Consider the following 62921-nt stretch of genomic DNA (forward strand, 5'->3'; position numbering starts at 1 on the left):
CACTTTTGGGAGGCATGGAAATGGGGAATGGGTCACTCAGTCTTACGCTACCGATCTCACCACCAGACAGTTCTACCTGCTGCCGTCTCATCAGGGCTTTTATCTCCTTGTTGAGGACCCTCTGTTGGCAGGAACTAGCATTCACCGCCACCTGTTGTAGAATTACAATTACCTCTGAAAGACAATTTTCAATTATGTTAGTACCCACAGTTATTTTAGGGTGACTTTCATGACCGTCAATGTCCACAATAATCACTCCCTGTGCCGGCAGTTCAACTTTACCAATTTTAATGATCATCTCCTTGAACCCCATCTGCGGCACGGGTAAGCCATTACTGGCGATGATGCTCAAGTTACTGTCTGGATACCGTGTGATATCAGCATCAGTCCAATACTGCTTAAAAAGTACATAAGGGATTGTGGTTACTTGCGACCCAGTATCCAGCAAGGCGCTCATGGGGATACCGTCCAGCACCACGGGTAAAACCGGGTGCCCCCCAACGTACTTATCACGCCAATTATAAGGGCCTGGTGATCTTATGCCTGGGGGTCGGCCCTCTGCCCCAGGTTGGACCCGTTTAAATTACAGTACCTGGAAATGTGTCCGGGCTGGTTGCATCGACGGCAAATGGGCTGTCCATCCTCTGCGTAGCGGTCTGTGGGCCTCCCTCGGAATGAAGGGATCCTCCTCTGTCGACGCCACGGGACATCCTCCGGACTTGAAGCCAGCTCGATGGGTCTTGAAGGGTCCACTTGCAACACCTGGACGGTTCTGGTCAACGCCACGACGCTCCTGGTTAGCTCCTGGACTTGGTGGTGCAGGCCTTTCGACGGGGCTTGGTTCAGGGCCTGTGCATCAGCCTCCACGGAGTCCATAGAGGAGGGCGCCGCCTCCTGGTGGTAGGTGATAGCAGGGCGCGGGGGTTTATAGCGCCACTGGTTGCAGATTCACGGAGCACCCTTATGGCCCTGTCCTTAAATTGGGCAAAGGTCAGGTCGGGGTTCTGAAAGAACATGAGGCGCAGTTGGGCCCTGTGGGCGCTAGACAGCAGACCTTCTATGAATTGTTCTGTTAGCAGCTTATCGGTTTCCTGCACACTGCCAGGGTCAGTTTGTTGAATAGCCCTCAAGGCTTCCTGCAGATTTAGGGCATAGTCTCTAATGCTGTCCTGTGCCCGCTGCCTACATCCTTAGAACCTTATTTTAATCTCAGCGGAGGTACGTGTATCAAAGGTACCCCGCAGCTGGGCCAGGATACCCTTCACAGTCCTTTTCTCCTCAGTGGGCCATGATTTTACCTCCCTTTGGGCTGCGCCAGTTAACTGCCCTGTCAATATGCTGACCTTCTGCTCCTCTGTCAGGGGGTAAACCTGGAACAAACTGTATAGTCTTTCCTTAAAGTCAGTTAGGGCATGGGGCTCCCCTGAGTATTTGGGCAGCCAGGCCGCTCCAGGGATGTAGGGCAGGGAAAAGGGCATCACTGCTGCTGCAGCTGCGTTGGTGGTAGTGGGCGCCTCTGTGTCTGACATCTTCCTCCCACCTAGTTAAGCGTGGCCTACCTTCCAGCGATCCTCTTCTGTAAGCCGCGGCTCCGCTGCTGCTGCTATGGACGAGGACCTGGCGTCGCGTCCTGATGACGTCAGCGTCGCTCTCTCTCCCTTCCAGGACCTTGCGCAGCGTCGGAGCGTGGGGCGGAGCTTCGGATCTCGCGCGGTTTTGACGTCCACGCCCCTCTTCTTCCTGCGCGGCGTCCTGAAGATGGCGTCCGATGGCGGGAAGCAGCTGCGGATGGCGGGAAGAAGGCAGAAGACGGTGGGAAACGGTCCAAGATGGCGTCCGATGGCGGGAATCGGCTCCGGATGGCGGGAAACTTCGCCACAGGTAAGTTTACAAAAGTCTTTTTCAGGCACGCAGTACCCGGTGGTTGCGGGCACGAAATCCTGCCGACTACGCCAAAGCTGACTCGCCCCCTGGGCCGTGGGGCACTCGGATCCGGGCAATAGGGAGACGATGGGGGTAGTAGTGGCGACCCGGTTCCGTGGCTCAGGGTGGTCAGGCCAATGGTAGTCTGCTACGTCCTGCTGATAATGTCCGACTACGCCACCCGTGGATTGCGGTTATTAGGAACCGCCGCTGCATGCAGACCGCTGGGGCTGATGAGGTGTGCAGCTAGGGTAGTGTGACTCCCCACGGGAAGAGTGCGGCCCCATCGCAGTATAATGGATGGTGGGAGTGATGGTAGTGAGAATCCCAGTGCTGATAGTGCGGGAGGAGCAAGGAGCACACAGACAACAAGTTGCAGTCCAGGGTCTTTACTACAACAGGTAAACTGACCCATAAACAGTCCCGGCTAGGAAGGGACCTGGACGTCTGAGAGCAACGGGGAAATTGGCCCTGGTCAGGGTGAGGGTGTAGGCCTACTGTGCTTTCTGCGCTCCTTCTGGCTATCTCCTCCTGATAGGGTAACAGCCCACGTTTCCGAACTTTCCGTGTATTCTCGCCTGTATGGCCTGCGACGTGGATTCCTTTCTGCTCCCAGCCTTGTACGGCTTTACTGGTCCCTTCGGTTGTGGCAGGGCCTCCAGGCTTCTTAGGCCAAGGAATGTACAGTCCCTTGCGGACTGGTTCTCTGCTGGGGGATGTGGAATCCTTCCAGCCTCAGACACCAAAGTCTGGTAAAATTAAGTCTTTTCTCTGCCAAGACATGCTCTCTTTGCCTCTTGTCTCTGGCTTGTGGCTCTCCTCCTGCCACACTTCCTCTTAGGTGCAATCAACTTTCTGTCCCTGCTCCACTCTGGGACACGTCTCAGAGCTGAGTCAGGCAATCCAGTTCTCTCTAACCCTGCCCCCAGCACCAGCTTTTATAGGGGCAGCCTGCTCCCCCTACTGGCCTGAGACAGGAGGCATTGCATGCTAATGTTCCCCTGACCAGAGAACCTCCCCCTTGCTCTCAGACACAGCTTTAATACATTTTGTGGCATCCAGGCCAGGGTGACACACATGGTGACGAAGAGGTTGTCGGGGCAGCGTGTGCATGCTGGCTTGTGTGTGAGAGTGCGCTTCCTAGGTGTGGCGCGCTGCAGACAGTCAAAGGGATTGTTCCCTTTCATTAAAAGTTAATCCCCGGCTGCAGCCTATTAGAAAGCAACTAACCGCGCTCTACTCACCCTACCCGGGTCTACCGGTGAGTCTCGCCTCTGCTCCCGGCCTGTGGCATTGGCCGTGAAGCTGACGTTCCGTCGACAGCGCTGCAGCAGATCAGTGAGCTCAGCGGCTCTGAGTGGGGCATTGTGTCTACAAGACCTTTTAAGGAAGCCAGCAAAAAAATTGAAGAGAAGGGAAAGCACAAAAGGACCTGGTCTTGCTGAGCACTGGAAAGGGCAGCCGGCAGCCAGACGTCAAAGTAGAAAAGCAGCAAGTGAGAGGCTTGTCTGTGCCTTCAAAGTAGAAAAGCAGCAAGTGAGAGGCTTGTCTGCGCCTTCAAAGTAGAAAAGCAGCAAGTGAGAGGCTTGTGTGTGCCTACGGCCAAACCACTCTGTACATGCCCGACCTTGTCTAATCTTGGAAGCTAAGCAGGGTTGGGCCTGTTTAGTACTTGAATGGGAGACTGCTTGGGAATGCCAGGTGCTCTAGGCTTTTGCTTTTTCTTTCCTTCCACCAGCAGGGGGCACTCTCTTCTATGCCTTTTTTCCATTCCGTTTCAAAAGTGCACACATTCATTCTCTTTTCTTTTTTTCATTTTCTTTCTCTCTTGCGCTATTTCATCTCTGCAAAATACCAGCATCCTTCTGACCACCGTGGGCCTCCAGCATTGTTGCTTATTTACTTTTAATGCTAGGCTCCTTTTCACCAGGACCAGCGTCTCCCACGTGACTGGAGGCAACCACCGGTAACCCCAAGCAGAAGACCTTTGCAGGCAACACAACCCTCCCCACTGAAGAGCAGCTCAAAGTCACTGGCAACCATCTCACCCTCTTAATTCATTCACCTCTGGACGTCTCGCTCAGCCCCCAAGTTACGGGTCCAGCTTGCTCTTTCTGTCACATTACCGCGATGAAGGGTTTAGCCTGCAGGAGACCCTGCGCCGAGTCATTTTTGAAGACACCTGATGCGGCGGGTGAATCACTGCTAAACAAACCACACCTGTATGGACGGCACAGCCTTTGCATGGACCCTTCGGAGCCTGCCCCGTCACGGCCAGATTGCTCGCCAACAAGCGATCCTGAGAAAGGCTGGCCGGGCGATGGATCGAGCAGCGTCTACTGGCCATACCACCTTGGATACGCCTGATCTCGTCTGATCTCGGATGCAGGGCTGGGCTCGGACAGTACTTGGATGGGAGACCTCGTGGGAACACCGGGTGCTGTAGACTATTTTGATGACGTTTTGCCCTACTGCCCAGCTCGGCTAGCATGGAACGGCGCCTTGCCGGACACCGACCTTAAGTAACTTAGATGATGGAAGCCCCAAGGCCTCTGAGCCAGTTGGCAGCTAAGTACGCTACCCCGCCGCCTTCACGCAGGCCTGACACCGAGCTCCTTGCCACGGCTAGGAGTGCTTATTGACTCCGCAGCTCGCCGTGTGGAAATGATGGCGTTAAAAGCACCCGGGGCCGTAAAGGGGCCAGGCTTTCAGCAGGTGCCCAGGGAAGGTTTTGGATGCCGGCCGCCTAGCGAGGGCCAGCAGAAGTAACATGTTTCTCTGCAAAGAAGCTTGTGTAACCAAGCCAGACGGCTGACAAAGAGCTAACCTCAGTGCAAGGAAGGCAAGGAAGGTGAGGAAGTAATTGGGGAGGGGGGGTTGTGATTCCTGCTAGGGCCCTGAAATCATAAAACAGGCAGGAGAGTCTGACGCATGGTGACGGAGAGGTTGTAGGGGCAGATAGGGGGTGTTGTCACGTGCGAGCACGTGTGCATGCTGGCTTGTGTGTGAGAGTGCGCTTCCTAGGTGTGGCGCGCTGCAGACAGTCAAAGGGATTGTTCCCTTTCATTAACAGTTAATCCCCGGCTGCAGGCTATTAGAAAGCAACTAACCACGCTCTACTCAACCTACCCGGGTCTACTGGTGAGTCTCGCCTCTGCTCCCGGCCTGTGGCATTGGCCGTGAAGCTGACGTTCCGTCGACAGCGCTGCAGCCGATCAGTGAACTCAGCGGCTCTCAGTGGGGCGTTCTGTCTACAAGACCTTTTAAGGAAACCAGCAAAAAAATTGAAGAGAAGGGAAAGCACAAAAGGACCTGGTCTTGCTGAACACTGGAAAGGGCAGCCGGCAGCCGGCAGCCGGCAGCCAGACTTCAAAGTAGAAAAGCAGCAAGTGAGAGGCTTGTCTGTGCCTATGGCCACACCACCCTGAACGCGCCCGATTTCAGAAGCTAAGCAGAGTTGGGCCTGGTTAGTACTTGGATGGGAGACCGCCTGGGAATACCAGGTGTTGTAGGATTTTGCTTTTTCTTTCCTTCCACCAGCAGGTCGCACTCTCTTCTGTGCCTTTTTTCTATTCCCTTTCACAAGTGCACACATTCATTCTCTTTTCTTTTTTTCATTTGCTTTCTCTCTTGCGCTATTTCATCTCTGCAAAATACCAGCATCCTTCTGATCACCGTGGGCCTCCAGCATTGTTGCTTCTTTACTTTTAATACTAGGCTGCTTTTCACCAGGACCAGCATCTCCCGCGTGGCTGGAGGCAACCACCGGTATCCCCAAGCAGAAGACCTTTGCAGGCAACACGACCCTCCCCCCTGAAGAGCAGCTCAAAGTCACTGGCAACCATCTCACCCTCTTCCTTCATTCACCCCTGGACGTCTCGCTCCGCCCCCAAGTTACGGGTCCAGCTTGCTCTTTCTGTCACATTACCGCGATGAAGGGTTTAGCCTGCAGGAGACCCTGCGCCGAGACATTTTTGAAGACACCTGATGCGGCGGGTGAATCACTGCAAAACAAACCACACCTGTAGGGACGGCACAGCCTTTGCATGGACCCTTCGGAGCCCGCCCCGTCACGGACAGATTGCTCGCCACCAAGCGTGTTACAACTCTCCTGTTAGGTTTTTTTTATTTTGCTGGTCACATGACCATTTTGCCTATTTTATCCGGCTCCGCCCTCCTGGCTTTGCTGGACTTCATTTGTATTTACTACTGTTGAGCTAGCTTGTTGCTCTGTTGCCGTTCTCTGTTAGTTTTGCTAGGTCTTCTGACCCCTATGCCTTTTTGTTGTGTGTTTGTCTTTGACTGCTACTATTTCTGCTAGGAGGTGTCCAACTTTTCCCAGTCCCTAGATCTTGTAGGGATCCCTCCCTCACATCTATAGGTCTGCGTTCAGACTAGCCGAGGACTTTAGCGGGTCTGATCGCAGGATCAGGTTCCCCGTTACGTCGTAGGGATCTAGTTTAGTTCTATTGTAGGGATAGATCTCCTTTCTTTCCTTAGTCTCTGTAGCAGATCATAACAGTAATTCCAGCCATAAAAAAAAAAAAAATTCTCTAAGAAAAGACCTCCAGTTTTCCATCATGCTCTCCGTGCAAGATTTGGCTCAATGCTTGCAGGGACTCTCTCTGGAGGTGACCAAGCTCCAACAACACGTGAGTAGCTGTTCTGGAGCGCATTTTGTGGAGCCTAAGGTACGTCTGCCTGATCTATTTTTTGGCAAACAACAAGATTTTTTTTCTTTTAAAAATGCTTGTCTATTATATTTTCGTTTGAGACCCGGATCCTCTGGTGATGAATCACAGCGCATAGGGATCATAATGTCACTTTTGCGCAAAGATCTTCAGGGATGGGCCTTCTCTCTCCAACCTAGTGATCCGTGCTTTAGATCAGTGGATAGTTTTTTTTCTGCTTTGGGTTTGTTGTACGATGATCCTGATCGTGTCTCATCTGCTGAGTCTGAATTAAGACGTTTGAGGCAGGGATCAGGTAATGTGGAAAAATATTGTTCTCACTTCCGTCGGTGGTCTGCCCAGGTGGGGTGGAACGATTCTGCTCTGAAAAGCTTGTTTCTTGCAGGGCTATGTGAAAGGGTAAAGGATTTACTGATTGCTTATCCCACACCTGGAAACTTGCAGGAGGCAATGCAATTAGCTATACGGGTGGACAGGAGACTGCGTGAAAGGGTTAATGAGAGCAAATACTCTGCTATGTCAGCTTCGAGTCCTGAGAGGTTCTGTGCTGACAATGGAGAGCCGATGGCACCCCGCTCTCAGGAAAAAGCCCGCCGACTTTCTGAAGGCTTGTGTTTCTATTGCGGAAATTCGGGTCATTTTATTAAGAGCTGTGTGCTTCGTAAGAAGAAAGAAAAAAAAATGGTCAGTCATGCTCGTATTGCCTGTTTAAATTCTAAGGGAGTATTCCTATCTGCCACTACTGCTGCTCAGGATGAATTAATTGAGTTTCGGGTATTTGTGGATTGTGGATCTACTCTGAATGTGATTGATGGGGGATTCTTGGAAAAACTTAGATTAGAACCTAAAACTTTGTCATCCCCTATTGCTGTGGTTTCTGTCGATGGCTCTCCCTTGAAGAGTGTTACTCACAAGGTCTGTGAATTTCCCCTCACTATTAATGATATTCATCAAGAGAATTTGGATTTGGTGGTATTGGATAATTTGCCTTCTCCAGTAATATTGGGGTTACCCTGGTTAAAATTGCACAATCCTGTACTGGATTGGTCTACCAATAAAATTAAGTCCTGGAGCCCTAAGTGTTATGACAAGTGTTGTAACGGGTGCATTGCTGCTGCGGATAGAGGGGAATTGCCTGTACCTATTCAGGATTTTTGGAGAGTTTTTTCTGAGGAGGAGTCGCAGGTTTTGCCTCCCCATAGAGACTATGATTGTACCATTGAATTTGTCCCTGGCGCGACTCTTCCTAAAAGTCGTTTATTTAATCTTACTATTCCTGAAAGAAAGGCTTTGGAAGAATACATACAGACAAGCTTGGCCGCCGGTCACATTAGGCCTTCCAAGTCTCCTGTAGCTGTTGGATTTTTTTTTGTAAAAAAAAAAGATGGCGGTTTACGTCCTTGTCTGGACTTTCGTGAGATTAATAAAATTACTGTACGCAATCCTTACCTACTGCCATTGATTCCTGATTTATTTAACCAGTTAGTGGGGGCCAAGTGGTTCTCTAAAATTGATCTCCGGGGGGCATACAATTTGTTGCGCATGAAGGAGGGTGATGAATGGAAGACTGCTTTTAACACTCCTGTGGGTCATTTTGAGAATCTGGTTATGCCTTTTGGTCTCACCAATGCTCCAGCATTTTTTCAGAATCTTATTAATGATATCCTTAGACCTTTAATCGGCAAAAATGTGGTTATGTATTTGGATGACATTTTGATTTATTCGCCGGATCTGGAGTCTCATTGGCGGAGCGTACGTGAGGTATTACAGTTATTAATGGACAATTCGCTTTTTGCTAAGCTGGAGAAATGTGAGTTCGCTGTACAGAGAATTAGTTTTTTGGGCTACATTATCTCCAGTGAAGGTTTTGAGATGGACCCGGTTAAAGTTCAAGCTGTGCAGGAATGGCCTAGGCCTATTGATTTGAAATCGATACAGAGGTTTTTGGGTTTTGCCAATTATTACAGAAAATTCATAAAAAAGTTTTCTATTATTGTCAAACCGCTGACCGATCTCACCAGGAAAGGTGCTAATGTGGTTCAGTGGACTTCTGAGGCTATTGAAGCTTTTGTGTTTCTAAAGGAGAGGTTCACCTCTGCTCCCATTCTTATGCAGCCTGATGTGACTAAGCCGTTTTTGGTTGAGGTTGATGCTTCTTCGGTGGGGGTTGGTGCGGTGTTGTCTCAGGAAAACAAGGATGGAGTACATCCCTGTGCCTTTTTTTCAAAAAAATTTTCCGAGACTGAACTTAATTACGATATTGATAATCGGGAATTGCTGGCGATTAAACTCGCATTTGAACACTGGCGTCATCTCTTGGAAGGTGCTGAATTTCCCATTCAGGTTTTCACTGATCACAAAAATCTGATCTATCTTGATGCTGCCAAGCGCTTGAATGCCCGTCAGGCTAGGTGGGCACTTTTTTTCTCGCGGTTTAATTTTTCCGTTACTTACATCCCGGGTACCAAGAATGTTAAAGCGGATGCTTTGTCTCGCAGCTTTTCTCCCATGGTCGGTGTTGAGGAGGAAGAGGAGACCATTTTACAAGAAGGTGTTGTGATTGCTGCTTTGGACTCCGTTTTGGAGGATGAGATTCTTAAAGCACAGGAGAATGCCCCATCTAACACTCCCCATGGAAGGTTGTTTGTGCCTAGGACCTTTAGGAGAGATTTGTTTGTTGAGTGTCATGAGTCTCGGTTGGCAGGTCATCCAGGAATTTCTGAGACCAAGAGACTTGTGGGTCGCAGTTTTTGGTGGCCTGGATGGCAGAAGGAAGTCATTAAGTGGGTGCGTCAATGTACTGTTTGTGCAAGATCCAAGTCTTCGCATGCTCCTGCTGCGGGGTTGCTTTGCCCTCTGGAGGTTTCTAGTGCACCTTGGACACATCTGGCTATGGACTTTATTACTGACCTTCCTCCCTCTGAAGGTTTCACGGTCATCTGGGTGGTCGTGGACCGTTTTAGCAAGATGTGTCACTTGGTTCCCTTCATCAAACTGCCTTGCGCTAAGACACTCGCTAAGGCCTTTGTCAAGGAGATTGTCAGACTACATGGTGTTCCTACTGACATTATTTTTGATAGGGGACCTCAGTTCGTGGCTCGTTTTTGGCGTGCCTTTTGTGACAGGTTGGGAGTTCATTTGTCGTTTTCATCCGGATATCATCCTGAGTCTAATGGCCAGACAGAAAGGAAGAACCAGGATGTTGAGCAGTTCTTGCGTTGTTTTGGGGCAGACAATCAAGAGGGTTGGTCTGAGTTTCTGCCAGTTGCTGAATTTGCTCTTAACAACCATACATCCTCTTCTGCTGGCTGTTCGCCTTTTTTTTGTTGTTCTGGGAGACATCCGTCTTTTGGGTCATTTTCCAAATTGGTTTCGGCTGTGCCTGAGGAGGAGAGTTTTTCCGGTGATTTGGAGAGAGTTTGGACGGATGTGCGTGGTAATCTTCAGGAGGCTAACAAAAAATCTAAGAGGTACTTTGATAGGAAACGGCAAGAGATTTTGTTTGCGGTTGGTGACATGGTTTGGTTGTCCTCTAAGAATCTGCGATTGAGGATTCCTTCTAAAAAATTGGGTCCCAAGTTCGTAGGGCCCTTTAAGGTACTTCAGATAGTTAACCAATCTGCTGTTAGGCTGGAGGTTCCTACGTCCTGGAGGATTAATCCGGTGTTTCATGTTTCTCTGTTGAAAAAAGCTGATGTGTCGGATGGTGACGCCTCTGCCACTGTTCCTCCGGTGGTGGAGGACGGGGAATATGAAATTTCCCGCATCCTAAATTCTAGACGGTATAGAGGGAGTTTGCAGTATCTCGTCGCTTGGAAGGGTTTCGGACCTGAGGATAACTCATGGGTGAGAGCGGATTATGTTTCTGCCCCCAGACTTGTCCGAGCGTTTCACCGGAGGTTTCCTGGTAAGCCTGGGCCTAGGGGATCCGGAGGATCGTCTTAGAAGAGGGGGAACTGTTACAACTCTCCTGTTAGGTTTTTTTTAGTTTGCTGGTCACATGACCATTTTGCCTATTTAATCCGGCTCCACACACCTGGCTTTGCTGGACTTCATTTGTATTTACTACTGTTGAGCTAGCTTGTTGCTCTGTTGCCATTCTCTGTTAGTTTTGCTAGGTCTTCTGACCCCTATGCCTTTTTGTTGTGTGTTTGTCTTTGACTGCTACTATTTCTGCTAGGAGGTGTCCAACTTTTCCCAGTCCCTAGATCTTGTAGGGATCCCTCCCTCACATCTATAGGTCTGCGTTCAGACTAGCCGAGGACTTTAGCGGGTCTGATCGCAGGATCAGGTTCCCCCTTACATCGTAGGGATCTAGCTTAGTTCTATTGTAGGGATAGATCTCCTTTCTTTCCTTAGTCTCTGTAGCAGATCATAACAAAGCGATCCTGAGAAAGGCTGGCCGGGCGATGGATCGAGCAGCGTCTACTGGCCATACCACCTTGGATGCGCCTGATCTCGTCTGATCTCGGAAGCAAAGCAGGGCTGGGCTCGAACAGTACTTGGATGGGATACCTCCTGGGAACACCGGGTGCTGTAGACCATTTTGATGACGTTTTGCCCTACTGCCCAGCTCAGCTAGCATGGAACGGCTCCTTGCCGGACACCGACCTTAAGTAACTTAGATGATGGAAGCCCCAAGGCCTCTGAGCCAGTTGGCAGCTAAGTACGCTACCCCGCCGCCTTCACGCAGGCCTGACACCGAGCTCCTTGCCACGGCTAGGAGTGCTTATTGACTCCGCAGCTCGCCGTGTGGAAATGATGGCGTTAAAAGCACCCGGGGCCGTGAAGGGGCCATGCTTTCAGCAGGTGCCCAGGGAAGGTTTTGGATGCCGGCCGCCTAGCAAGGGCTAGCAGAAGTAACATGTTTCTCTGCAAAGAAGCTTGTGTAACCAAGCCAGACGGCTGACAAAGAGCTAACCTCAGTGCAAGGAAGGCAAGGAAGGTGCGGAAGGAATTGGGGAGGGAGGGTGGTGATTCCTGCTAGGGCCCTGAAATCATAAAACAGGCAGGAGAGTCTGACGCATGGTGACGGAGAGGTTGTAGGGGCAGATAGGGGGTGTTGTCACGTGCGAGCACGTGTGCATGCTGGCTTGTGTGTGAGCGTGCGCTTCCTAGGTGTGGCGCGCTGCAGACAGTCAAAGGGATTGTTCCCTTTCATTAAAAGTTAATCCCCGACTGCAGGCTATTAGAAAGCAACTAACCGCGCTCCACTCACCCTACCCGGGTCTACCGGTGAGTCTCGCCTCTGCTCCCGGCCTGTGGCATTGGCCGTGAAGCCAACGTTCCATCTACAGCGCTGCAGCCAATCAGTGAGCTCAGCGGCTCTGAGTGGGGCCTTCTGTCTACAAGACCTTTTAAGGAAGCCAGCAAAAAAATTGAAGAGAAGGGAAAGCACAAAAATACCAGGTCTTGCTGAGCACTGGAATGGGCAGCCGGTAGCAAGACATTAAAGTAGAAAAGCAGCAATTGAGAGGCTTGTCTCTGCCTATGCCCACACCACCCTGAACAAGCCCAATGTCGTCTGATCTTGTAAGATATGCAGGGTTGGGCCTGGTTAGTACTTGGATGGGAGACCGCCTGGGAATACCAGGTGCTGTAGGCTTTTGCTTTTTCCTTCCTTCCACCAGCAGGGGGCACTCTCTTCTATGCCTTTTATCCATTCCCTTTCATAAGTGCACACATTCATTCTCTTTTCTTTTTTTCATTTGCTTTCTCTCTTGCGCTATTTCATCTCTGCAAAATACCAGCATCCTTCTGATCACCGTGGGCCTCCAGCATTGTTGCTTCTTTACTTTTAATACTAGGCTCCTTTTCACCAGGACCAGCGTCTCCCGCGTGACTGGAGGCAACCACCGGTAACCCCAAGCAGAAGACCTTTGCAGGCAACACGACCCTCCCCCTGAAGAGCAGCTCAAAGTCACTGGCAACCATCTCACCCTCTTCCTTCATTCACCCCTGGACGTCTCGCTCCGCCCCCAAGTTACGGGTCCAGCTTGCTCTTTCTGTCACTTTACCGCGATGAAGGGTTTAGCCTGCAGGAGATCCTGGGCCGAGACATTTTTGAAGACACCTGATGCGGCGGGTGAATCACTGCTAAACAAACCACACCTGTAGGGATGGCACAGCCTTTGCATGGACCCTTCGGAGCCCGCCCCGTCACGGCCAGATTGCTCGCCACCAAGCGATCCTGAGAAAGGCTGGCCAGGCGATGGATCGAGCAGCGTCTACTTGCCATACCACCTTGGATACGCCCGATCTCATCTGATCTCGGAACCAAAGCAGGGCTGGGCTCAGACAGAACTTGGATGGGAGACCTTCTGGGAACACTGGGTGCTGTAGACCATTTTGATGACGTTTTGCCCTACTGCCCAGCTCGGCTAGCATGGAATGGCGCCTTGCCGGACACCGACCTTAAGTAACTTAGTGTTAGAACCTTGCTGTTAGGTTTTTTTTCCTTTGCTGGTCACATGACCTTGTTGACCTATTTAATCCTGCTCCGCCCTTCTGGCTTTGCTGGACTTCATTGTATATCTACTTTCTAGCTAGCCTGTGCTCTGTGTCTTGCTCTGTTAGTTTGCTTGGTCTACTGACCTCTATGTTCTATATATTTTGTTTGTTCGTCTGTCTGCTACTATTTCTGTTAGGAGGTGTCCCATATTCCTCCCAGTCCTTAGTACTTGTAGGGATTCCTCCCCCACATCTATAGGTCTTCATACAGACTAGCTTAGGACTTTAGCAGGTCTGATCGCAGGATCAGGTTCCCTGTTACATCATAGGGATTCAGCTGAGTTCTATCGTAGGGACAGATCTCCTCTCTTTCCTTAGCTCTGGTAGCAGAACATAACAGTAAGTCCAGCCAGCAAATTCTCTAAGGAAAGATTTTTTTTGTTCCATCATGGTGTCGGTTCAGGATTTGGCTAAACACCTGCAGGGACTCTCTCTGGAAGTGGCCGAGCTCCGTCAGCACGTGAGTAACTGTCCTGGAGCATATTTCTTGGAGCCTAAGGTATGTTTGCCGGATTTATTTTTTGGTGAACATCGAGAATTTTTTTCATTTAAAAATGCTTGCTTATTGTATTTTCGTTTGAGACCCAAGTCCTCTGGGGATGAATCCCAGCGCGTAGGGTTCATAATGTCACTTTTGCGCAAAGAGCCTCAGGAGTGGGCCTTTTCTTTGCAACCTAGTGATACATGCTTCAGATCAGTGGATAGTTTTTTTTCTGCTTTAGGACTATTATATGATGATCCTGACCGTGTCGCATCAGCTGAGACTGAGTTGAGACGTTTAAAACAAGGATCAGGTAATGTCGAAAAATATTGTACTCATTTTCGTCGTTGGTCCACTCAAACAGGGTGGAACGATTCTGCTCTGAAAAGTCTATTTCTTGCTGGGCTCAGTGAAAGGGTTAAAGACCTGCTAATTGCTTATCCTACACCTGAGGATTTGCAACAGGCTATGCAATTAGCTATACGGGTGGATAGAAACTGCGTGCTAGGGTTAATGAGAGCAAATCCTCTGCTATGTCAGTTTCTGGTTATGATAATGTGTGTACTAACAGTGGTGAACCGATGGAGATTGGATCGGTGGCACCTCGCTCTCAAGAAAAAGACTGTCGTTTTTCGGAAGGCTTGTGTTTCTATTGCGGAAAATCTGGTCATTTGATTAAAGGCTGTGAGCTTCGTATGAAGAAAGAAAAAAAAATGGTCAGTCATGCCCGTATTGCCTGTTTAAATTCCAAGGGTATATTTTTAGCTGCTTCCACGATTGCTCAGGAAAAATTAATGGAATTTCGGGTGTTTGTTGATTGCGGGTCTACACTGAATGTAATTGATGGGGGATTCGTGGAAAAACTCAATTTAAAACCTGAACCTTTATCATCCCCCATTGCTGTGGTTTCTGTGGATGGTTCCCCTTTGAAGAATATTACTCTCAAGGTCTGTGAATTTCCTCTCACTATTAATGGTGTTCACCATGAGAAATTGGATTTGGTAGTGTTGAATAACTTGCCTTCTCCAGTAATATTGGGATTGCCCTGGTTAAAATTTCACAATCCTGTACTGGATTGGTCTACCAGTGAAATTAAATCCTGGAGCCATAAATGTTATGACAAGTGTTGTAACGGGCGTATTGCAGCTTTGGATAGGGGAGAATTGCCTGTTCCTATTCAGGATTTTTGGAGAGTTTTTTCTGAGAAAGAATCGCAGGTTTTGCCTCCCCATAGAGACTATGATTGTTCTATTGAATTTGTCCCTGGAGCGACTCTTCCTAAAAGTCGTTTATTTAACCTTACTATTCCTGAGAGGAAGGCTTTGGAGGAATACATACAGACAAGTTTGGCCGCCGGTCACATTAGGCCCTCTAAGTCTCCTGTGGCGGTTGGATTTTTTTTTGTAAAAAAAAAGGACGGCGGTTTACGTCCTTGTCTGGATTTTCGTGAGATTAACAAAATTACGGTACGCAATCCTTACCCACTGCCATTGATTCCTGATCTGTTTAACCAGTTATTGGGGGCCAAGTGGTTCTCTAAAATTGACCTTAAGGGGGCATACAATCTGTTGCGCATGAAGGAGGGTGATGAATGGAAGACTGCTTTTAACACTCCTGTGGGTCATTTTGAGAATCTGGTTATGCCTTTTGGTCTTACTAATGCTCCTGCATTTTTTCAGAATCTGATTAATGACATCCTTAGACCTTTGATCGGTAAAAATGTGGTTGTGTATTTGGATGACATTTTGATTTATTCGCCAGATCTGGAGTCTCATTGGCGGAGCGTGCGTGAGGTATTACAGTTATTAATGGACAATTCGCTTTTTGCTAAGCTGGAGAAATGTGAGTTCGCTGTACAGAGAATTAGTTTTTTGGGCTACATTATCTCCAGCAAAGGTTTTGAGATGGATCCGGTTAAGGTTCAGGCTGTGCAGGAATGGCCTAGGCCTATTGGTTTGAAATCGATACAGAGGTTTTTGGGTTTCGCCAATTACTATAGAAAATTCATAAAAAATTTTTCTAGTATTGTCAAACCTCTGACTGATCTCACCAGGAAAGGTGCTGATGCGGTTCAGTGGTCTTCTGAGGCCATTGAAGCTTTTGTGTATCTCAAGGAGAGGTTCACCTCTGCTCCCATCCTTATGCAGCCTGATGTTACTAGGCCGTTTTTGGTTGAGGTTGATGCTTCCTCTGTGGGGGTTGGCGCAGTATTGTCTCAGGATAACGGGGAAGGATTAAATCCCTGTGCCTTTTTTTCAAAAAAATTTTCGGAGACTGAATTGAATTACGATATTGGTAATCGGGAATTATTGGCTATTAAACTCGCATTTGAACACTGGCGCCACTTCTTGGAAGGTGCGGAATTTCCCGTTCAGGTTCTTACGGATCATAAAAATCTGATATATCTTGACGCTGCCAAGCGCCTGAATGCCCGTCAGGCTAGGTGGGCACTGTTTTTCTCGCGGTTTAATTTCTCCGTTACTTACATCCCTGGTACTAAGAATGTTAAGGCGGATGCCTTGTCTCGCAGTTTTTCTCCCATAGTCGGTGCTGAGAAAGAGGAAAACATTTTACAAGAAGGTGTTGTGATAGCTGCTTTAGACTCCGTTTTGGAAGATGAGATTCTTAAAGCTCAGGAGAATGCCCCATCTAACACACCTCATGGGAGGTTGTTTGTGCCTGGGACCTTTAGGAGAGATTTGTTTGTTGAGTGTCACGAATCTCGGTTGGCAGGTCATCCCGGAATCTCTGAGACCAAGAGACTGGTGGGTCGCAGTTTTTGGTGGCCTGGATGGCAGAAGGAAGTCATTAAGTGGGTGCGCCAATGTACTGTATGTGCTAGATCTAAGTCCTCACATACTCCTGCTGCGGGGTTGCTTTGTCCTTTGGAGGTCCCCAGTGCTCCTTGGACACATTTGGCTATGGACTTTATAACTGACCTTCCCCCCTCTGAGGGTTTTACTGTCATCTGGGTGGTCGTGGACCGTTTTAGCAAGATGTGTCACTTGGTTCCCTTCGTCAAACTGCCCTGCGCTAAAACTCTCGCTAAGGCCTTTGTCAAGGAAATTGTCAGACTTCATGGCGTTCCTACTGACATTGTTTCTGATAGGGGTCCTCAGTTCGTGGCTCGTTTTTGGCGTGCCTTTTGTGACAGGTTGGGAATTCATTTGTCGTTTTCGTCCGGATATCATCCTGAATCTAATGGCCAGACAGAAAGGAAAAACCAGGATGTTGAGCAGTTCTTGCGTTGTTTTGTGGCAGACAATCAAGAGGGGTGGTCTGAGTTTCTGCCACTTGCCGAATTTGCTCTGAACAATCATACATCTTCTTCTGCTGGTTGTTCGCCTTTTTTTTGTTGTTCTGGGAGACATCCGTCGTTTGGGTCGTTCTCCAAGTTGGGATCTGCCGTGCCTGAGGAGGAGAATTTTTCCGGTGATTTGGAAAGAGTTTGGACGGATGTGCGTGGTAATCTTCAGGAGGCCAACAGAAAATCTAAAGACTACTTTGATAGGAAACGACAGGAGGTTTTGTTCGCTGTTGGTGACATGGTTTGGTTGTCCTCTAGGAATCTGCGGTTGAGGATTCCTTCTAAGAAATTGGGTCCCAAGTTTGTAGGGCCCTTTAAGGTGCTTCAGGTTGTCAACCAATCTGCTGTTAGGTTGGAGGTTCCTACCTCCTGGAGAATTAATCCGGTCTTTCATGTCTCTCTGTTAAAAAAAGCTGTTGTGTCGGATGGTGACGCCTCTGCCTCTGTTCCTCTGGTGGTGGAGGACGGGGAATATGAAATTTCTCGCATCCTTGACTCTAGACGGTATAGAGGTAGTTTGCAGTATCTTGTGGCCTGGAAAGGTTTCGGACCCGAGGATAACTCTTGGGTGAGGTCAGATGATGTTTCCGCGTCCAGACTTATCAGAGCGTTTCACAGGAGATTTCCTGATAAGCCTGGTCCTAGGGGATCCGGAGGATCCTCTTAGAAGGGGGGGTACTGTTAGAACCTTGCTGTTAGGTTTTTTTTCCTTTGCTGGTCACATGACCTTGTTGGCCTATTTAATCCTGCTCCGCCCTTCTGGCTTTGCTGGACTTCATTGTATATCTACTTTCTAGCTAGCCTGTGCTCTGTGTCTTGCTCTGTTAGTTTGCTTGGTCTACTGACCTCTATGTTCTATATATTTTGTTTGTTCGTCTGTCTGCTACTATTTCTGTTAGGAGGTGTCCCATATTCCTCCCAGTCCTTAGTACTTGTAGGGATTCCTCCCCCACATCTATAGGTCTTCATACAGACTAGCTTAGGACTTTAGCAGGTCTGATCGCAGGATCAGGTTCCCTGTTACATCGTAGGGATTCAGCTGAGTTCTATCGTAGGGACAGATCTCCTCTCTTTCCTTAGCTCTGGTAGCAGAACATAACACTTAGATGATGGAAGCCCCAAGGTCTCTGAGCCAGTTGGCAGCTAAGTACGCTACCCCGCCGCCCTTCACGCAGGCCTGACACCGAGCTCCTTGCCACGGCTAGGAGTGCTTATTGACTCCGCAGCTCGCCGTGTGGAAATGATGGCGTTAAAAGCACCCGGGGCCGTGAAGGGGCCAGGCTTTCAGCAGGTGCCCAGGTAAGGTTTTGGATGCCGGCCGCCTAGCGAGGGCCAGCAGAAGTAACATGTTTCTCTGCAAAGAAGCTTGTGTAACCAAGCCAGACGGCTGCCAAAGAGCTAACCTCAGTGCAAGGAAGGCAAGGAAGGTGCGGAAGGAATTGGGGAGGGGGGGGTGATTCCTGCTAGGGCCCTGAAATCATAAAACAGGCAGGAGAGTCTGACGCATGGTGACGGAGAGGTTGTAGGGGCAGATAGGGGGTGTTGTCACGTGCGAGCACGTGTGCATGCTGGCTTGTGTGTGAGAGTGCGCTTCTTAGGTGTTGCGCGCTGCAGACAGTCAAAGGGATTGTTCCCTTTCATTAAAAGTTAATCCCCGGCTGCAGGCTATTAGAAAGCAACTAACCGCGTTCTACTCACCCTACCCGGGTCTACCGGTGAGTCTCGCCTCTCCTCCCGGCCTGTGGCATTGGCCGTGAAGCTGACGTTCCGTCGACAGTGCTGCAGCCGATCAGTGAGCTCAGCGGCTCTGAGTGGGGCGTTGTGTCTACAAGACCTTTTAAGGAAGCCAGCAAAAAAATTGAAGAGAAGGGAAAGCACAAAAGGACCTGGTCTTGCTGAGCACTGGAAAGGGCAGCCGGCAGCCAGACGTCAAAGTAGAAAAGCAGCAAGTGAGAGGCTTGTTTCTGTCTATGGCCACACCACCCTGAACACGCCCGATCTCATCTGATCTCGGATGCTAAGCAGGGTTGGGCCTGGTTAGTACTTGGATGGGAGACTGTGAAATGATACTCTTCCTGTATTATTTTTATCTACTGAGGACTTCTCAAAGTATCAATATCACGATATTTTTATAAAAAAATGTATCTATTTATTCTTGGATTGTCCATTAAAAAGAATCAGATTGCAGCAGGTACATACAATAATTAGTTAGAAAGTAATTGTCCATTTGTCCATAATTAGCTTAATTGTTGAGATTCACCTATCTTTCCTTGGATCCTGGCTGGTAAATCATGTCTTTGTCCAGCATGTGTCCAGGCCTACATGTCATCTGCTTCTCAGCATGAAGATTCTGTGTCTTGTGGGGTAGGCAGAGCAAGAGAGCCCCCCCTTTCTGTACCATGGGCATTTATAGCCAGTCGTATGGACACCTGTTCTACATATGGTAGTGAACCAAAAATACACACACAAATAGCGCATGTCAACTAGACACGATGGCTGTGGCATTGGCCGTGAAGCTGACGTTCCGTCGACAGCGCTGCAGCCGATCAGTGAGCTCAGCGGCTCTGAGTGGGGCCTTCTGTCTACAAGACCTTTTAAGAAAGCCAGCAAAAAAATTGAAGAGAAGGGAAAGCACAAAAGTACCTGGTCTTGCTGAACACTGGAAAGGGCAGCCGGCAGCCAGACTTCAAAGTAGAAAAGCAGCAAGTGAGAAGATTGTCTCTGCCTACGGCCACACCACCCTGAACACGCCCAATCTTGTCTTATTTCAGAAGCGAAGCAGGGTTGGGCCTGGTTAGTACTTGGATGGGAGACCACCTGGGAATACCAGGTGCTGTTGGCTTTTGCTTTTTCCTTCTTTCCACCAGCAGGGGGCACTCTCTTCTATGCCTTTTTTCCATTCCCTTTCACAAGTGCACACATTCATTCTCTTTTCTTTTTTTCATTTGCTTTCTCTCTTGCGCTATTTCATCTCTGCAAAATACCAGCATCCTTCTGATCACCGTGGGCCTCCAGCATTGTTGCTTCTTTACTTTTAATACTAGGCTCCTTTTCACCAGGACCAGCTTCTCCCAAGTGGCTGGAGGCAACCACCGGTAACCCCAAGCAGAAGACCTTTGCAGGCAACACGACCCTCCCCCTGAAGAGCAGCTCAAAGTCACTGGCAACCATCTCACCCTCTTCCTTCATTCACCCCTGGACGTCTCGCTCCGCCCCCAAGTTACGGGTCCAGCTTGCTCATTCTGTCACATTACCGCGATGAAGGGTTTAGCCTGCAGGAGACCCTGCGCCGAGCCATTTTTTAAGACACCTGATGCGGAGGTTGAATCACTGCTTAACAAACCACACCTGTAGGGACGGCACAGACTTTGCATGGACCCTTCGGAGCCCGCCCCGTCACGGCCAGATTGCTCGCCACCAAGCGATCCTGAGAAAGGCTGGCCGGGCGATGGATCGAGCAGCTTCTACTGGCCATACCACCTTGGATATGCCCGATCTCGTCTGATCTCGGAAGCAAAGCAGGGCTGGGCTCGGACAGTACTTGAATGGGAGACCTCCTGGGAACACCTGGTGCTGTAGACCATTTTGATGACGTTTTGCCCTACTGCCCAGCTCGGCTAGCATGGAACGGCGCCTTGCCGGACACCGACCTTAAGTAACTTAGATGATGGAAGCCCCAAGGCCTCTGAGCCAGTTGGCAGCTAAGTACGCTACTACGCAGGCCTGACACCGAGCTCCTTGCCACGGCTAGGAGTGCCCATTGACACCGCAGCTCGCCGTGTGGAAATGATGGCGTTAAAAGTAGAGATGAGCGGTGTTCGACTAGAACTGTTCGCCAATCTCAAATTCGAGCTGTTTTGGGCGGTGTTCGAGTTGTTCGACGAACCCGAACGATTTGCAAAAAATTCGGCTGTTCGAGGTTATGTTCGATAACTGTTCGTGCACCAAAAGCGTGTCCTGCATGTCTGGCGCTATTTAGAGCACCAATCATGCAGGGATTGTCTGCCACTCACTGTAATGCCACAGCCATGGTGGTTGTGGCATTACAGTGATTGCCCAAATCGATGGGAACAGTGCCAACAGTGAAACATGAAAATCCGGCAATTCAGCAGCGGCATACACCTGTACCCGACAATTTAGAACCGAAAGAATAGAGAATCACACATAGATTAGATAGATATAAACATGTCAGTCACATATATATGAAGTACAGTGACAGTGTTGCTTACTGTACTTGTCATTTAGCGTAAAGGATTTATCAAAAAAAATAATAGTGTTTTCATGCACCGTCTCTTTAAAAAAGCCGGCCGGCAATTCAGCAGCGGTACCCCACAATTTATAACAGACAGAATAAAGCTTCACACATAGATTAGATAGATAGAAACATGTCAGTCACATATATATGAAGTACAGTGATAGTGTTGGTTACTGTACTTGTCATTTAGTATTAAAATAAAGGATTTATTATTAAAAAATTTGGCGTGGGGTTCCCCTTAATTTTAGGCTCTAGCGGAGGTTAAGCAGACGGCTGGGGCAGATGTTTGAAGCCTGGGAAGGGGGTAATACCCACGGAGCTTCCCAGGCTACTAATATCAGCCCCCAGCTGAATACATAGCCTTTACTAGCTAGTAAAATGGGGGACCCCCCAAAAAAAATGACGTGGGGTCCCCCCTAATTTAATAGCTAGCAAAGGCTAGGCAGACAGCTGGGGGCTGATATTAATAGCCCAGGAAGGGAGCCATGAATATTGGCCCCCTCCCAGGCTAGAAACACCAGCCGTCAGCCGCCCCAGAAATGGCGCATTTATAGGATGCGCCAATTCTGGCACTTAGCCTCGCTCTTCCACGCTGCCCTGGTGCGGTGGCAGTGGGGTAATAGGGTTGGGGTTGATGTCAGCTTATAATGCCAGCTGACATCAAGCCCAGGTTAGTAATGGAGAGGCGTCTATAAGACACCCCCATTACTAACCCCATAGTGAAAGTTAAAAAAAACACAAACACCCAGAATAAAGTCCTTTAATTGAAATAAAGACACAATCCTTTATTGTTCTAAATTAAACCATACTTACCGTCACGCCCATTCCAGCTGAAGCCAACGATCTCCTGCAATAAAAGAAAAATAATAAAGCAACCTCATCCTTACCTTTCCATGGTTCCCACGACAGCTTCAGCTCTGCTACATCGAGATGACAGGCTGGACCGCAGCAGAACGCTGCCATCCAGCCTCTCATCCCGCAGACACTGAGAAGCGCAGGCTTGCTTGCGCTGCTCAGCGTCTCTCTGTGACGACATCCAGATGAGCCGAGTTCATGTCCAATGAACTCGGCTCACCTCATGCACGTCACTGACAGCGTGGGAAAATTCTCACGCTGAATCGGTGAGTGCAGGAGAATTCTCCCACGCTGTCAGTGACGTGCATAAGGTGAGCTCATGTCCAATGAACTCAGCTCACCTCCTGCACGTCACTGACAGCGTGGGAGAATTCTCCTGCACTCAGCGCTTCAGCGTGAGAATTCTCCCACGCTGAAGCGCTGAGTGCAGGAGAATTTTCCCACGCTGTCAGTGACGTGCATAAGGTGAGCTCATGTCCAATGAACTCAGCTCACCTCCTGCACTTCACTGACAGCGTGGGAGAATTCTCCTGCACTCAGCGCTTCAGTGTGAGAATTCTCCCACGCTGAAGCGCTGATTGCAGGAGAATTTTCCCACGCTGTCAGTGACGTGCATGAGGTGAGCCGAGTTCATTGGACATTAACTCGGCTCATCTGGATGCCCTCACAGAGAGACACTGTGGAGCGCAAGCAAGCCTGCGCTTCTCAGTGTCTGCGGGATGACAGGCTGGATGGCAGCGTTCTGCTGCGGTCCAGCCTGTCATCTCGATGTAGCAGAGCTGAAGCTGTCCTGGGAACCATGGAAAGGTAAGGATGATGTTGCTTTATTATTTTTCTTTTATTTCAGGAGATCGTTGGCTTCAGCTGGAATGGGCGTGATGGTAAGTATGGTTTAATTTAGAACAATAAAGAATTGTGTGTTTATTTCAATTAAAGGACTTTTTTCTGGGTGTTATGTTTTTTTTAAACACTTTACTAGAAATTCATGGTGGTCATGTCTAATATTGGCGTGACCCCATGAATTTCGGGCTTAGGGCCAGCTGATAATGCCAAGCTGGCCCTAACCCCTTTATTACCCAGTGAGCCACCGCATCAGGGCCCTGGATGAGTTGGGTACAGCGCCAGAAGATGGCGCTTCTATGAACGCGCCATTTTCCGGGGTGGCTGCGGACTGCAATTTGCAGCGGGGGTGGCCCAGAAAGCTTGGGCCTCCCTGCGCTGCGGATTCCAGCCCCCAGCTGCCTAGTTGTACCTGGCTGGACACAAAAACAGGGCGAAGCCCACGTCAATTTTCTTTAAATTATTTCATGAAATAATTAAGAAAAAAAGGGCTTCCCTATATTGTTGTGTCCGGCCAGGTACAAATAGGCAGCTGGTGGTTGGGGGCAGCCCGTTCCTGCCTGCTGTACCTGGCTGGACACAAATATAGTGCGAAGCCCCACGTCAATTTTTTTTAAATTATTTCATGAATTTCCTGAAATAATTTAAAAAAATTGAAGTGGGGCTTCGCACTATATTTGTGTCCAGCCAGGTACAGCAGGCAGGAACGGGCTGCCCCCATCCACCAGCTGCCTATTTGTACCTGGCCGGACACAACAATATAGGGAAGCCCTTTTTTTCTTAATTATTTCATGAATTTCATGAAATAATTAAAAAAAATTGAAGTGGGGCTTCGCACTATATTTGTGTCCAGCCAGGTACAGCAGGCAGGAATGGGCTGCCCCCAACCACCAGCTGCCTATTTGTACCTGGCCAGACACAACAATATAGGGAAGGCCTTTTTTTCTTAATTATTTCATGAATTTCATGAAATAATTAAAAAAAAAGTACGTGGGGCTTCGCCCTATTTTTGTGTCCAGCCAGGTACAACTAGGCAGCTGGGGGCTGGAATCTGCAGCGCAGGGAGGCCCAAGCTTTCTGGGCCCCCCCCCGCTACAAATTGCAGTCCGCAGCCACCCCGGAAAATGGCGCGTTCATAGAAGCGCCATCTTCTGGCGCTGTACCCAACTCATCCAGGGCCCTGGTGCGGTGGCTCACTGGGTAATAAAGGGGTTAGGGCCAGCTTGGTATTATCAGCTGGCCCCAAGCCCAAAATTCATGGGGTCACGCCAGTATTAGACATGACCGCCATGAATTTCTAGTAAAGTATTTAAAAAAAACACAACACCCAGAATAAAGTCCTTTAATTGAAATAAAGACACAATTCTTTATTGTTCTAAATTAAACCATACTTACCATCACACCCATTCCAGCTGAAGCCAACGATCTCCTGCAATAAAAGAAAAATAATAAAGCAACCTCATCCTTACCTTTCCATGGTTCCCACGACAGCTTCAGCTCTGCTACATCGAGATGACTGGCTGGACCGCAGCAGAACGCTGCCATCCAGTCTGTCATCCCGCAGACACTGAGAAGCGCAGGCATGCTTGCGCTCCTCACTGTCTCGCTGTGACGGCATCCAGATGAGCCGAGGTCATGTCCAATGAACTCGGCTCACCTCATGCACGTCACTGACAGCGTGTGAAAATTCTCACGCTGAAGTGCTGAATGCAGGAGAATTCTCCCACGCTGTCAGTGATGTGCATGAGGTGAGCTCATGTCCAATGAACTCAGCTCACCTCCTGCACGTCACTGACAGCGTGGGAAAATTCTACTGCAATCAGCGCTTCAGCGTGAGAATTTTCCCACGCTGTCAGTGACGTGCATGAGGTGAGCCGAGTTCATTGGACATGAACTCGGCTCCTCTGGATGTCGTCACAGAGAGACGCTGAGCAGCGCAAGCAAGCCTGCACTTCTCAGTGTCTGCGGGATGACAGACTGGATGGCAGCGTTCTGCTGCGGTCCAGCCTGTCATCTCGATGTAGCAGAGCTGAAGCTGTCGTGGGAACCATGGAAAGGTAAGGATGAGGTTGCTTTATTATTTTTCTTTTATTGCAGGAGATCGTTGGCTTCAGCTGGAATGGGCGTGATGGTAAGTATGGTTAATTTAGAACAATAAAGGATTGTGTCTTTATTTCAATTAAAGGACTTTATTCTGGGTGTTTGTGTTTTTTTAACTTTGACTATGGGGTTAGTAATGGGGGTGTCTTATAGACGCCTCTCCATTACTAACCTGGGCTTGATGTCAGCTGGCATTATAAGCTGACATCAACCCCAACCCTATTACCCCCTGCCACCGCACCAGGGCAGCGTGGAAGAGCGAGGCTAAGTGCCAGAATTGGCGCATCCTATGAATGCGCCATTTCTGGGGCGGCTGACGGCTGGTGTTTCTAGCCTGGGAGGGGGCCAATATTCATGGCTCCCTTCCTGGGCTATTAATATCAGCCCCCAGCTGTCTGCCTAGCCTTTGCTAGCTATTAAATTAGGGGGGACCCCACGTCATTTTTTTGGGGGGGTCCCCCATTTTAATAGCTAGTAAAGGCTAGGTATTCAGCTGGGGGCTGATATTAGTAGCCTGGGAAGCTCCGTGGGTATTACCCCCTTCCCAGGCTTCAAACATCTGCCCCAGCCGTCTGCTTAACCTCCGCTAGAGCCTAAAATTAAGGGGACCCCCACGCCAATTTTTTTAATAATAAATCCTTTATTTTAATACTAAATGACAAGTACAGTAACCAACACTATCACTGTACTTCATATATATGTGACTGACATGTTTCTATCTATCTAATCTATGTGTGATGCTCTATCTTTCTGTTCTAAATTGTCGGGTACCGCTGCTGAATTGCCGGCCGGCTTTTTTAAAGAGACAGTGCATGAAAACACTATTATTTTTTTAAATAAATCCTTTACACTAAATGACAAGTACAGTAAGCAACACTGTCACTGTACTTCATATATATGTGACTGACATGTTTCTATCTATCTAATCTATGTGTGAAGCTCTATTCTTTCTGTTCTAAATTGTCGGGTACAGATGCTGAATTGCCGGCCGGCTTTTTTAAAGAGACGGTGCATGAAAACACTAATAGTTTTTTTAATAAATCCTTTACACTAAATGACAAGTGCAGTAACCAACACTGTCACTGTGCTTCTTATATGTGTGACTGACATGTTTCTATCTATCTAATCTATGTGTGATGCTCTATTCCTTCTTGTCTAAATTGTCGGGTACCGGTGTATGCCGCTGCTGAATTTGCCGGCCGGCTTTTTTAAAGAGAGTGTCTTCTGAGCAGTTTGTCAGCTTTTGGACACCTTTGCAGGTGTTTTCTATGTGTTTCTATGTGTTTTTGTTTGCCTGCCATTGGTTTTAACGGTGTTCGACGGTGTTCTAAGGTGTTCGACGAACAGTTCGACGAACAGTTCCTCGAACATCCCGGTGTTCGACGAACCGAACCGAACCCGAACACTATGGGGGTGGCTCAACACTAGTTAAAAGCACCCAGGGCCGTGAAGGGGCCAGGCTTACAGCAGGTGCCCAGGGAAGGTTTTGGATGCCGGCCACCTAGCGAGGGCCAGCAGAAGTAACATGTTTCTCTGCAAAGAATCTTGTGTAACCAAGCCAGACGGCTGACAAAGAGCTAACCTCAGTGCAAGGAAGGCAAGGAAGATGTGGAAGGAATTGGGGAGTGGGGGGGTGATTCCTGCTAGGGCCCTGAAATCATAAAACAGGCAGGAGAGTCTGACGCATGGTGACGGAGAGGTTGTAGGTGCAGATAGGGGGTGTTGTCACGTGCGAGCACGTGTGCATGCTGGCTTGTGTGTGAGAGTGCGCTTCCTAGGTGTGGCGTGCTGCAGACAGTCAAAGGGATTGTTCCCTTTCATTAAAAGTTAATCCCCGGCTGCAGCCTATTAGAAAGCAACTAACCGCGCTCTACTTACCCTACCCGGGTCTACCGGTGAGTCTCGCCTCTGCTCCCGGCCTGTGGCATTGGCCGTGAAGCTGACGTTCCGTCGACAGCGCTGCAGCCGATCAGTGAACTCAGCGGCTCTCAGTGGGGCGTTCTGTCTACAAGACCTTTTAAGGAAACCAGCAAAAAAATTGAAGAGAAGGGAAAGCACAAAAGGACCTGGTCTTGCTGAACACTGGAAAGGGCAGCCGGCAGCCGGCAGCCAGACTTCAAAGTAGAAAAGCAGCAAGTGAGAGGCTTGTCTGTGCCTACGGCCACACCACCCTGAACACGCCCGATCTCAGAAGCTAAGCAGGGTTGGGCCTGGTTAGTACTTGGATGGGAGACCACCTGGGAATACCAGGTGTTGTAGGCTTTTGCTTTTTCTTTCCTTCCACCAGCAGGTCGCACTCTCTTCTGTGCCTTTTTTCTATTCCCTTTCACAAGTGCACACATTCATTCTCTTTTCTTTTTTTCATTTGCTTTCTCTCTTGCGCTATTTCATCTCTGCAAAATACCAGCATCCTTCTGATCACCGTGGGCCTCCAGCATTGTTGCTTCTTTACTTTTAATACTAGGCTGCTTTTCACCAGGACCAGCATCTCCCGCGTGGCTGGAGGCAACCACCGGTATCCCCAAGCAGAAGACCTTTGCAGGCAACACGACCCTCCCCCCTGAAGAGCAGCTCAAAGTCACTGGCAACCATCTCACCCTCTTCCTTCATTCACCCCTGGACGTCTCGCTCCGCCCCCAAGTTACGGGTCCAGCTTGCTCTTTCTGTCACATTACCGCGATGAAGGGTTTAGCCTGCAGGAGACCCTGCGCCGAGACATTTTTGAAGACACCTGATGCGGCGGGTGAATCACTGCAAAACAAACCACACCTGTAGGGACGGCACAGCCTTTGCATGGACCCTTCGGAGCCCGCCCCGTCACGGACAGATTGCTCGCCACCAAGCGTGTTACAACTCTCCTGTTAGGTTTTTTTTATTTTGCTGGTCACATGACCATTTTGCCTATTTTATCCGGCTCCGCCCTCCTGGCTTTGCTGGACTTCATTTGTATTTACTACTGTTGAGCTAGCTTGTTGCTCTGTTGCCGTTCTCTGTTAGTTTTGCTAGGTCTTCTGACCCCTATGCCTTTTTGTTGTGTGTTTGTCTTTGACTGCTACTATTTCTGCTAGGAGGTGTCCAACTTTTCCCAGTCCCTAGATCTTGTAGGGATCCCTCCCTCACATCTATAGGTCTGCGTTCAGACTAGCCGAGGACTTTAGCGGGTCTGATCGCAGGATCAGGTTCCCCGTTACGTCGTAGGGATCTAGTTTAGTTCTATTTTAGGGATAGATCTCCTTTCTTTCCTTAGTCTCTGTAGCAGATCATAACAGTAATTCCAGCCATAAAAAAAAAAAAATTTCTCTAAGAAAAGACATCCAGTTTTCCATCATGGTCTCGGTGCAAGATTTGGCTCAACGCTTGCAGGGACTCTCTCTGGAGGTGACCAAGCTCCAACAACACGTGAGTAGCTGTTCTGGAGCGCATTTTGTGGAGCCTAAGGTACGTCTGCCTGATCTATTTTTTGGCAAACAACAAGATTTTTTTTCTTTTAAAAATGCTTGTCTATTATATTTTCGTTTGAGACCCGGATCCTCTGGTGATGAATCACAGCGCATAGGGATCATAATGTCACTTTTGCGCAAAGATCTTCAGAGATGGGCCTTCTCTCTCCAACCTAGTGATCCGTGGATAGTTTTTTTTCTGCTTTGGGTTTGTTGTACGATGATCCTGATCGTGTCTCATCTGCTGAGTCTGAATTAAGACGTTTGAGGCAGGGATCAGGTAATGTGGAAAAATATTGTTCTCACTTCCGTCGGTGGTCTGCCCAGGTGGGGTGGAACGATTCTGCTCTGAAAAGCTTGTTTCTTGCAGGGCTATGTGAAAGGGTAAAGGATTTACTGATTGCTTATCCCACACCTGGAAACTTGCAGGAGGCAATGCAATTAGCTATACGGGTGGACAGGAGACTGCGTGAAAGGGTTAATGAGAGCAAATCCTCTGCTATGTCAGCTTCGAGTCCTGAGAGGTTCTGTGCTGACAATGGAGAGCCGATGGCACCCCGCTCTCAGGAAAAAGACCGCCGACTTTCTGAAGGCTTGTGTTTCTATTGCGGAAATTCGGGTCATTTTATTAAGAGCTGTGTGCTTCGTAAGAAGAAAGAAAAAAAAATGGTCAGTCATGCTCGTATTGCCTGTTTAAATTCTAAGGGAGTATTCCTATCTGCCACTACTGCTGCTCAGGATGAATTAATTGAGTTTCGGGTATTTGTGGATTGTGGATCTACTCTGAATGTGATTGATGGGGGATTCTTGGAAAAACTTAGATTAGAACCTAAAACTTTGTCATCCCCTATTGCTGTGGTTTCTGTCGATGGCTCTCCCTTGAAGAGTGTTACTCACAAGGTCTGTGAATTTCCCCTCACTATTAATGGTATTCATCAAGAGAATTTGGATTTGGTGGTATTGGATAATTTGCCTTCTCCAGTAATATTGGGGTTACCCTGGTTAAAATTGCACAATCCTGTACTGGATTGGTCTACCAATGAAATTAAGTCCTGGAGCCCTAAGTGTTATGACAAGTGTTGTAACGGGTGCATTGCTGCTGTGGATAGAGGGGAATTGCCTGTACCTATTCAGGATTTTTGGAGAGTTTTTTCTGAGGAGGAGTCGCAGGTTTTGCCTCCCCATAGAGACTATGATTGTACCATTGAATTTGTCCCTGGCGCGACTCTTCCTAAGAGTCGTTTATTTAATCTTACTATTCCTGAAAGAAAGGCTTTGGAAGAATACATACAGACAAGCTTGGCCGCCGGTCACATTAGGCCTTCCAAGTCTCCTGTAGCTGTTGGATTTTTTTTTGAAAAAAAAAAAGATGGCGGTTTACGTCCTTGTCTGGACTTTCGTGAGATTAATAAAATTACTGTACGCAATCCTTACCTACTGCCATTGATTCCTGATTTATTTAACCAGTTAGTGGGGGCCAAGTGGTTCTCTAAAATTGATCTCCGGGGGTCATACAATTTGTTGCGCATGAAGGAGGGTGATGAATGGAAGACTGCTTTTAACACTCCTGTGGGTCATTTTGAGAATCTGGTTATGCCTTTTGGTCTCACCAATGCTCCAGCATTTTTTCAGAATCTTATTAATGATATCCTTAGACCTTTAATCGGCAAAAATGTGGTTGTGTATTTGGATGACATTTTGATTTATTCGCCGGATCTGGAGTCTCATTGGCGGAGCGTACGTGAGGTATTACAGTTATTAATGGACAATTCGCTTTTTGCTAAGCTGGAGAAATGTGAGTTCGCTGTACAGAGAATTAGTTTTTTGGGCTACATTATCTCCAGTGAAGGTTTTGAGATGGACCCGGTTAAAGTTCAAGCTGTGCAGGAATGGCCTAGGCCTATTGATTTGAAATTGATACAGAGGTTTTTGGATTTCGCCAATTATTACAGAAAATTCATAAAAAAGTTTTCTATTATTGTCAAACCGCTGACCGATCTCACCAGGAAAGGTGCTAATGTGGTTCAGTGGACTTCTGAGGCTATTGAAGCTTTTGTGTTTCTAAAGGAGAGGTTCACCTCTGCTCCCATCCTTATGCAGCCTGATGTGACTAAGCCGTTTTTGGTTGAGGTTGATGCTTCTTCGGTGGGGGTTGGTGCGGTGTTGTCTCAGGAAAACAAGGATGGAGTACATCCCTGTGCCTTTTTTTCAAAAAAATTTTCCGAGACTGAACTTAATTACGATATTGATAATCGGGAATTGCTGGCGATTAAACTCGCATTTGAACACTGGCGTCATCTCTTGGAAGGTGCTGAATTTCCCATTCAGGTTTTCACTGATCATAAAAATCTGATCTATCTTGATGCTGCCAAGCGCTTGAATGCCCGTCAGGCTAGGTGGGCACTTTTTTTCTCGCGGTTTAATTTTTCCGTTACTTACATCCCGGGTACCAAGAATGTTAAAGCGGATGCTTTGTCTCGCAGCTTTTCTCCCATGGTCGGTGTTGAGGAGGAAGAGGAGACCATTTTACAAGAAGGTGTTGTGATTGCTGCTTTGGACTCCGTTTTGGAGGATTAGATTCTTAAAGCACAGGAGAATGCCCCATCTAACACTCCCCATGGAAGGTTGTTTGTGCCTAGGACCTTTAGGAGAGATTTGTTTGTTGAGTGTCATGAGTCTCGGTTGGCAGGTCATCCAGGAATTTCTGAGACCAAGAGACTTGTGGGTTGCAGTTTTTGGTGGCCTGGATGGCAGAAGGAAGTCATTAAGTGGGTGCGCCAATGTACTGTGTGTGCAAGATCCAAGTCTTCGCATGCTCCTGCTGCGGGGTTGCTTTGCCCTCTGGAGGTTCCTAGTGCACCTTGGACACATCTGGCTATGGACTTTATTACTGACCTTCCTCCCTCTGAAGGTTTCACGGTCATCTGGGTGGTCGTGGACCGTTTTAGCAAGATGTGTCACTTGGTTCCCTTCATCAAACTGCCTTGCGCTAAGACACTCGCTAAGGCCTTTGTCAAGGAGATTGTCAGACTACATGGTGTTCCTACTGACATTATTTTTGATAGGGGACCTCAGTTCGTGGCTCGTTTTTGGCGTGCCTTTTGTGACAGGTTGGGAGTTCATTTGTCGTTTTCATCCGGATATCATCCTGAGTCTAATGGCCAGATAGAAAGGAAGAACCAGGATGTTGAGCAGTTCTTGCGTTGTTTTGGGGCAGACAATCAAGAGGGGTGGTCTGAGTTTCTGCCACTTGCTGAATTTGCTCTTAACAACCATACATCCTCTTCTGCTGGGTGTTCGCCTTTTTTTTGTTGTTCTGGGAGACATCCGTCTTTTGGGTCATTTTCCAAATTGGTTTCGGCTGTGCCTGAGGAGGAGAGTTTTTCCGGTGATTTGGAGAGAGTTTGGACGGATGTGCGTGGTAATCTTCAGGAGGCTAACAAAAAATCTAAGAGGTACTTTGATAGGAAACGGCAAGAGATTTTGTTTGCGGTTGGTGACATGGTTTGGTTGTCCTCTAAGAATCTGTGATTGAGGATTCCTTCTAAAAAATTGGGTCCCAAGTTCGTAGGGCCCTTTAAGGTACTTCAGATAGTTAACCAATCTGCTGTTAGGCTGGAGGTTCCTACGTCCTGGAGGATTAATCCGGTGTTTCATGTTTCTCTGTTGAAAAAAGCTGATGTGTCGGATGGTGACGCCTCTGCCACTGTTCCTCCGGTGGTGGAGGACGGGGAATATGAAATTTCCCGCATCCTAAATTCTAGACGGTATAGAGGGAGTTTGCAGTATCTCGTCGCTTGGAAGGGTTTCGGACCTGAGGATAACTCATGGGTGAGAGCGGATTATGTTTCTGCCCCCAGACTTGTCCGAGCGTTTCACCGGAGGTTTCCTGGTAAGCCTGGGCCTAGGGGATCCGGAGGATCGTCTTAGAAGAGGGGGTACTGTTACAACTCTCCTGTTAGGTTTTTTTTAGTTTGCTGGTCACATGACCATTTTGCCTATTTAATCCGGCTCCACACACCTGGCTTTGCTGGACTTCATTTGTATTTACTACTGTTGAGCTAGCTTGTTGCTCTGTTGCCGTTCTCTGTTAGTTTTGCTAGGTCTTCTGACCCCTATGCCTTTTTGTTGTGTGTTTGTCTTTGACTGCTACTATTTCTGCTAGGAGGTGTCCAACTTTTCCCAGTCCCTAGATCTTGTAGGGATCCCTCCCTCACATCTATAGGTCTGCGTTCAGACTAGCCGAGGACTTTAGCGGGTCTTATCGCAGGATCAGGTTCCCCGTTACATCGTAGGGATCTAGCTTAGTTCTATTGTAGGGATAGATCTCCTTTCTTTCCTTTGTCTCAGTAGCAGATCATAACAAAGCGATCCTGAGAAAGGCTGGCCGGGCGATGGATCGAGCAGCGTCTACTGGCCATACCACCTTGGATGCGCCTGATCTCGTCTGATCTCGGAAGCAAAGCAGGGCTGGGCTCGACCAGTACTTGGATGGGATACCTCCTGGGAACACCGGGTGCTGTAGACCATTTTGATGACGTTTTGCCCTACTGCCCAGCTCAGCTAGCATGGAACGGCTCCTTGCCGGACACCGACCTTAAGTAACTTAGATGATGGAAGCCCCAAGGCCTCTGAGCCAGTTGGCAGCTAAGTACGCTACCCCGCCGCCTTCACGCAGGCCTGACACCGAGCTCCTTGCCACGGCTAGGAGTGCTTATTGACTCCGCAGCTCGCCGTGTGGAAATGATGGCGTTAAAAGCACCCGGGGCCGTGAAGGGGCCATGCTTTCAGCAGGTGCCCAGGGAAGGTTTTGGATGCCGGCCGCCTAGCGAGGGCTAGCAGAAGTAACATGTTTCTCTGCAAAGAAGCTTGTGTAACCAAGCCAGACGGCTGACAAAGAGCTAACCTCAGTGCAAGGAAGGCAAGGAAGGTGCGGAAGGAATTGGGGAGGGAGGGTGGTGATTCCTGCTAGGGCCCTGAAATCATAAAACAGGCAGGAGAGTCTGACGCATGGTGACGGAGAGGTTGTAGGGGCAGATAGGGGGTGTTGTCACGTGCGAGCACGTGTGCATGCTGGCTTGTGTGTGAGCGTGCGCTTCCTAGGTGTGGCGCGCTGCAGACAGTCAAAGGGATTGTTCCCTTTCATTAAAAGTTAATCCCCGGCTGCAGGCTATTAGAAAGCAACTATCCGCGCTCCACTCACCCTACCCGGGTCTACCGGTGAGTCTCGCCTCTGCTCCCGGCCTGTGGCATTGGCCGTGAAGCCGACGTTCCATCGACAGCGCTGCAGCCAATCAGTGAGCTCAGCGGCTCTGAGTGGGGCCTTCTGTCTACAAGACCTTTAAAGGAAGCCAGCAAAAAAATTGAAGAGAAGGGAAAGCACAAAAGGACCTGGTCTTGCTGAGCACTGGAAAGGGCAGCCGGCAGCAAGACTTTAAAGTAGAAAAGCAGCAATTGAGAGGCTTGTCTCTGCCTATGCCCACACCACCCTGAACAAGCCCAATGTCGTCTGATCTTGGAAGATATGCAGGGTTGGGCCTGGTTAGTACTTGGATGGGAGACCGCCTGGGAATACCAGGTGCTGTAGGCTTTTGCTTTTTCCTTCCTTCCACCAGCAGGGGGCACTCTCTTCTATGCCTTTTATCCATTCCCTTTCACAAGTGCACACATTCATTCTCTTTTCTTTTTTTCATTTGCTTTCTCTCTTGCGCTATTTCATCTCTGCAAAATACCAGCATCCTTCTGATCACCGTGGGCCTCCAGCATTGTTGCTTCTTTACTTTTAATACTAGGCTCCTTTTCACCAGGACCAGCGTCTCCCGCGTGGCTGGAGGCAACCACCGGTAACCCCAAGCAGAAGACCTTTGCAGGCAACACGACCCTCCCCCTGAAGAGCAGCTCAAAGTCACTGGCAACCATCTCACCCTCTTCCTTCATTCACCCCTGGACGTCTCGCTCCGCCCCCAAGTTACGGGTCCAGCTTGCTCTTTCTGTCACTTTACCGCGATGAAGGGTTTAGCCTGCAGGAGATCCTGGGCCGAGACATTTTTGAAGACACCTGATGCGGCGGGTGAATCACTGCTAAACAAACCACACCTGTAGGGATGGCACAGCCTTTGCATGGACCCTTCGGAGCCCGCCCCGTCACGGCCAGATTGCTCGCCACCAAGCGATCCTGAGAAAGGCTGGCCAGGCGATGGATCGAGCAGCGTCTACTTGCCATACCACCTTGGATACGCCCGATCTCATCTGATCTCGGAACCAAAGCAGGGCTGGGCTCAGACAGAACTTGGATGGGAGACCTCCTGGGAACACTGGGTGCTGTAGACCATTTTGATGACGTTTTGCCCTACTGCCCAGCTCGGCTAGCATGGAACGGCGCCTTGCCGGACACCGACCTTAAGTAACTTAGATGATGGAAGCCCCAAGGTCTCTGAGCCAGTTGGCAGCTAAGTACGCTACCCCGCCGCCCTTCACGCAGGCCTGACACCGAGCTCCTTGCCACGGCTAGGAGTGCTTATTGACTCCGCAGCTCGCCGTGTGGAAATGATGGCGTTAAAAGCACCCGGGGCCGTGAAGGGGCCATGCTTTCAGCAGGTGCCCAGGGAAGGTTTTGGATGCCGGCCGCCTAGCGAGGGCTAGCAGAAGTAACATGTTTCTCTGCAAAGAAGCTTGTGTAACCAAGCCAGACGGCTGACAAAGAGCTAACCTCAGTGCAAGGAAGGCAAGGAAGGTGCGGAAGGAATTGGGGAGGGGGGGGTGATTCCTGCTAGGGCCCTGAAATCATAAAACAGGCAGGAGAGTCTGACGCATGGTGACGGAGAGGTTGTAGGGGCAGATAGGGGGTGTTGTCACGTGCGAGCACGTGTGCATGCTGGCTTGTGTGTGAGTGTGCGCTTCTTAGGTGTTGCGCGCTGCAGACAGTCAAAGGGATTGTTCCCTTTCATTAAAAGTTAATCCCCGGCTGCAGGCTATTAGAAAGCAAATAACCGCGCTCTACTCAACCTACCCGGGTCTACCGGTGAGTCTCGCCTCTGCTCCCGGCCTGTGGCATTGGCCGTGAAGCTGACGTTCCGTCGACAGCGCTGCAGCCGATCAGTGAGCTCAGCGGCTCTGAGTGGGGCGTTCTGTCTACAAGACCTTTTAAGGAAGCCAGCAAAAAAATTGAAGAGAAGGGAAAGCACAAAAGGACCTGGTCTTGCTGAACACTGGAAAGGGCATCCGGCAACCAGACTTCAAAGTAGAAAAGCAGCAAGTGAGAGGCTTATCTCTGCCTACGGCCACACCACCCTAAACACGCCCGATCTTGTCTGATCTTGGAAGCTAAGCAGGGTTGGGCCTGTCTAGTACTTGGATGGGAGACTGCCTGGAAATACCAGGTGCTGTAGGCTTTTGCTTTTTCCTTCCTTCCACCAGCAGGGGACACTCTCTTCTATGCCTTTTTTCCATTCCCTTTCACAAGTGCACACATTCATTCTCTTTTCTTTTTTTCATTTGCTTTCTCTCTTGCGCTATTTCATCTCTGCAAAATACCAGCATCCTTCTTATCACTGTGGGCCTCCAGCATTGTTGCTTATTTACTTTTAATACTAGGCTCCTTTTCAGCAGGACCAGCGTCTCCCGGGTGGCTGGAGGCAACCACCGGTAACCCCAAGCAGAAGACCTTTGCAGGCAACATGACCCTCCCCCCTGAAGAGCAGCTCAAAGTCACTGGCAACCATTTCACCCTCTTCCTTCATTCACCCCTGGACGTTTCGCTCCACCCCCAAGTTACAGGTCCAGCTTGCTCTTTCTGTCACATTACCGCAATGAAGGGTTTAGCCTGCAGGAGACCCTGCGCCGAGCCATTTTTGAAGACACCTGATGCGGCGGGTGAATCACTGCTAAACAAACCACACATGTAGGGATGGCACAGCCTTTGCATGGACCCTTCGGAGCCCGCCCCGTCACGGCCAGTTGGCAGCTAAGTACGTTGCCCTTCACGCAGGCCTGACACCGAGCTCCTTTCCACGGCTAGGAGTGATTATTGACTCCGCAGCTCGTCGTGTGGAAATGATGGCGTTAAAAGCACCCGGGGCCGTGAAGGGGCCAGGCTTTCAGCAGGTGCCCAGGGAAGGTTTTGGATGCCGGCCGCCTAGCGAGGGCCAGCAGAAGTAACATGTTTCTCTGCAAAGAAGCTTGTGTAACCAAGCCAGACGGCTGACAAAGAGCTAACCTCAGTGCAAGGAAGGCAAGGAAGGTGTGGAAGGAATTGGGGAGGGGGTGGGTGATTCCTGCTAGGGCCCTGAAATCATAAAACAGGCAGGAGAGTCTGACGCATGGTGACGGAGAGGCTGTAGGGGCAGATAGGGGGTGTTGTCACGTGCGAGCACGTGTGCATGATGGCTTGTGTGTGAGAGTGCGCTTCCTAGGTGTGGCGCGCTGCAGACAGTCAAAGGGATTGTTCCCTTTCATTAAAAGTTAATCCCCGGCTGCAGGCTATTAGAAAACAACTATCCGGGCTCTACTCACCCTACCCGGGTCTACCGGAGAGTCTCGCCTCTGCTCCCGGCCTGTGGCATTGGCCGTGAAGCCGACGTTCCGTCGACAGCGCTGCAGCCGATCAGTGAGCTCAGCGGCTCTGAGTGGGGCCTTCTGTCTACAAGACCTTTTAAGGAAGCCAGCAAAAAAATTGAAGAGAAGGGAAAGCACAAAAGGGCCTGGACTTGCTGAGCACTGGAAAGGGCAGCCGGCAGCCAGACTTTAAAGTAGAAAAGCAGCAATTGAGAGACTTGTCTCTGCCTATTCCCACACCACCCTGAACACGCCCAATGTCGTCTGATCTTGGAAGCTATGCAGGGATGGGCCTGGTTAGTACTTGGGTGGGAGACTGTAAAATAATACTCTTCCTGTATTATTTTTTTCTACTGAGGACTTCTCAAAGTATCAATATCACGATATTCTTATAAAAAAAGTATCTATTTATTCTTGGATTGTCCATTAAAAAGAATCAGATTGCAGCAGGTACATACAATAATTAGCTATAAAGTAATTGTCCATTTGTCCATAATTAGCCTAATTGTTGAGATTCACCCATCTTTCCTTGGATCCTCGATGGTAAATCATGTCTCTGTCCAGCATGTGTCCAGGCCTACATGTCATCTGCTTCTCAGCATGAAGATTCTGTGTCTTGTGGGGTGGGCAGAGCAAGAGAGCCCCCCCTTTCTGTACCATGGGCTTTTATAGCCAGTCGTATGGACACCTGTTCTACATATGGTAGTGAACCAAAAATACACACACAAATAGCGCATGTCAACAAGACACGATGGCTGAGGCATAGAACTCAGAAAAATGATTATCGATTAACATTCCAAATTAATTTCCATAATTAACCATTGAACATTTCCCCCTTTTTTGAGAATAAAAGGACTTTAACTGAAATTTCTCAAAAGAAGATACATTCATCAATCATTTTTTCTTTCCTTCTTCCTTGGAAATATCATTAAATTTCCATAATAATAATAATAGTAATAATAGTATCAATATCGGATTATTGTTATATAATGATGTGAATTCATGTTATGGTAAGCCGTGACTAATATTCATTTAATATGTATAATTATACTTCCCTATATCTAAATTGAAGCAATCGCGGGTTCAATCGTCATCATCTGATGTCATCGGGTCGTCGTCTCGTCTTCTTCTTGGTTCTTTTATAACACAGTCTTTAGATGAAAACTCCTTTGAAATAAATTACAGCATGTAGATATTGTACAGTCCATAATTGTGTTCATTATTGTTCAGTCCATAAACTGTACTCTTTATTAGAAAGATCATGTGTGTCAGTTGATAAGAAAACAAAGTCCATGGATGAACTGGAGCTTTAATATCTGTGTAGTGTCACCTGGAATTACGTTGGATCGTCTTTGGAATCTTCCGTGTGTCCCCACTGGTCTCGTGTCACTTTTGGAACAGATGTGACGTCTTTGGTCAGTAAAGCAAGGGTTAACTTGACACTTTCCTGCTTTATATAGCACCATAACCAGTACTCAGTCCTTTATATACAGGACACATATGCCAGGTATTACCTGTTCACCAGCTTTCATTGAAGCGTTGCAGGTGATAAGAAACCAGTGGAACGTGATGAAACTTGAACACAACACAGTACATATAGGATCATCGTCCTCTGCCGTCCTGGTGATCAGTGGTGTGAATTGTATTGTATGTAATGGACACAGTCTATTATAACACTCAGCATTCACACCTGTTACCTTCTGAGACGTCCGGATATCAGTTGCTTCTTCTTGTAACTTTTGAGAATCTCTTTGATTTATAAAAATTAAAAGTCTTTATTAAGATAGAATTCATAATTGCGATGTCTTGATTGAAGTCTTCATTCCCTAATCTGATACCAAATCTGGCAGTTTTTCCTAACCTATAATATCACAGCGTACCATAGCAATCAGTAATATCCATCTAATTATTATCAAAATATTAAAATAAATTATGTTTGGAATAATAAACAATAATAGATAATAATTCATTATCAATCAAGTTCTCCATATGATAGAACATTTTTATGTCATAGGTGTAATTACCTTTTCCAACCCATAGGTGTCAGTGTATTTTGAAAAAACAAGTTTTTATGTCTTTATGAAACCAATAATATCAAAGAATGTATACTCCTGAACCAAAATGAATAAATATATGAATGTATGAATGAATGAATGAATGAATAAATGAATGAATGAATTGTTGTGTTTACTCAGAAAATGTAAACATTTTTTTCCTTAGCAATATATATTTAATGAAGCAATACTCTTGTATTAGACATTACTTTATTAAATATTAATGTGTTTTCTCAATTGAGATATTGAACTCAAATAAAATTAAATGAGAATTAAAAAATTAAAAAATAGAAAAATAAGAAGTATAAAGTAAGAATAAAATTTTAAAAATGAAAAATAAAATTAAGAGTAAAAATAAGAATAAAAATAAAAATAAGGCCTTTAAATTTTAATGTCAAATGCAGAGTAATTATATTCTCCATGAAAAATACCCTTATATCTCCATTATCTGGATGATTTCATATTTGTCATAACCTTGTACCACAAAAAATATTAAATTATGCAACTTTGCATGTAATACCCTTCTTAGTTATACCATAGTACCTTATTATTATTTCTTCTTTATTAAAATGTGTGGAAAATAAGTATTGATCAAAAGTGATTATGTAATCAGGATCAAAAACACATTTTCCCCCTTAATACCAAAAATATTATTTTATAAAATTTATGTATATATCAGAACCAAATTAAAAATAATTATTCTTCTAGAAATATTGTGCATAAATTTCATATCGATGAGTAGCATCGATTTGACTAAAGAGAGGTGTGTACCTATTTAGGTAACCATTAAAAATAATATTATAGTTATTCAAGAATATTATCATGTGGAAAATTATTCTAAATATAAATTTGCTTTTTAAACCATTTTGATGTGTGGTTGCCCTTATCCACTATTAGTTAAATCAAGAAATAATAATTATTAAAGAAATATAGAAATATATATATGTAGATAATACCTAATTATGTATTATAATTTCCTCAGAATTAAATATATTTTTGTACCTTCACATAAAGAAACATTTTTTTTTTCAAACATACAAACATACGAGGCCTCTGTCACATCAATCACACTTAGCAGCTGCTGATTTACTCATCTGTCACCTTCACTCTGACATTCACAGATCTGTTCAACTCAAACATTCCACATATGAAGTTTTAGATATATATATATATATATTTAACCCAAAATTGTTGAATCCCAATTTATTAATGCGCATTGCCATATCAATTGAATATCTTTATATTTCTTTGAATATTCCCCAAGTACATATTATATAATATGAGAGTAAGTCACTGGAATTTCAGACACTTGAAAAAACTCTTGTCTTAGATTCTTTTTTCACTGGCTGCCCGGTCTTAAGTTACATCAGTTGAAAATAGAATGAATGGGATACTATACTATTAGCTCAAAGATCAAAGGCCGCAGCTGTCACACGTCATGCTGTAAAGCTACTTTAATTTGCACGAACACTTCATGCACAGAAAATATTAGCAACACAAAAGAATTAATAAGTATTACATATATATTATAGTTCAACTAGATATATTGTTATTATTTTAAAAAGTTATACACATAAAATCATGCAATTTTTTCACTTCCTGTGTGAATAAAGAAATAAATCCATTTTAGAGTTCTTTGATCAAATCCTGCTTTGGAATGAAAACTCTAAGGAAATATAAGAAAATAAAATTAAATATCAAATTCATACAGAAACAGATTTATTTAAATATCTTATACATATATTGGTTGGTTCTAATGTAATTCAAAATATTGCTACTTAAATTTATATATATGAAGTTCTAATTTATTAATTAATATATATATATATATATTTTATAAACGTATATATAAATACAATTATACGCAATCTCTACTTAGACAAGTGTATATATATATATATATATATATATATATATATATATATATATATATATATATGAACTATTAGAAACTATGTAACTACAATTTTACTGTATAAGATTATAAATAAATATTGAGACATTGTATTACATTTTGATACAACATTATAATTACAGTTTTTCCTTAGCCACTCCCTAAACCAAATCTTCTGTCTCTCTCAAATATCTCCAGGAACGCCCTATTTAGGAAAGACATTTTTCTATCCTTCAAAACCTCAGAGAACTGCCTGTTCTTCTGTCCACATTCCATGACGTCACTGTGAGTTGGTCGTCTCACCTGTCTCTGTCCATCAGTTTCAGCCATTTTCCTTTTTAGAGAATCACAGTTCTGACTGAGAATTAACTCATTCTGTGGAGAGATGGATCTTTGCACTGGCTGATATGGCTTATAACATATATGAAATCTTCTGCGTATTTGATAGAGTTCACTATGGGGATGACTCAGTCTAGGAGAGTTTGATATTGGATTTTGGTAAGATTTTACCTTTCCTGGTTTTATAAATTTAGTTTGATTTATTTTCTTTTCACGATTCTCATGTTTTCTAACAAAATCCAGCATCTATGCAAATTCAAATAATGAATTTTTTTGTGATGCCATAACTTGGGAAAGTGAATTTAGGAATTTGAATTTTTGTACAAAAGTTGTTATCATATGTTGTACTTTTCCATTTTTGATGAGAGCTTTGTACAACCGTTCAAATATGGACATGAATGTATATGTACATTCCTTCCTACCAATCCTTAGTTTCTGCAGATCTTCTATGTTGGGAAAATCCTTTGTGACACAATAAATCAAATATCTTAATCTGTCCGAATCATTTTCCCATCCATTAGGAGAGTCATTTTCACAGGGCATTAAATGTAAACGTCTGGACAATGTCACAGGAATCCATATTTTAAATAATTGATTCCTCTCCTCATTGGATAAATCAAACTTATCAGAGAAGCTCTCAAATGTCTCTGAATTTCTACAGGCATGGATTTTGACATCATATTTTGGCATGATTTTGTATAATTTCAGCAAATTTTTCCTCATTTTAATTTGGAGTTGAGCCTGGGTAATTCCAGAATTCTCTGATATTTTTAGTGGCTCTTGTACGTCCGTTCCTCCTACTTCACTCACGTCTCCTCCCACATCACCTAGTATGTCGGTTTCTCGTATGTCAGTCATGTCTCCTCCCATGTCAGGTTTCTGTATGTCCGTCTCTTGGTCAGACCCAAGGTCACCTTCAGTTACATACACGTGTCTTACTTCTTGTTCATTTTCCACATTACAGTCTGAATCAGTATCACCGTCTGACACTTCTACACTATTTTCCTGCTTAGAAATCTCTAACACAAGACTATGAAAAAAATCTACCAAATGTAGAATATTTCTCAATTTCTGTTTGTCTCTATTTACCAATTTAGAAGTTAACTGTAAATTCTGCAATTCACATTCTTTGTATAAACTGAGCCACAAAACTTCTATGTCATCTCCTACATTAACTTTGAAATTAATATTACTTTGTTTAGCAAAAGAAGAAATTATATCCATATTTTGCTTACCTTAAGATTTCTTGGCTTCTCTTTATCAGCACGTCCTGTCTTCAATTCGTCTGATTCTTTTCCTGTGTGATTCTGTTCCTTGTTAGCACCTCTGCTTCCTGTCTTTCCTCAGTCTGTAGGTCCTTGTTCACGGAAGAAATTCACTTACTTTATTTAAAAAACAAAAAAACAGGACTGGCTGGCTCACTATTGCAAAATAATACTCTTCCTGTATTATTTTTTTCTACTGAGGACTTCTCAAAGTATCAATATCACGATATTCTTATAAAAAAATGTATCTATTTATTCTTGGATTGTCCATTAAAAAGAATCAGATTGCAGGAGGTACATACAATAATTAGTTATAAAGTAATTGTCCATTTGTCCATAATTAGCTTAATTGTTGAGATTCACCCATCTTTCCTTGGATCCTGTCTGGTAAATCATGTCTTTGTCCAGCATGTGTCCGGGCCTACATGTCATCTGCTTCTCAGCATGAAGATTCTGTGTCTTGTGGGGTGGGCAGAGCAAGAGAGCCCCCCCTTTCTGTACCATGGGCTTTTATAGCCAGTCGTATGGACACCTGTTCTACATATGGTAGTGAACCAAACATACACACACAAATAGCGCATGTCAACTAGACACGAAGGCTGAGGCATAGAACTCAGAAAAATGATTATTGATTAACATTCCAAATGAATTTCCAAAATTAACCATTTAACAGAGACCTCCTGGGAATGCCAGGTGCTGTAGGCTTTTGCTTTTTCCTTCCTTCCACCAGCAGGGGGCACTCTCTTCTATGCCTTTTTTCCATTCCCTTTCACAAGTGCACACATTCATTCTCTTTTCTTTTTTTCATTTGCTTTCTCTCTTGCGCTATTTCATCTCTGCAAAATACCAGCATCCTTCTGATCACCGTGGGCCTCCAGCATTGTTGCTTATTTACTTTTAATACTAGGCTCCTTTTCACCAGGACCAGCGTCTCCCGGGTGGCTGGAGGCAACCACCGGTAACCCCAAGCAGAAGACCTTTGCAGGCAACACGACCCTCCCCCCTGAAGAGCAGCTCAAAGTCACTGGCAACCATCTCACCCTCTTCCTTCATTCACCCCTGGACGTCTCGCTCCGCCCCCAAGTTACGGGTCCAGCTTGCTCTTTCTGTCACATTACCGCGATGAAGGGTTTAGCCTGCAGGAGACCCTGCGCCGAGACATTTTTGAAGACACCTGATGCGGCGGGTGAATCACTGCTAAACAAACCACACCTGTAGGGACGGCACAGCCTTTGCATGGACCCTTCGGAGCCCGCCCCGTCACGGCCAGATTGCTCGCCACCAAGCGATCCTGAGAAAGGCTTGCCGGGCAATGGATCAAGCAGCGTCTACTGGCCATATCACCTTGGATACGCCTGATCTTGTCTGATCTTGGAAGCAAAGCAGGGCTGGGCTCAGAGAGTACTTGGATGGGAGACCTCCTGGGAACACCGGGTACTGTAGACCATTTTGATGACGCTTTGCCCTACTGCCCAGCTCGGCTAGCATGGAACGGCGCCTTGCCGGACACCGACCTTAAGTAACTTAGATGATGGAAGCCCCAAGGCCTCTGAGCCAGTTGGCAGCTAAGTACGCTACCCCGCCACCTTCACGCAGGCTTGACACCAAGCTCCTTGCCACGTCTAGGAGTGCTTATTGACTCCGCAGCTCGCCGTGTGGAAATGATGGAGTTAAAAGCACCCGGGGCCGTGAAGGGGCCAGGCTTTCAGCAGGTGCCCAGGGAAGGTTTTAGATGCCGGCCGCCTAGCGAGGGCCAGCAGAAGTAACATGTTTCTCTGCAAAGAAGCTTGTGTAACCAAGCCAGACGGCTGACAAAGAGCTAACCTCAGTGCAAGGAAGGCAAGGAAGGTGCGGAAGGAATTGGGGAGGGGAGGGGGTGATTCCTGCTTGGGCCCTGAAATCATAAAACAGGCAGGAGAGTCTGACGCATGGTGACGGAGAGGTTGTAGAGGCAGATAGGGGGTGTTGTCACGTGCGAGCATGTGTGCATGCTGGCTTGTGTGTGAAAGTGCGCTTCCTAGGTGTGGCGCGCTGCAGACAGTCAAAGGGATTGTTCCCTTTCATTAAAAGTTAATCCCCGGCTGCAGGCTATTAGAAAGCAACTAACCGCGCTCTACTCACCCTACCCGGGTCTACCGGTGAGTCTCGCCTCTGCTCCCGGCCTGTGGCATTGGCCGTGAAGCTGACGTTCCTCTACAGCGCTGCAGCCGATCAGTGAGCTCAGCGGCCCTGAGAGGGGCGTTGTGTCTCCAAGACCTTTTAAGGAAGCCAGCAAAAAAATTGAAGAGAAGGAAAAGCACAAAAGGACCTGGTCTTGCTGAGCACTGGAAAGGGCAGCCGGCAGCCAGACGTCAAAGTAGAAAAGCAGCAAGTGAGAGGCTTGTCTCTGCTTACGGCCACACCACCCTGAACATGCCCGATTTCATCTGATCTCAGAAGCTAAGCAGGGTTGGGCCTGGTTAGTACTTGGATGGGAGACTGTAAAATAATACTCTTCCTGTATTATTTTTTTCTACTGAGGACTTCTCAAAGTATCAATATCACGATATTCTTATAAAAAAATGTATCTATTTATTCTTCGATTGTCCATTAAAAAGAATCAGATTGCAGCAGGTACATACAATAATTAGTTATAAAGTAATTGTACATTTGTCCATAATTAGCTTAATTGTTTAATTGTTGAGATTCACCCATCTTTCCTTGGATCCTGGCTGGTAAATCATGTCTTTATCCAGCATGTGTCCGGGCCTACATGTCATCTGCTTCTCAGCATGAAGATTCTGTGTCTTGTGGGGTGGGCAGAGCAAGAGAGCCCCCCCTTTCTGTACCATGGGCTTTTATAGCCAATCGTATGGACACCTGTTCTACATATGGTAGTGAACCAAAAATACACACACAAATAGCGCATGTCAACTAGACACGATGGCTGAGGCATAGAACTCAGAAAAATGATTATCGATTAACATTCCAAATGAATTTCCATAATTAACCATTTAACATTTCCCCCTTTTTGAGAATAAAAGGACTTTAACTGAAATATCTCAAAAGAAGATACATTCATCAATCATTTTTTCTTTCCTTCTTCCTTGGAAATATCATTAAATTTCCATAATAATAATAATAGTAATAATAGTATCAATATCGGATTATTGTTATATAATGATGTGAATTCATGTTATGGTAAGCCGTGACTAATATTCATTTAACATGTATAATTATACTTCCCTATATCTAAACTGAAGCAATCGCGGGTTCAATCGTCATCATCTGATGTCATCGGGTCGTCGTCTCGTCTTCTTCTTTGTTCTTTTATAACACAGTCTTTAGATGAAAACTCCTTTGAAATAAATTACAGCATGTAGATATTGTACAGTCCATAATTGTGCTCATTATTGTTCAGTCCATAAACTGTACTCTTTATTAGAAAGATCATGTGTGTCAGTTGATAAGAAAACAAAGTCCATGGATGAAATGTAGCTTTAATATCTGTGCAGTGTCACCTGGACTTATGTTGGATCGTCTTTGGAATCTTCCGTGTGTCCGCACTGGTCTCGTGTCACTTTTGGAACAGATGTGACGTCTTTGGTCAGTAAAGCAAGGGTTAACTTGCCACTTTCCTGCTTTATATAGCACCATAACCAGTACTCAGTCCTTTATATACAGGACACATATGCCAGGTATTACCTGTTCACCAGCTTTCATTGAAGCGTTGCAGGTGATAAGAAACCACTGGAACGTGATGAAACTTGAACACAACACAGTACATATAGGATCATCGTCATCTGCCGTCCTGGTGATCAGTGGTGTGAATTGTATTGTATGTAATGGACACAGTCTATTATAACACTCAGCATTCACACCTGTTACCTTCTGAGACGTCCGGATATCAGTTGCTTCTTCTTGTAACTTTTGAGAATCTCTTTGATTTATAAAAATTAAGAGTCTTTATTAAGATAGAATTCATAATTGCGATGTCTTGATTGAAGTCTTCATTCCCTAATCTGATACCAAATCTGGCAGTTTTTCCTAACCTATAATACCACAGCGTACCATAGCAATCAGTAATATCCATCTAATTATTATCAAAATATTAAAATAAATTATGTTTGGAATAATAAACAATAATAGATAATAATTCATTATCAATCACGTTCTCCACATGATAGAACATTTTTATGTCATAGGTGTAATTACCTTTTCCAACCCATAGGTGTCAGTGTATTTTGAAAAAACAAGTTTTTATATCTTTATTAAACCAATAATATCAAAGAATGCATACTCCTGAACCAAAATGAATAAATATATGAATGTATGAATGAATGAATGAATAAATGAATGAATGAATTGTTGTGTTTACTCAGAAAATGTAAACATTTTTTTCCTTAGCAATATATATTTAATGAAGCAATACTCTTGTATTAGACATTACTTTATTAAATATTAATGTGTTTTCTCAATTGAGATATTGAACTCAAATAAAATCAAATGAGAATTAAAAAATGAAAAAATAGAAAAATAAGAAGTATAAAGTAAGAATAAAATTTTAAAAATGAAAAATAAAATTAAGAGTAAAAATAAGAATAAAAATAAAAATAAGGCCTTTAAATTTTAATAACAAATGCAGAGTAATTATATTCTCCATAAAAAATACCCTTAAATCTCCATTATTTGGATGATTTCATATTTGTCATAACCTTGTTCCATCAAAAAATATTAAATTATGCAACTTTGCATGTAATACCCTTCTTAATTATACCATAGTACCTTATTATTATTTCTTCTTTATTAAAATGTGTGGAAAATAAGTATTGATCATAAGTGATTATGTAATCAGGATCAAAAACACATTTTCCCCCTTAATACCAAAAATATTATTTTATAAAATTTAGGTATATATCAGAACCAAATTAAAAATAATTATTCTTCTAGAAATATTGTGCATAAATTTCATATCGATGAGTAGCATAGATTTGACTAAAGAGATGTGTGTACCTATTTAGGTAACCATTAAAAATAATATTATAGTTATTCAAGAATATTATCATGTGGAAAATTATTCTAAATATAAATTTGCTTTGTAAACCATTTTGATGTGTGGTTGCCCTTATCCACTATTAGTTAAATCAAGAAATAATAATTATTAAAGAAATATAGAAATATATATATGTAGATAATACCTAATTATGTATTATATTTTCCTCAAAATTAAATATATTTTTGTACCTTCACATAAAGAAACATTTTTTTTTTCAAACATACAAACATACGAGGCCTCTGTCACATCAATCACACTTAGCAGCTGCTGATTTACTCATCTGTCACCTTCACTCTGACATTCACAGATCTGTTCAACTCAAACATTCCACATATGAAGTTTTAGATATATATATATATATATTTAACCCAAAATTGTTGTATCCCAATTTATTCATGCGCATTGCCATATCAATTGAATATCTTTATATTTCTTTGAATATTCCCCAAGTACATATTATATAATATGAGAGTAAGTCACTGGAATTTCAGACACTTGAAAAAACTCTTGTCTTAGATTCTTTTTTCACTGGCTGCCCGGTCTTAAGTTACATCAGTTGAAAATAGAATGAATGGGATCCTATACTATTAGCTCAAAGTTCAAAGGCCGCAGCTGTCACACGTCATGCTGTAAAGCTACTTTAATTTGCACGAACACTTCATGCACAGAAAATATTAGCAACACAAAAGAATTAATAAGTATTACATATATATTATAGTTCAACTAGATATATTGTAATTATTTTAAAATGTTATACACATAAAATCATGCAATTTTTTCACTTCCTGTGTGAATAAAGAAATAAATCCATTTTAGAATTCTTTGATCAAATCCTGCTTTGGAATGAAAACTCTAAGGAAATATAAGAAAATAAAATTATATATCAAATTCATACAGAAACAGAATTATTTAAATATCTTATACATATATTGGTTGGTTCTAATGTAATTCAAAATATTGCTACTTAAATTTATTTATATGAAGTTCTAATTTACTAATTAATATATATATATATATCTTATAAACGTATATATAAATACAATTATACGCAATCTGTTATGCACACGCCCGGACTGACTGGCGTGTGCGTGTTTATGTAGTGATTCCACTGTGCCATGAACCGGAGAGTGCCTGGAGGGGCGTAACTAAGTATCTGCCCGATCCGACCAAGGTCGCACGAAGGCATACGACGCCAGTGCACCAGGGAGGAACCGAGCAGAGGAACCAGGGTCTACTCCAGGTCAGACTTCGGACACGGCTGTTGACCCACACCGGGGAATACAGGAACAGGCAGACTAGAGCACAGGCTGGGTAGGGTCAGTACAGACTGGGAGACAAATTCGAAACCGCAGACGCGGTAGACAGAGCTGAGCAAAGCGAAAACCGCAGACGCGGTGGACAGAGCTGAGCAAAGCGAAAACCGCAGACGCGGCGGACAGAGCTGAGCAAAGCGAAAACCGCAGACGGGGCGGACAGAGCAGAGCAAAGCGAAAACCGCAGACGCGGCGGACAGAGCTGAGCAAAGCGAAAACCGCAGACGCGGCGGACAGAGCTGAGCAAAGCGAAAACCGCAGACGCGGCGGACAGAGCTGAGCAAAGCGAAAACCGCAGACGCGGCGGACAGAGCTGAGCAAAGCGAAAACCGCAGACGTGGCAGACAGAGCAGAGCAAAGCGAAAACCGCAGATGCGGCGGACAGAGCTGAGCAAAGCGAAAACCGCAGACGCGGCGGACAGGACTCTTTTCACACGGAACAGACTAGAAGGGAAAGGCAGAACCAGATACCCACAGGGTACTTGCAGAGAAGTAGCGAGTGGACCACAAACTCACAAACGGAAGTACAGTGACAACGAGCAGGAGTTAGGTACGAGTTCAGACTCTGCAGAAAAAGGAATGGAACGGACATAGAGAAAAAACAGGTAAAAGATAGGAGAGAGTTCAGACTGGAACTGAGTGTACGGAGGAGACCGACACTGCAGCGGGATACAGGAGCGGGTCTGGGAATACGGCCCCCAGAGAGGCAGGACGAACAGGCAAGGAGCCTGTTCAGACTGGCCTGGAAATACAGCCTCCAGGAAGGCGGAACGAACAGGCAAGGAACGAGTACAGACTGCAGGTTAAGGTACACAGATAGGACACAGTACAGACACGGGAACTGATACCGCAAGGCAGGAGACATAGACAGGACTCAGTTCAGACACGGGAACTGATACCGCAAGGCAGGAGACAAAGACAGGACTCAGTTCAGACACGGGAACTGATACCGCAAGGCAGGAGACATAGACAGGACTCAGTTCAGACACGGGAACTGATACCGCAAGGCAGGAGACAAAGAACGGGACCCAGTTCAGACACGGGAACTGATACCGCAAGGCAGGAGACAAAGACAGGACTCAGTTCAGACACGGGAACAGATACCGCAAGGCAGGAGACATAGACAGGACTCAGTTCAGACACGGGAACTGATACCGCAAGGCAGGAGACAAAGAACGGGACCTGGCACCTTCAAAGTGCAAGCACACACTGAATGAAACACTATGCTCAGGCAGGGATAGATGGGAGCAGCTGAGCTATATACCAGGTGACAGACAGCAATAGGCTGAGGACGCACAAAGGGTGTGACCCACAGCAGGTACAAAAAGCAGGAAGTGATCGGGCGCTGCCCTTAAGCAGCAGAAACAGACAAACAGACAGCAAGGAGGGAAGCCAGAGAGACATTCTGGACTGGAGATCAAGTGCGCGCTGTTGCACAGTGGGAGATGGACCACCATGCAAGGACGCCACCAGGTATGTTACAGTACCCCCCCCCCTTACGCCCCTTCTTCTTCAGGCCTGCCAGAATCTTCCGCAGGGAATTCGAAGGTCAGTTGTTCACTTCAAGGAGATCACTTCTACAGTCCACAGGAAAAATTGATCTCATCTGGTTAGCTAGGATGCTACCTCCTATCCAGCCATCCTTGGCAACAGACGAAACGGGTGGAGTACCAATAACAGCACACAAGGAAGTCTCTCTCCACATATTTTCAGGTGGCACCCCAGAGGGTACAGGAGACAACTGGAAGTCCTTCACCGGGTTGGAGGGGGACAGAGACTTGGGGGTAATCTCTGCTTCGAGGTACATCTTGTCAAGCTCACAGGAAGAAATAGACGGGTTATCAGGTACATAATGAGGAAAAGTCACTGTCTCTTTGTTATCTGGTGGTACCCCGGAGAATTCAGGAAACAACTGGAGGTCCTCCGCCGGGTCAGAAGAGTGCAGAGGCTCAGAGAAAACATCTGCTTCAGAGTACACTAGGTCGGACTCACTGGAGGAAGCAGGCGAGGTATCGGGTACCGAGTATAGGAAAGTCTCTGTCCATTCACCACCAGGTGGCACCCCAAAGGGTTCTGGAGACAACTGGGGGTACTCCGCCTGGTCAGAGGAGTGTAGAGACTCATGGGTAACCTCTGCTTCAGAGTACACAAGGTCGAACTCACTGAACGAAGCAGGCGAGGTATCAGATCCAGGATATAGGAAAGTCTCTGTCGATTCACCACCAGGTGGCACCTCAAAGGGTTCTGGAGACAACTGGAGGTCCTCTGCCTGGTCGGAGGGGTGTAGAGACTCGGGAGTGACCTCTGCTTCGGAGTACACTAGGTTGGACTCACTGGACGAAGCGAGCGAGGTATCAGGTACAGAGTATAGGAGAGTCTCTGTCCTTTCGCTACCAGGTAGCACCCCGTAGGGTTCTGGAGACGACTGGAGGTCCTCCGCCTGGTCGGAGGGGTGTAGAGACTCGGGAGTAACCTCTGCTTCGGAGTACACTAGGTTGGACTCACTGGACGAAGCGAGTGAGGTATCAGGTACAAAGTATAGGAGAGTCTCTGTCCTTTCGCTACCAGGTAGCACCCCGAAGGGTTCTGGAGACAACTGGAGGTCCTCCGCCTGGTCGGAGGGGTGTAGAGACTCGGGGGTAACTACCACTTTGGGGTACCCATTGTCAGGCTCACAGGACGAAGCGGACAAAGTATCGAGTACCGAGTGTAGAGAAGTCTATCTCCATTTGTCATCGAGTGGTATCCCGGAGGATTCAGGAGGCAACAGGGGGTCCTCCACCAGGTAGTAGAGGTGCACAGACTCAGAGATTACCACAGCTTTGGAGCATCCTTGGGCATGCACACCGGTTAAAGTGGGTGAAGCATCTGATGCCGGGTGCAGGAAGTTCTCCTGTGTGGAGTCTGGATGGGCAGAAGTCTCTTCGGGCAGGAGGACCGGTGCACTACCAACGCACATTACCCGTTGGGGATTCTGCGGGATACAGGGAGATGAAGCTTCAGTAGGGACTTCAAGGTTGGGGTCAGGAGGTCTCAGGGAGGACAGACCCTGGCGTGACGGCTTGCCTCTACGTCTAGCACGTCTGGACTGCCTCTTGAGGTTGGGAGAAGTCTTCTGGGAAGCGTAGTCACCCTGTGAGGATTCTGGGTGGGCAGTAGTCTCATTGGGCTGGAGGACTATTGCGCTACCCACACACATTACCCATCGGGGCTGCTCCGGGATATTGGGAGGTGAAGCTTCAGCAGGAGCCTCCGGGTTAGGATCATGGAAGACCATTAGAAAGGCCACCAGGAAGGCCATTAGGTCCAGGAGGATCGGATCCTGTGTTTCATATAGGGGGTTGATCCATTCCAAGGCATCACCCGCCAGGTAAGACATAATGAATGCCACCTTAACCCGATCGATGGGAAAACATAGAGGGTAGAACTTGAAGTGTAGCATGCATTGCTCCACAAATGCACGACTTTGTCTTGGATCCCCATAGTGACGTGGCGGATCCGCAGGAACGAGAGCAGATAGATCCATCTGGACGGGTGCGTAATTCGCCTGGAACTCAGCTGAGAAAAAAAAAAAATTATTTATTTATTTTTAATGCATGTATTCGCTGGAAAACTTCTCAGAGAGCGAAGGCCGTGGGGCTCAACGGGAACCATGGCCTGATCATGCTGTTATGCACACGCCCGGACTGACTGGCGTGTGCGTGTTTATGTTGTGATTCCACTGTGCCATGAACCGGAGAGTGCCTGGAGGGGCGTAACTAAGTATCTGCCCGATCCGACCAAGGTCGCACGACGGCATACGACGCCAGTGCACCAGGGAGGAACCGAGCAGAGGAACCAGGGTCTACTCCAGGTCAGACTCCGGACACGGCTGTTGACCCACACCGGGGAATACAGGAACAGGAAGACTAGAGCACAGGCTGGGTAGGGTCCAGTACAGACTGGGAGACAAATTCGAAACCGCAGACGCGGTAGACAGAGCTGAGCAAAGCGAAAACCGCAGACGCGGTGGACAGAGCTGAGCAAAGTGAAAACCGCAGACGTGGTGGACAGAGCTGAGCAAAGCGAAAACCGCAGACGCGGCGGACAGAGCTGAGCAAAGCGAAAACCGCAGAGGCGGCGGACAGAGCTGAGCAAAGCGAAAACCGCAGACGCGGCGGACAGAGCAGAGCAAAGCAAAAACCGCAGACGCGGCGGACAGAGCTGAGCAAAGCGAAAACCGCAGACGCGGCGGACAGAGCTGAGCAAAGCGAAAACCGCAGACGCGGCGGACAGAGCAGAGCAAAGCGAAAACCGCAGACGGGGCGGACAGAGCAGAGCAAAGCGAAAACCGCAGACGGGGCGGACAGAGCAGAGCAAAGCGAAAACCGCAGACGGGGCGGACAGAGCAGAGCAAAGCGAAAACCGCAGACAGGGCGGACAGAGCAGAGCAAAGCGAAAACCGCAGACGCGGCGGACAGAGCTGAGCAAAGCGAAAACCGCAGATGTGGCGGACAGAGCTGAGCAAAGCGAAAACCGAGGATGCGGCGGACAGAGCTGAGCAAAGCGAAAACCGCAGATGCGGCGGACAGAGCTGAGCAAAGCGAAAACCGCAGACGCGGTGGACAGAGCTGAGCAAAGCGAAAACCGCAGACGTGGTGGACAGAGCTGAGCAAAGCGAAAACCGCAGACGCGGCGGACAGAGCTGAGCAGAGCGAAAACCGCAGACGCGGCGGACAGAGCTGAGCAAAGCGAAAACCGCAGACGCGGCGGGCAGAGCAGAGCAAAGCGAAAACCGCAGACGCGGCGGACAGAGCTGAGCAAAGCGAAAACCGCAGACGCGGCGGACAGAGCTGAGCAAAGCGAAAACCGCAGACGCGGCGGACAGAGCAGAGCAAAGCAAAAACCGCAGACGGGGCGGACAGAGCAGAGCAAAGCGAAAACCGCAGACGGGGCGGACAGAGCAGAGCAAAGCGAAAACCGCAGACGGGGCGGACAGAGCAGAGCAAAGCGAAAACCGCAGACGGGGCGGACAGAGCAGAGCAAAGCGAAAACCGCAGACGCGGCGGACAGAGCTGAGCAAAGCGAAAACCGCAGATGCGGCAGACAGAGCTGAGCAAAGCGAAAACCGAGGACGCGGCGGACAGAGCTGAGCAAAGCGAAAACCGCAGACGCGGCGGACAGAGCTGACCAAAGCGAAAACCGCAGACGCGGTGGACAGAGCTGAGCAAAGCGAAAACCGCAGACGCGGCGGACAGGACTCTGTTCACACGGAACAGACTAGAAGGGAAAGGCAGAACCAGATACCCACAGGGTACTTGCAGAGAAGTAGCGAGTGGACCACAAACTCACAAACGGTAGTACAGTGACAACGAGCAGGAGTTAGGTACGAGTTCAGCCTCTGCAGAAAAAGGAATGGAACGGACATAGAGAAAAAACAGGTAAAAGATAGGAGAGAGTTCAGACTGGAACTGAGTGTACGGAGGAGACCGACACTGCAGCGGGATACAGGAGCGGGTCTGGGAATACGGCCCCCAGAGAGGCAGGTCGAACAGGCAAGGAGCCTGTTCAGACTGGCCTGGAAATACAGCCTCCAGGAAGGCGGAACGAACAGGCAAGGAACGAGTACAGACTGCAGGTTAAGGTACACAGATAGGACACGGTACAGACACGGGAACTGATACCGCAAGGCAGGAGACATAGACAGGACTCAGTTCAGACACGGGAACTGATACCGCAAGGCAGGAGACAAAGACAGGACTCAGTTCAGACACGGGAACTGATACCGCAAGGCAGGAGACATAGACAGGACTCAGTTCAGACACGGGAACTGATACCGCAAGGCAGGAGACAAAGAACGGGACCCAGTTCAGACACGGGAACTGATACCGCAAGGCAGGAGACAAAGACAGGACTCAGTTCAGACACGGGAACAGATACCGCAAGGCAGGAGACATAGACAGGACTCAGTTCAGACACGGGAACTGATACCGCAAGGCAGGAGACAAAGAACGGGACCTGGCACCTTCAGAGTGCAAGCACACACTGAATGAAACACTATGCTCAGGCAGGGATAGATGGGAGCAGCTGAGCTATATACCAGGTGACAGACAGCAATAGGCTGAGGACGCACAAGGGGTGTGACCCACAGCAGGTACAAAAAGCAGGAAGTGATCGGGCGCCGCCCTTAAGCAGCAGAAACAGACAAACAGACAGCAAGGAGGGAAGCCAGAGAGACATTCTGGACTGGAGATCAAGTGCGCGCTCTTGCACAGTGGGAGATGGACCACCATGCAAGGACGCCGCCAGGTATGTTACACAATCTCTACTTAGACAAGTGTATATATATATATATATATATATATATATATATATATATGAACTATTAGAAACTATGTAGCTACAATTTTACTGTATAAGATTATAAATAAATATTGAGACATTGTATTACATTTTGATACAACATTATAATTACAGTTTTTCCTTAGCCACTCCCTAAACCAAATCTTCTGTCTCTCTCAAATATCTCCAGGAACGCCCTATTTAGGAAAGACATTTTTCTATCCTTCAAAACCTCAGAGAACTGCCTGTTCTTCTGTCCACATTCCATGACGTCACTGTGAGTTGGTCGTCTCACCTGTCTCTGTCCATCAGTTTCAGCCATTTTCCTTTTTAGAGAATCACAGTTCTGACTGAGAATTAACTCATTCTGTGGAGAGATGGATCTTTGCACTGGCTGATATGGCTTATAACATATATGTAATCTTCTGCGTATTTGATAGAGTTCACTATGGGGATGACTCAGTCTAGGAGAGTTTGATTTTGGCTTTTGGTAAGATTTTACCTTTCCTGGTTTTATAAATTTAGCTTGATTTATTTTCTTTTCACGATTCTCATGTTTTCTAATAAAATCCAGCATCTGCGCACATTCAAATAATGAATTTTTTTGTGATGCCATAACTTGGGAAACTGAATTTAGGAATTTGAATTTTTGTACAAAAGTTGTTATCATATGTTGTACTTTTCCATTTTTGATGAGAGCTTTGTACAACCGTTCAAATATGGACATGAATGTATATGTACATTCCTTCCTACCAATCCTTAGTTTCTGCAGATCTTCTATGTTGGGAAAATCCTTTGTGACACAATAAAACAAATATCTTAATCTGTCCGAATCCTTTTCCCATCCATTAGGAGAGTCATTTTCACAGGGCATTAAATGTAAACGTCTGGACAATGTCACAGGAATCCATATTTTAAATAATTGATTCCTCTCCTCATTGGATAAATCAAACTTATCAGAGAAGCTCTCAAATGTCTCTGAATTTCTACAGGCATGGATTTTGACATCATATTTTGGCATGATTTTGTATAATTTCAGCAAATTTTTCCTCATTTTAATTTGGAGTTGAGCCTGGGTAATTCCAGAATTCTCTGATATTTTTAGTGGCTCTTGTACGTCCGTTCCTCCTACGTCACTCACGTCTCCTCCCACATCACCTAGTATGTCGGTTTCTCGTATGTCAGTCATGTCTCCTCCCATGTCAGGTTTCTGTATGTCCGTCTCTTGGTCAGACCCAAGGTCACCTTCAGTTACAGACACGTGTCTTACTTCTTGTTCATTTTCCACATTACAGTCTGAATAAGTATCACCGTCTGACACTTCTACACTATTTTCCTGCTTAGAAATCTCTAACACAAGACTATGAAAAAAATCTACCAAATGTAGAATATTTCTCAATTTCTGTTTGTCTCTATTTACCAATTTATAAGTTAACTGTAAATTCTGCAATTCACATTCTTTGTATAAACTGAGCCACAAAACTTCTATGTCATCTCCTACATTAACTTTGAAATTAATATTACTTTGTTTAGCAAAAGAAGAAATTATATCCATATTTTGCTTACCTTAAGATTCCTTGGCTTCTCTTTATCAGCACGTCCTGTCTTCAGTTCGTCTGATTCTTTTCCTGTGTGATTCTGTTCCTTGTTAGTACCTCTGCTTCCTGTCTTTCCTCAGTCTGTAGGTCCTTTCTGCTTCTCGTGACAAACTAGTGAATTTACTGACACGTGAACAACAGCTGTTCAGCTCGTCAGGACTCCCCCCTTGTTCACGGAAGAAATTCACTTACTTAATTTAAAAAAAAAAAAAACAGGACTGGCTGGCTCACCATTGTAAAATAAAACTCTTCCTGTATTATTTTTTTCTACTGAGGACTTCTCAAAGTATCAATATCACGATATTCTTATAAAAAATGTATCTATTTATTCTTGGATTGTCCATTAAAAAGAATCAGATTGCAGCAGGTACATACAATAATTAGTTATAAAGTAATTGTCCATTTGTCCATAATTAGCTTAATTGTTGAGATTCACCCATCTTTCCTTGGATCCTGGCTGGTAAATCATGTCTTTTTCCAACATGTGTCCAGGCCTACGTGTCATCTGCTTCTCAGCATGAAGATTCTGTGTCTTGTGGGGTGGGCAGAGCAAGAGAGCCCCCCCTTTCTGTACCATGGGCTTTTATAGCCAGTCGTATGGACACCTGTTCTACATATGTTAGTGAACCAAAAATACACACACAAATAGCGCATGTCAACTAGACACGATGGCTGAGGCATAGAACTCAGAAAAATGATTATCGATTAACATTCCAAATGAATATCCATAATTAACCATTTAACAGAGACCGCCTGGGAATGCCAGGTGCTGTAGGCTTTTGCTTTTTCCTTCCTTCCACCAGCAGGGGGCACTCTCTTCTATGCCTTTTTTCCATTCCCTTTCACAAGTGCACACATTCATTCTCTTTTCTTTTTTTCATTTGCTTTCTCTCTTGCGCTATTTCATCTCTGCAAAATACCAGCATCCTTCTGATCACCGTGGGCCTCCAGCATTGTTGCTTCTTTACTTTTAATACTAGGCTCCTTTTCACCAGGACCAGCGTCTCCCGCGTGGCTGGAGGCAACCACCGGTAACCCCAAGCAGAAGACCTTTGCAGGCAACACGACCCTCCCCCCTGAAGAGCAGCTCAAAGTCACTGGCAACCATCTCACCCTCTTCCTTCATTCACCCCTGGACGTCTCGCTCCGTCCCCAAGTTATGCGTCCAGCTTGCTCTTTCTGTCACATTACCGCGATGAAGGGTTTAGCCTGCAGGAGACCCTGCGCTGAGACATTTTTGAAGACTCCTGATGCAGGGGGTGAATCACTGCTAAACAAACCACACCTGTAGGGACGGCACAGCCTTTGCATGGACCCTTCGGAGCCCGCCCCGTCATGGCCAGATTGCTCGCCACAAAGCGATCCTGAGAAAGGCTGGCCGGGCGATTGATCGGACAGCGTCTACTGGCCATACCACCTTGGATACGCCCGATCTCGTCTGATCTCGGAAGCAAAGCAGGGCTGGTCTCGGACAGTGCTTGGATGGGAGACTATTTTGATGACGTTTTGCCCTACTGCCCAGCTCGGCTAGCATGGAACGGCGCCTTGCCGGACACCGACCTTAAGTAACTTAGATGATGGAAGCCCCAAGGCCTCTGAGCCAGTTGGCAGCTAAGTACGCTACCCCGCCGCCTTAACGCAGGCCTGACACCGAACTCTTTGCCACGGCTAGGAGTGCTTATTGACTCAGCAGCTCGCCGTGTGGAAATCATGGCGTTAAAAGCACCCGGGACCGTGAAGGGGCCAGGCTTTCAGCAGGTGCCCAGGGAAGGTTTTGGATGCCGGCCGAATAGCGAGGGCCAGCAGAAGTAACATGTTTCTCTGCAAAGAAGCTTGTGTAACCAAGCCAGACGGCTGACAAAGAGCTAACCTCAGTGCAAGGAAGGCAAGGAAGGTGCGGAAGGAATTGGGGAGGGGGGGGGTGATTCCTGCTAGGGCCCTGAAATCATAAAACAGGCAGGAGAGTCTGACGCATGGTGACGGAGAGGTTGTAGGGGCAGATAGGGGGTGTTGTCACGTGCGAGCACGTGTGCATGCTGGCTTGTGTGTGAGAGTGCGCTTCCTAGGTGTGGCGCGCTGCATACAGTCAAAGGGATTGTTCTCTTTCATTAAAAGTTAATCCCCGGCTGCAGGCTATTAGAAAGCAACTAACCGCGCTCTACTCACCCTACCCGGGTCTACCGGTGAGTCTCGCCTCTGCTCCCGGCCTGTGGCATTGGCCGTGAAGCTGACGTTCCGTCGACAGCGCTGCAGCCGATCAGTGAGCTCAGAGGCTCTGAGCGGGGCGTTGTGTCTACAAGACCTTTTAAGGAAGCCAGCAAAAAAATTGAAGAGAAGGGAAAGCACAAAAGGACCTGGTCTTGCTGAGCACTGGAAAGGGCAGCCGGCAGCCAGACGTCAAAGTAGAAAAGCAGCAAGTGAGAAATCTGTCTCTGCCTATGGCCACACCAATCTGAACATGCCTGATCTCGTCTGATCTCAGAAGCTAAGCAGGGTTGGGCCTGATTAGTACTTGGATAGGAGACCACCTGGGAATACCAGGTGCTGTAGGCTTTTGCTTTTTTCTTCCTTCCACCAGCAGGGGGCACTCTCTTCTATGCCTTTTTTCCATTCCCTTTCACAAGTGCACACATTCATTCTCTTTTCTTTTTTTCATTTGCTTTCTCTCTTGCGCTATTTCATCTCTGGAAAATATCAGCATCCTTCTGATCACCGTGGGCCTCCAGCATTGTTGCTTCTTTACTTTTAACCACTTCGCGCCAGAGCCTGTTTTTGCCTTCGTGACCGGGCCAATTTTTTCAATTCTGACCACTGTCACTTTATGAGGTAATTACTCTGGAACGCTTCAACGGATCCCCCTGATTCTGAGACTGTTTTTTTGTGACATATTGTACTTCATGATAGTGGTAAAATTTCTTTGATATCTCTTGCGTTTGATTGTGAAAAAATCGGAAATTTGGCGAAAATTTTGAAAATTTTGCAATTTTCAAACTTTGAATTTTCATGCCCTTTAATCAGAGAGATATATCACACAAAATAGTTAATAAATAACATTGCCCACATGTCTACTTCACATCAGCACAATTTTGGAACCAAAATTTTTTTTTGTTAGGAAGCTATAAGGGTTAAAAGTTGACCAGCGATTTCTCATTTTTACAACAAAATTTACAAAAACATTTTTTTTAGGGACCACATCTTATTTGAAGTGACTTTGAGGAGCCTTTATGACAGAAAATACCCAAAAGTGATACCATTCTAAAAACTGCACCCCTCAAGGTGCTCAAAACCACATTCAAGAAGTTTATTAACCCTTCAGGTGCTTCACAGGAATTTTTGGAATGTGGAAGAAAACAATGAACATTTAACTTTTTTTCACAAAACTGCTACTTTAACCTCAAATTTTTAATTTTCACAAGGGCAACCAGAAAAAATGGACCCCAAAATGTGTTGTGTAATTTCTCCTGAGCACGCTGATACCCCATATGTGGTGCAAAGCCACTGTTTGGGTGCACGGCATGGCTTGGAAGGTAAGGAGCGCCATTTGACTTTTGGAATGGAAATTTGACTGGAATGGATAGCGGACGCCATGTTGCATTTGGAGAGCCCCAGAGGTGTCTAAACAGAGGAAACCCCCAACAAGTGACCCCATTTTGGAAACTAGACCCCTCAAGGAACTTATCTAGATGTGTGGTGAGCACCTTGAACCTCCAGGGGCTTCACAGAATTTTATAATGTTGAAGTGTGAAAATAAAAAAACACATTTTTAACACACAACTGCTACTTTAGCCTCAAATTTTTAATTTTCACAAGGGCAGCCAGAAAAAATGGACCCCAAAATGTGTTGTGCAATTTCTCCTGAGCACGTTGATACCCCATATGTGGTGCAAAGCCACTGTTTGGGCGCACGGCATGGCTTGGAAGGTAAGGAGCGCCATTTGACTTTTGGAATGGAAATTTGACTGGAATGGATAGCGGACGCCATGTTGCATTTGGAGAGCCCCTGAGGTGCCTAAACAGAGGAAACCCCCAACAAGTGACCCCATTTTGGAAACTAGACCCCTCAAGGAACTTATCTAGATGTGTGGTGAGCACCTTGAACCCCCAGGGGCTTCACAGAATTTTATAATGTTGAAGTGTGAAAATAAAAAAACACATTTTTAACACAAAACTGCTACTTTAGCCTCAAATTTTTAATTTTCACAAGGGCAGCCAGAAAAAATGGACCCCAAAATGTGTTGTGCAATTTCTCCTGAGCATGCTGATACCCCATATGTGGTGCAAAGCCACTGTTTGGGCGCACGGCATGGCTTGGAAGGTAAGGAGCGCCATTTGACTTTTGGAATGGAAATTTGACTGGAATGGATAGCGGACGCCATGTTGCATTTGGAGAGCCCCTGAGGTGTTTAAACAGAGGAAGCCCACAACAAGTGACCGAATTTTACAATCTACTCCTCTGTATAAATTAATCTAGTGGTGGGAAAATAAGTAGATAGGTAAATGGTCACTAAACCCATAGATGAATTCCCACAGAGGTGTCATTTCTATAATGGGGTCACTTCAGGGGGGATTATGCTGTTCTGGCACTTTTCAGAGTACCAGAGCTAAAGAATCCCCCCTGAAGTGACCCCATTTTGGAAATGAAACCCCTCTGGGTATTCATCTATGGGTTTAGTGACCATTTTAACTCAATGGATGATTTCCAGAAACAAGCACGCAATGGAAGGTTTAGATTCTGGAGAACCCCCCCTGGAAATTAAGTGAGCTCTACTCGAATGTGTCATTCACTAAATGAACCAAATGTTTGAATGACAAATTGGGATACATTTTTACAGTTTAAAAACGTGGTTCTGTGTGGAAGATTTTAAAGCAGTCAGTGACGCATAAGGCTGGCAATGATGGGCATTGTGGGCAATAGTAGCGGGTATCATGCCTCATTCCTCTCTTAGTACATACACGACATCTTTTCTGGGGGTTCCTTCTTGTTTCCGTTGCTGGAATAAGTGCAATAAAATGTCGCTCAGTGAGTCTTTTCACATTCTCAGATTCTAATGGATGAGCGGGGCTAACACTTTGAAAGACAAGATTTTCAATTACCTTTTCTTGATAATCAAGAAAAGGATCTGAATTTCCTGCTTTTTTGTACAACACAAAAGAATTGTATGTGGCCACCTGAAACAAATAAATAACCAACTTTTTATACCAGGTATAGGACTTTCTTGATACCTGGTATGGCTGTAGAACCTGGTCTGCAAGGTCCACCCCCCCCATGTGTTTGTTGTAGTCAATGACTGACACAGGTTTTTGCTTCGGAGTGGTGGATCCTAGTTCTACAGTGGCCCTTGTGGCATCTGTGTGGATCGAGCTGAGGACAAAAATATCCCTCTTATCCCTATATTTCAGGGCAAGCAGCTCTCCTTTGTGTACAGCCCCTGACTGCCCCTTTTGAAACTTTTGGTTGACCAATGGTTGTGGAAACCCCTGACGGTTTTTACGGATGGTCCCACAAGCCCCGATGTTGTGTTCAACCAGACTTTTAAATAGGGGTATGCTGGTGTAATAATTGTCCACATATAGATTGTAGCCTTTTTGAAAAAATGGACTTATCAGCTCCCAAACAATTTTTCCAGATGTCCCCAGATAAGTAGGGCATCCTGGTGGGTTTAGTTGGCTATCTTTCCCCTCATATATGCGAAAAGCGGATGTGTATCCGGTTGAACTTTCGCACATTTTATAGAGCTTTATTCCAAACCTTGCCCTTTTAGATGGGATAAATTGCTTGAGGTGCAGTCTTCCTTTGAATTTTACAAGGGACTCGTCTATAGAAATATTTTGTGTTGGGGTGTAGAGGCTCAAGAATTTTTCTGACAAATTTTCAATGATGGGTCTAATTTTATATAACCTGTCATGTTCTGGGGCATTTCTGGGCAGGCATTGACTATTGTCGTTAAAATGCCAAAACCGCATGAGCATTTCATAACGGGTCCTAGGCAGAATGACTGAAAACATAGGGGTGGCTTGAACAGGGTGGTTGGACCAGTAGGATCGAATGCTCGGTTTTTTAACAAGCCCCATGGCAAATGTAAGTCCTAAAAATTTTTTTATTTCCGGGACATTAGTTGGTGTCCATAAATTTGCCCTAGCATAGTA

General features: G+C 46.4%; 1 non-coding gene and 14 pseudogenes across 1 annotated transcript; all 15 read left to right on the plus strand.

The window, feature by feature from the left end:
* Window positions 1–3517: 3517 nt before the first annotated feature.
* On the plus strand, window positions 3518–3636 carry LOC141270173 (5S ribosomal RNA; annotated as a pseudogene).
* A 621-nt stretch (window positions 3637–4257) lies between these two features.
* Window positions 4258–4372, plus strand: LOC141270085 (5S ribosomal RNA; annotated as a pseudogene).
* Window positions 4373–5329: 957 nt separating this feature from the next.
* LOC141269824 (5S ribosomal RNA) lies at window positions 5330–5438 on the plus strand (annotated as a pseudogene).
* Window positions 5439–11037: 5599 nt separating this feature from the next.
* On the plus strand, window positions 11038–11157 carry LOC141267447 (5S ribosomal RNA; annotated as a pseudogene).
* Window positions 11158–12100: 943 nt separating this feature from the next.
* Window positions 12101–12219, plus strand: LOC141269526 (5S ribosomal RNA; annotated as a pseudogene).
* Window positions 12220–12839: 620 nt separating this feature from the next.
* Window positions 12840–12959, plus strand: LOC141269481 (5S ribosomal RNA; annotated as a pseudogene).
* Window positions 12960–19635: 6676 nt separating this feature from the next.
* On the plus strand, window positions 19636–19754 carry LOC141269201 (5S ribosomal RNA; annotated as a pseudogene).
* Window positions 19755–20374: 620 nt separating this feature from the next.
* LOC141267544 (5S ribosomal RNA) lies at window positions 20375–20494 on the plus strand (annotated as a pseudogene).
* A 6621-nt stretch (window positions 20495–27115) lies between these two features.
* On the plus strand, window positions 27116–27224 carry LOC141267915 (5S ribosomal RNA; annotated as a pseudogene).
* A 5586-nt stretch (window positions 27225–32810) lies between these two features.
* LOC141267506 (5S ribosomal RNA) lies at window positions 32811–32930 on the plus strand (annotated as a pseudogene).
* Window positions 32931–33873: 943 nt separating this feature from the next.
* On the plus strand, window positions 33874–33992 carry LOC141268664 (5S ribosomal RNA; annotated as a pseudogene).
* A 620-nt stretch (window positions 33993–34612) lies between these two features.
* LOC141269285 (5S ribosomal RNA) lies at window positions 34613–34732 on the plus strand (annotated as a pseudogene).
* A 942-nt stretch (window positions 34733–35674) lies between these two features.
* On the plus strand, window positions 35675–35793 carry LOC141267823 (5S ribosomal RNA; annotated as a pseudogene).
* Window positions 35794–43833: 8040 nt separating this feature from the next.
* Window positions 43834–43953, plus strand: LOC141269916 (5S ribosomal RNA; annotated as a pseudogene).
* Window positions 43954–59208: 15255 nt separating this feature from the next.
* LOC141266858 (5S ribosomal RNA) lies at window positions 59209–59327 on the plus strand. The gene has a single exon (XR_012320879.1). It is a non-coding gene; the product is annotated as a 5S ribosomal RNA (ribosomal RNA).
* Window positions 59328–62921: the final 3594 nt, after the last annotated feature.

Source organism: Phyllobates terribilis, unplaced genomic scaffold (genome assembly GCF_046119375.1).
Source record: "Phyllobates terribilis strain yellow unplaced genomic scaffold, ASM4611937v1 Scaffold_4__5_contigs__length_816908805, whole genome shotgun sequence".
NCBI classification, from domain to species: Eukaryota; Metazoa; Chordata; class Amphibia; order Anura; family Dendrobatidae; genus Phyllobates; species Phyllobates terribilis.